We start from the raw sequence: 72089 nt of genomic DNA, 5'->3' as shown, positions 1-72089 counted from the left end.
AGAGGGGTTACCTTTCATTAGTCGTCGGTCATTTTCGTGGGGATTAATACATGTGATGTACAAAATAGCACATGTCTAATTTTGTGTGAATATGATCATGTCTAACTTTGATAGCATTAATTAGTGTGTGAGTAAGGTTGGAGTATGATCAAGTCTAACTTTGATGGCCAAAGACTACCTTTTGGTGTCTCCTCAGCTGGACGCACCATGGCTGATTTCTTCACTTTTATGTTACTCATTTTGTTAGAAATATTGATGAATTTATAATTAGTCTTTAATTTGATGCAAGGAGGTAAAAGTAAAAAAAATAATAAATAAATTCTAAGAGGTGATGAATTATAAACGACACATTGATACTTCATTGATTTATGGCTAAATAAGGTGTGGGCTAATATATAGGCATATGAAATATACGAATAGGAATTAAGAACGCTAGTTAGCTTTTATTCTTTTTTAACGGCATGTTTCTTGATGTGGGATCCTATGCAATTTAGTGATTGTTGCGACATCTCATTTCGTTATTACTTGTAATTTTGTGAAAGGCCCGTTGTAATTTTGCGTCTATGTCAAAACAGAAAAGATATAGTTGTTGATAATATCCACATTATTAATACAGAAAAGATATACTAGTAGTTGTAATTTAAATGCTTATAAAATTTGATTTATTAATACAATATATTGTGACAAAATATTAACCACAATATATTGAAGGCAGATTCTCAATGGTGACCCGTATTAGAGTTTGGTTTGTTATATATGTTAATATTGTATATTTGGAAAGTTTATCTTGTTTAGGAGTTTTAGGCAAATTAGGTATTATATTGTATACAAATTCTTAAATGGACCTGGTTCACACTAATTTATTGTGGACCGCTAACATTAGAGAAAGTATGGTTGTTTTATTAATAAAAAAAAAAGGGTCACTATAATTAAAAAAAAAAGGTCACTATAATGAAATAAAAATTTATTTTGGTAATATATATGCCTAAGTGGTTATTTTTGTAATGAAATATTTTATATACTGATCAATATGAATAATAAAGGCCACTATGTTAAAATTAGGGTAATAGCGTCATATTTCAAGTTCACAATATTATTAAACGTTGTAGTAGTTTTAATAAAGGTTACTAGGTTAAAAATAAGGTTACTATGTTAAAAATAATGGTCACTATGTTCAATATAATGTCAGTTGCGTGTGTATAGACCTCGGGTCTACAATAATATTATTGTGGACCAGGTCCACGCAAGTCTTTTTGTATATTGTATGGGGTATATATTTGTGATTAATGGAATACAGAAGGCAAGCCGTTTTCTCCAATATTTTCTCCATCTTAACATGGTATCACAGCCTCTCTAATTTCTAGAGAATTTTTCGATCCTTGGTTTGATTTCTCATTAATTCCGCAAATTAAATTTGTTTGTGAGCTTAGGCTTCGATTTTTTTTCTTTTTTCACATATTTTACAAAGTTCAATTTTATTTTTTTTTACGGAATCAGGGTTCTTCAATCCCTAATTTCTGCTCGGTTTGGGTTTGGTGTTTTCATCAAGGCGCTGCTTGTGCCTGTGTGTGGTGCGCATCTTCTTGCGTGCTGCTAGGTGCTGGAGTGTGCTGCATTGTTGCGTGGTGTTCTCGTGGTGTGGTGCTTGTGTGCTGCTCCTGTTCTTGTGCTGCAAGGTGCGTGTGGTGTTGTATGGTGTTGGTGTCTTGTGCGTGGTGCTAGGTAGGTGCTGCAAGGTGTCGAGTGTGTTGCCCGTAGTGTGTTGCCCCTTTGTTTTATTGTCTCACATGTGTGATGGCTGGTGGTAATGATCAAACGCCCCCTCCTCCTCCTTCTAAGTATGAGCCTTTCACCGATTATTATCTTCATCCGAGTGAAGGTTCTCAATTGGTGATATGTCCGGTGTTGCTTACTGTCGACAACTATGAAGAGTGGTCGAGGTCAATTCGCAACAATCTTCGGTCCAAGAGCAAGCTTAGGTTTGTCGATGGCTCTATTGTTCAACCCGATCTTAAGCATCCTGTTTTTCGGCAGTGGGGTATTGTTAATTCTACTGTTGTTGCTTGGATTTATAATACTCTTGATGTTTCTATTCGTTCTACTTTTAGTATTCCTGATGATGCTAAAACTTTATGGGATGATTTGCGTGATCGTTATTCTCTTGGTAACGGTCCTCGTATTTTTGAATTGAAACATGATATTGCTGATTGTAAACAACGTGGTCGCTCTGTTGCTGTTTATTATGGTGAATTGAATAAATTGCATAATTTGTTGTCTAGTTATGTGAAATTGCCTGTTTGTACTTGTTCCGCTGCGAAAGAATATGCTAAGTTGCATGAGAATGAGTTGTTGCATCAGTTTATCTTGGTTTGGAACCTAAGAAGTTTGGTTCTGTGGTGTCTACTTTGTTGATGAGTGACCCTTTACCTTCTATGAATGCTGCTTATGCTAAAGTTGTTGCTGATGAGCGTAAGCATTCTGTGTCTGAGGCACATGAGACCTCTTCTTCTTCTACGACTGTTGGTTTTAATGCAACAGGTACGGCTTCAGGTCGAACCTTCGAACGGATTGAGTGTACTTATTGTAAGCGGTCTGGTCATGATAAGGACCATTGTTATCAGCTTCATGGCTTCCCGGGTGGGGGGCGTGGTGGCAGTGGTGGTCGGTCTTCTGGTAAGGGCAAGGGTGAGTTTGCTGGTGCTGCTGGAAATTCTCGTGGTAATAATGAGCCGGTTTCTGATTCTGATCGTGGGAGTGTTCCAACGATTACTGATGCTCAATGGAAGGAACTCATGTCTACGGTAAAGGGTGCCAAGTCTGGTTCTTCATTAGATGGCAACATATTGGTACGTATAATTCCATTGATTGGCTCATTGACACTGGAACTTCAAATCATATGTGTGGTAATATTGATCTTTTCACTGATTTACATGACATCTCTTCGCCTGTTGGTTTACCCAATGGGAAGAGTACGACAACAACGAAGGAAGGAAGAGTTATTCTGTCTGATAATTTAACTCTTGATAATGTTTTATATGTTCCTACTCTTACATGCAACTTGTTATCTGTGTCTCAATTGTTAGAAAAACAGTGCTATTTTATTATGTTCACTGACAAGCTATGCATTATTCAGGACCACAGTTTGAGGAACCTGATTGGAGCAGGGGTCCAATATGATGGGGTCTATATTTTTCGTCCGGTTCTTGCTCGGAATCTGCAAGCAAACAAAGTGGTTATTTCAGATGCGAGTTTGTTATGGCATAGGCGTCTCGGGCATCCGTCAATGCAAGTTGTGAGCTCTCTTCCGGGAGTTTCTAGTAGTCATAATAGTCACTCTGTTTGTTCTTTTGATTGTGACATTTGTTTTATGGGGAAGCAACCCCGAAACTCTTTTCCGTTAACTATGAATAAAACATCTGGAATTTTTTATTTAGTTCATTGTGATATTTGGGGTCCGAATAAGATTGTTTCTAGTTCTGATGCTCGTTATTTCCTAACCATTGTTGATGATTTTTCTCGTGCTACTTGGGTGTTTTTGATGGTTGGTAAATATCAGGCTTCTCAGTTAGTTCGTGAGTTTTGTGCTATGGCAAAGACTTAGTTTGGTAAGAAAGTGAAGGTGGTTCGTAGTGACAATGGCCAAGAATTTCTAAGTTTGGGGTCATTCTTTGCACAGAAGGGCATTTTACAACAAACGTCGTGTGTTGACACGACTCAGCAGAATGGTAGAGTTGAGCGTAAACATCGTCACATTTTGAATGTGGCTCGTGCTCTTCGGTTTCAAGCTAAGTTGCCCAAGTATTTTTGGGGTGAGTGTGTTATGACTGCGGTGCATCTCATTAATCGCACTGCTACTCCAGTGTTGAAAGGTAAAACCCCTCATGAGCTTCTATTTGGTCAATTGCCTTCATATGACAGTTTGCGTGTTTTTGGTTGCCTGGATTATGCTGCGAACCGTCCTTGGGTTAAAGATAAGTTTGATTCTCGTTCCCGAAAATGCATTTTTGTTGGATTATGCTGCGAACCGTCCTTGGCGTCTTTATGATTTAGAGACGCATGAATTTTTTGTAAGTCGGGATGTGCAATTTTTCGAGGAAAAATTTCCATATCTTGAGTCTCTTCCGGATGAACGGCGTTTGTTGTGGGAAAAATATTTTGCAAATCCCCCATTGTGAGAGGATTTTGATGGTGACGGTTTAGGGGAATGAGAGGTGCATTTGAGACGTGCACCGGCCGAGGAAGGCACTCCCACAGCCAACCCCGCGGTTCTGTCCTGCGGGTGCTGCTCCTTCCTCATCAAGACTGCCCAGCCGCGGGATCAGCCTGCGCCCGCAGGATCCTGCGAGCAGTTCCACGAAGGCTGCTGCCAAGCCGCGGGATCAGCCCGCAGGATTTCCTGTGCCCGCAGGTCTGGCCAGCAGCAGCAGGCCTGCCAGCAGCAACAACAAGGCCGCGACTGCCAGCCCTGACCAGCTGCTTTTGCCTGCCACCACCCAGCAGCGGTTGGCGACAGTCCAGCCACCTGTCCAGCCGTCGATGGTGGCTGCCTCGCCGGAGCAAGTTCCGGTGAGCTCCGATGAGGTTGAAAATCAACATTTTAGCTCGGGTATTGTTCTTGAGAGCGAAATAGACGGTGGTAATATTTCCATAAACCCGGAATATTTGAGGGGGAGTTCGTCGGATAATAATTTGGGTCGTGGGCATCGTGAAAAGAGACCTCCTTCGTGGCATCGGAATTATGTTACTCATACTATCAATACTGAAAATATAGACCCCTCCACGACAAATATCGACCCTCCTCAATCACATTCCTCAGGTAAACCTTTCCCTATAGCTTGTCATGTTGAATATAATAATTTTTCTAACAGACATAGGTGTTTTCTGGCAACGATCACTAAGGTAAAGGAATCGTCTTCATTCAAAGAGGCGGTTATAGACGTCGGTTGGCATAAGGCTATGCAAGATGAAATTGATGCTCTAGAACGCAATGGCACATGGTCTGTTGTAGACCTTCCTCCAGGGAAGAGAGCTATTGGTAGTGGTTGGGTGTATAAAATCAAGTACACCGACAAATCAAAAGTGGAACGTCTCAAAGCTCGTTTGGTTGTTTATGGCAACCGTCAGGTTGAAGGTGTTGATTATAATGAGACGTTCGCTCCAGTTGCAAAAATGACTATGGTACGTATTCTGTTAGCCGTTGTCGTGTCTTTAAATTGGGAGTTACATTAGATGGATGTTCATAATGCATTTCTTCATGGTGATTTGGATGAAGAAGTATACATGCAGTTTCCTCCTGGGTACGGTACTCCGACACCTGGAAAAGTTTGCAGGTTGAAGAAATCTTTATATGGCTTGAAACAAGCCCCAAGACAGTGGTTTTCAAAACTGTCAAGTGCTCTGCGAGGTTTCGGGTTTAAAAACACTCATGCTGATTACTCTCTATTTAGCTATGTACAGGGCAGTATCTCTTTGCATGTTCTTGTATATGTCGATGACTTGATCATTGCAGGCTCCTCTCATGATGCCATTGTTCGTTTTAAAGCCTATTTGAGCAAATGCTTCTATATGAAGGATTTAGGTTTGCTTAAGTACTTCTTAGGCATTGAGGTTGCTCGAAGTCCTGAGGGCATCTTTCTTTCTCAACGAAAGTATGCTCTAGATATTTTGACTGAAGCAGGAATGTTGGGTTGTAAACCCATTGATACTCCGATGGAGCAGAATCATCGTCTTGCCCATGCTTCCGATGAGTCGCTTGCTTATCCGGAACAGTATCGTCGTTTGGTTGGTCGTTTGGTATACTTGTCAGTTACTCGACCGGATTTGAGTTATTCGGTTCATATTTTGGCTCAGTTTTTTAGTGTACCGCAGGTTTCACATTGGGATGCGTCCATACGTGTCTTGCACTATCTTAAGGGTAGTCCGGGACAGGGTATTTTGTTGCGACCTACGAAGGATTTACAATTGACAGCATTTTGTGATAGTGACTGGGCGGCGTCCCCCTTGAGTCGGCGTTCCCTGTCAGGTTATTTTGTTTTCTTAGGTCGTTCCCCTGTTTCTTGGAAGACTAAGAAACAGCCTACTGTAGCCACATCTTCTTCTGAAGCCGAATATAGGTCTATGGCTCTCACTTCTCGTGAGCTGAAATGGTTGAAAATGTTGTTGTTTGTTCTTGGTGTTAAGCATTCAAAGCCTATGCAGTTGTTTTGTGATAATCAATCGGCTTTTCATATTGCTAAGAATCCAGTGTTTCATGAACGAACGAAACATATAGAGATAGACTGTCATTTTGTTCGTGATGAGTTGATAAACGGTAATATTTCTACCTCATATGTTTTGACAGGTAATCAGTTGGCAGATATACTCACCAAGGCTCTTGGACGACAATAGTTTGGTTTTCTCTTACGCAAGTTGGGCATTCGTGATTTACATGCTCCAACTTGAGGGGGAGTATTAGAGTTTGGTTTGTTATATATGTTAATATTATATATTTGGAAAGTTTATCTTGTTTGGGAGTTTTAGGCAAGTTAGGTATTCTATTGTATGGGGTATAAATTTGTGATTAATGGAATACAGAAGGCAAGCCGTTTTCTCCAATATTTTCTCCATCTTAACAACTCGCAACTTCTGCTATGCACACATAATGCCCCTCTCGAAAATAGATTATTTGAAATGAATATTTAGAATTGAGATCATGTGAGAACCAAGGTGAATAATAGGAATTAGAAACTAATCTTAGTCATTGATCGCACTCCATCTAGTGGCTCACGTTGCACTCGTTCTCATTGATGACATTCTCCTAATTTTGCTGTTTTAAAACTTTTTTCAAGTTTTTTTAACTTTTAAGGCAATTTCAATTACTTTAAGACTAATTTTATTTGCTATTCTAAATTTTCATTTACTTTTCAGAAATAAAACTAGAAACTACTTTATAAAGTTAAAATATTACAAAAATGTCATTAACGACACGGGAAACATGTGAACCGTCTGATTAACATGATCTAAGGGGCTAGATTAGTTCTTAGATCTTATTTTAGCCTTGGTTCTCATTATATATATATATATATATATATATATATATATATATATATATATATATATATATATATTGACACTTGGCATTTCAGTTTTTCGCCAAGTGTCGCACCATGTTGGATAGATTTATATAGACTTTGTAGGATAAAAAAAATTAGTTTAGAATTCTATTTTCAATCAAATTTGGATAGAATTTTAGGATAAAATTGTTAGTTTAGAGTTTTATTTTCAATAAAATACGAATATTTCATAAATACAAATTGAATTATAATTTTATTCAAAATAGTATTATATAATAACTCTTAATTATTATCATTTAAATTTATTGGAGCAAAGAAAGTAGTACAAAATTTACAACATCTATTTGTAATATATTCTAATCAATTCAAATAATATACTTCACAATCTAATTTAATTCTAATATTGTGTGTAGACTGTCAATCGGGTCGGGTCATGAGTCATTTCGGATAGAGTCATTTTAGATTACGGGTTAAGAAATGTTCAACCTTAGCCCAAGATTTTGGGTTCGGGTCAACCCCACAGATCACTTGGAACCATTCTGAGCGAATTGAGTATAAAGGTCGAATTATTTAAAAATAATCCAAAGGTGGGATTATTTTCAGCGGATGGCCTAAAGGTGGGATTATTCCGGGAAATTTTTCCTTAATTTTACGTTACTATTTAATGAAATAAGATTAGAAGTGAGATAAATTTTTTTACTAAGGTGATTTTATAAAATTGATTTTCAAGAGGGTCACCATTTGTGCGTACTAAAAGTTGAGGGTCATCGATGAGAATTTCCCATTAATTTTTCACAGTCTCATCTCATGATCTTAACTAATTTTCATGCATAAAAAAAATACTTAACTTTGTGTAGCCCCCAAATGGTAATAATTTGTCTTATAACAAGAATACTCCGTAAGGTGAACTAAATAGACCCTAAAATTACTTTTTTAATAAATTAGATAAATTACATAAGCATAGATTAACATACATCAACGATAGTACCATGTACTACTTTAACTTTAACAGAGTATTTTTTTTTCTAATATTACTATTATTATTGTATTATAATTATATATAAAGCAAGAGGTAGCTAAGATTACTATTACCTCTAATTACTTTATTAGATTTCAAAATGAATTACAGAGCAAGAATACGTACAACAACAACAACAATAGGAAAAAAAAACCAGAGTGAGCCGCTAAGCTTGAGTAAAACAAGTAAACAAGCTCGATTTATTCAAGTAAATTAACAAGCTTCGAATTACGAGTTCATTTGAGAGTAAGTGAAAGAAATAACACTACTAAATTTTTTACCTATTACAACCCTCAAATCCATTGCATAAGGCGTCAAAATCGGTGGCATTAGGTCTAATGCAACAGCTATGTACCGTGGCATCTGTTGGCGTTTAGTAGGTTAATGCAACGCCAATTGACACCTAATTTCATGGCATTAATGATATGTGGCTTTAGATCAATACCTGATCCAACGATAACATTATAGTCGTGGCATTAGCTATGATACCTAATGCAACGGTTTGCATACTTAATGCCACGGTGCAAATACCCTAATGTCACGGTTCCTTATACCTAATACCGCACAATGCATATACCTAATCCAATAATAATAATAATAATAATAATAATAATAATAATAATAATAATATAATAATAATAATAATAACAATAATAATAATAATAATAATAACAATAATAATAATAATAGAAATAGCAATCATAATAATAATAATAATAATAATAATAATAATAATAATAATAATAATAATAATAATACAATTTTTTTTCTAACGAGAAGAAAAAGGAATTCATTAATGAAAGATAGCAAAACGGCACTTACAAACAATTCCTAGGAAATATAAAATTCCAATACAAGTACAAATCACCTTAGAACTAGTTAAGTCACAGATTCGATCAAATGTCACCTTAATAAAAACTTGATCTTAATCAATACAATTTCTAAGTTAGCTCTAATTCGGCATGAGATCCACATATGAGTAGTTGTTTCGATGAAGATTCTTATAAGGCCTTCTAGATACTTTTGGAGACGATGAAACCCTAAATCTTCAATCTTTAGCACACGAACAAACAAAAAAATAAGTTTAATTGAATAAACCCCATCATAAAGATGGGGTCCATTTATTGAAAGCAATTAAAAAGTTTTTTGGGGCTTACCACCGGTAAACCCGCCGGTGAAAGCCCGTACAAAAATTTACAATTGAGATCAAAAGAAAAGAGATGAAAGAGAAAAGAAAAAAAAAGGAGAAGAATGAAGGAAAAAAAAAGCCTGAACATATCTAGCAATGGAGGCTAGAAAAACTCTCCCAAGGGAAAACCCTAAAGGGAACCAAAAAACCCTCCCAAGGAGAAAACCTAGAGGGAACCTGGAGCAATCAATTTATTTATTTATGCTTAAAAAAATATATACATAGCAATAACAATAATATAATTAAAATCAGAATTTTCAAAAAAAATAAATAAATTAGAATTTAACAATATAAATTAAAAGTTTGTACATTGTTAAGGAAAATTACAAAATTAAATTATCACAAGTTAAACTAAAAAATAAACAACTAAAAGTTAAAACTAAACCATTAGATGTAACTAACGTAGTGGTTGACTACGGACGACTATGGTCGACTACAATAAGAGACTAAATTTGAACCGTTGATATTTTCCTTGAAAGAATTTTTTTAAAAAAATTGAAAAATCAAAGATATACATCATTTTAGTCATGATAAGTCAGCGACCTGTCAACAAAGTGTTGTTTGTTTTTCTTACTTTTAGAGAGTAATTTTTTTTCTTTTCCAAATTATAATATTATAAACAAACATTCTTATAAATTATAAAATTGATAAAAGTTGTCCAAATTTTTTTTTTTAAAAAAAAAAAAAAACCATTTGCAGTTTCATCCCCATATTAAAAGCTTCATAAATTTTAATTTTTTTTAATGGTGCACATCATTTTCAACCTTCTTTATTGGCCCACTCTATCTTCAACGATTTTTTTTTTGTCCAAAACTCTAATAATTTAAAGATAACATATTCTAATACACTAATCTAAAGTTTATTTTCTAGAAAAAAAAAAATTTCAATACGTAGTTTTCAGCAGTATGTTCTAATAATTTATTTTTTATTTTCAATTTAAAATTGAAACAAATTATTTTTGAGTAATGTATAGTGTCAAAAAAAGTTTGTGTGTTAAGTTTTCCTTAAATCATGGTATTTTCTTTTAATTCTATCCTTAATTATCTTTGCCAACAATAATTTGTAAAAATATTAAAACATAACATTTAAATTGTTAGAATATATTTAGAATAAATAATGTAATTATTGGTATGTATCTTTTAGTTTCCATAATTATTTTATGGTATCTTTTAGTTAGTCAAGTCTAAAATTTAGCAAATCAGTTAGCTATGTTTTTTTTTTTTTTTTTTTTTTTTTTTTTTTTTTTTGTGCAATCACTTAACTGATAGGTAGCCTAAATTTATGCTTTTAACTTTGTATATATTCACTTATTAAAATGAAATACTCGCAGGTTTGATTTCTTTCATGATAGATATTTTTTTATGGTAACTAAAAGATATCTATTAACTATTACTAAAATAATAGTTGCTGATATCATCATTGTCCACGTGTCGCGTTTTTTAAAAAAATTTCCCGCCTAAATGCAATGATGATGTCATTTTTTTAGGAAAGCTATTGTAGACACCCATTTGTGTCTCCCCAAAACCAGCCCCGGTGATGAATACCTTTCACGTCGAATCATAAATCGAATGAAGTGAAAGTGTGAAAAGTCTAGTGATGAGGATGTTTTTATTAAACAGTGGGTTTTTGGTGCGGCTGGCCGCACCATGCGGCAGGTTGTCAAATCAGCAAATGACAAAGTAACCCCCAGATAAAGTAACCCCAAGATAAAAGTAACCCTTGACTGACCTAGTAACCCCTGACTGCCCTACTAACCCCTGACCTAGTAACCCCTAGTAACCCCAAGTAACTCCTAACTGACCTGGTAAGCCCCGACCTAGTAATCCCAAGTAACCCCTAACCGACCTGGTAACCCCCGACCTAGTAACCCCAAGTAATTCCTAACCAACCTAGTAACCCCCGACCTAGTAACCTCTAGTAACCCAAGTAACCCCTAACCGACCTAGTAACCCCCGACCTAGTAATCTCTAGTAACCCCGAGTAACCCCCGACCTAGTAACCCCTAACCGACCTAGTAACCCCGACCTATTAACCCTAAGTAACCCCTGGCCGCCGACCTAGTAACCCGAAGTAACCCCTAACCGACCTAGTAAACCCCGACCTAGTAACCCCAAGTAACCCTTGACCGCCGACCTAGTAACCCCTAACCGGACCACCTAGTAACCCCTTAACCACCACCAACGAACCACTACCAACCTAAACGCCTTGCCACTAGCCCCTAACCCACAAACAAACCCGATCCAACCAAACCATTAAAAAAAATCAAATCAAACAAATACCTTAAAATGTTAACAATGGTACGGTTTTGAATATCACTTCAAATATGGCTAAAAAGGCCAAATTCGACCATGAAAATTCTAGATCTAGAGTTTTCATGGCTGAAATTGGCCTTAAAAACTTTGGACTTGTTTTTCGACGACAAAGTCACCAAACCACCACTACCCTCCCAGTGAAACCACTACTTCCGACGAACGAAACACCAACGAACGAACCATGAAGATGACTTTCGATGACGATTGTGAAATTTGTGTTACGTTCTCTAAAGCTTATGGCTTGAAGAAGAAGAAAAGAGGAGAGAGAAAGAATTTTTAAAAAATTAAAAAAATTGTGGCTGGCCACATAAAACTTTGTGTTTATTAAAATATCTCTTCTTTCTATTTTTGAAAATATTTCTTTTCTTACCCTATTTATGAAAAACGTGCATTATAGTTTAGTTTGGTCCATGATATGGGTCCAATAATAGTTTAGTTAGGTGGGGCTTGAAAAGACCTTTCCAACGATATATTATAAGCCTAATTCCGATGAATAATGAGGAAGTTATGGCCTAAATACTAAACTGGGTCCAGTTTGGTTCTTACATACGGCCCAATAATCTAGAGGAGGGCCTATTATTAATTATCATTCCTAAAGATATTAGGATTTAGGATTGATTATAGTCCTTTAGAATATTTTAGAAGAATATCTTAAATCCTAATAGAGTTAGTATTGATAATTATGTTTCAAAGAGTTTGAAATTGAATAAAACTACTCCTTTTAAGAATTCTTGTTTTGTACGAGAAGAAATATATTCAGATAATATTTCCGTGTCTCGTAATCTTTATCCAAATTTTATATGGTTGGATATATATTGAAATTATCTTTCCAATGATATATTATAATATTAAATCCAAGCTATAACGAAAAAAGATATGAATGGAATATGAAACTCTATCCAAAACTGACACCCTTCCACTATTTCGTCCATATCTTTTTATCTACATAATATTTTAATCTGATTCTTATTGGTTTGGAAATTAGACTTCAAGATATTTTCAATGACATATTATATTCCTTATTTGGACTTCTGGATCAAAAGATATGATAAAAGCAAAATACGCAAAAACTGTCCTGCAGCGCCGGACGATAGGCCTGTCGCGCGAAAAATTTGTTCCCGAGGTCTTTTGTCACTCACCTCACAAAAAGGAGATCCGATAATCTTCCTATTTTGCTTTGTTTGAAGAAAGAGATAGAAGTTAAAGAGAAGAAAAAAAAAAGAAAAAAATTGTACTGATTCGAAGAAATGTGGACTCGTGACCCCTACTATGCAGACTTGATCGAAAATGCGTGGGCTTGTGGTAGGGAAGTTATCTCAAAACTCAAGGCTACTGCTTCACAGTTACAAGACATGAGTAAAAAAAATTTGGAGATTTTGAAAAAGAAATTCGTGATTGTAAAGGGAGGATGGAGTCCCTCATGAGAGAATAAAAATCAAATGTTGTCCTTGCAGAGATTAAAGCGCTTGACAATCGTATAGATGAGCTCGAAAAGCGGGAGGAAGTGTTTTGGCGACAACGAAGTAGACAAGAGTGCCTTACTAGTGGTGATAAAAACACCGCTTTTTCCATCAAAAAGCAAGGCAACGGATTGCCAGAAACAATATTTCCTCAATCCATGATGAAGCTGGAAATTGCTACAAAAAAGAGGAGTAAATTTCTGAAATTTTTGCTAGTTATTATGAGCAGCTCTTCTCTTCTGGAATCAAGTCGAGACTGATCCGTTGATTGACAAGATTTCTATGAGTGTCTTGGCTGATTTGTTCAGCATGCTTGCGAGTCCGTATAAGCAATTTGAAGTAAAGGATGCTCTTGATCAAATGCATCCCACCAAGGCACCGGGGTCGGATGGAACGTCAACAATTTTCTACCAGAAATATTGGAGCATTGTTAGGGAGGATGTGTGCAAGCTGGTTTTGGGCGTTTTGAATAATGGAGATGACATTGGTTCCTTTAATCAGACTCATGTGGATCTAATCCCGAAGAAAAAAATATTGTGACTCTCCTGTTAATTTTAGACCAATTAGTCTATGTAATGTGTTGTGTATATTGGTCTCGAAAATTCTTGCAAACCGACTAAAGAGGGTCCTCCCTCATATTAATCATGAGACACAAAGCAGGTTTGTGCCGGGTAGACTTATTACGGACAATATTCTGGTGGCTTATGAATGTTCCACTATTTGAGGAAAAAAAATGAAGGGGTAGAAGGGTTATATGGGGGCTCAAATTAGACATGAGTGAGGCTTATGATAAGGAGGAATGGTGTTTCTTGGAGAAAGTGATGACAAAGATGGGTTCTCGAGCCATTTTGTCAATGTAATTATGAAATGTATGTCAACTACTTCCTTCTCAGTGTTAGTTAATGGACGACCCTCTGGATGTTTCTCTCCTAGTCGTGGTCTCCGACAAGGTGACCCCCTTTCTCCCTTTCTCTTTATCATTTGTGTGGAGGGTTTGTCGATTCTTTAGAGGGATGCAAAGATGAGGAAAAGTATTCATGGTATTAAATCGGGAGAAAGGTGGAACCCATTAGCCATATTTTCTTTGCCGATTATAGTTTGCTCTTTGTTAGAGCTTGTGAGGAAGAAGTTGATGAGATCCCCTATTTATGAGGCTGCTTCGAGACAGAAATTGAATATGGACAAATCGGAGGTGTCATTTAGCCGAATGTGGAGCTTTCAAAGAGAGATTTGCTTCAGATGAAGTTAACTTTTAAGGCAGTTGACGACCATGAAAAATATCTTAGCCTCCATACTTAGGTAGGAGCGTCAAAAAAGAGGATATTCCAATCTATTCAAGATTGTGTCTGGAAAAAGCTCAAAGGGTGGAAGGAAAGGTTTCTTTCTCAAGCCGGGAGAGAAGTTCTCACCAAAGCCATTGCACAAGCAATTCCTCTTATGCAATGCAATGTTTTGATCTACCAAAGAATATCCTTGAGGTGGTTAAGAAGCTTTGTAGACATTTTTTCTGTGGTCAAAAAGGGGAAGAAAGAAAACTAATTTGGGTGGCATGGGAAAAAATGTACTATTCGAAGAAAGAATGGGGCATGGGTTTTCGAAACATGAACTTGTTCAATGCTGCACTTTTAGCTAAACAGGGATGGCATATCCTCACTTATACGGATTCCCTCATGACCAAGGTGTTAAAAGGAAAGTATTTTCCTAACGCAAACTTCCTGGATGCTAAAGTAAGCCCTGCAGCAAGATATACTTGGAAGTCCATTTGTAGCGCTAGGGAGGTCCTAAGGAAAGGAGTGCGGAGGATGATTGGAGTTAGTGAATCTGTAGACATTTACAGGGGTCCGTGGGTGCCAACGCTCCTTGAGTTTCGTGTTAGAAGTGTGAATAGAGAGGATAGGCAGGGACCTAATATGGTGAAGGAGTTGTTGACTGATGGATGCTGGGGTTTGGAAGTTTTGCAAAATTTGTCCTCAAGGGATGAGGTAGAGGCTATCACAAAGATCCCAGTTTTGATGTTCAATTCTGGTGATTTTTTGTCATGGAATTATGGAAAAAATGGTGACTTTTTCAGTCAAAAGTGCTTATAATATGCTGCTGGAAGAACGAAAGAAAAATCTTTCTTCTTCGTCCTCTGCCATCAGTGAGTTCAAGTGGATTTTTTTGTGGAAATGTGACATCCCACCAAAGCTAAAAAATTTGCGTGGAAGGCATTAAAAGGAAGTTTACCTGTTCGTGTTGCTCTGGAAAATAGAGGCATGAGCATTAATTGTGTTTGTCCTGTCTATGGTGAAGGGAGGAGTCTATATTACATTTTCTTGTGCATTGTCCAGGTGCGTGTATGTGTGGAAGCAGTTTTCTCTCATATTACAGGTGGGAGACTTTGAGGGTGATAAGTTTCACCTATGGTGCTCAAATGTTGCAAAAAGATACTCTGAGAAACGCTGGTGGAGTATCTTCTGGTGTATTTAGTGGGGGCTTTGGAGGTGTAGAAATGCTTGGGTGTTTGACAAGAAGAAGCGGGAAAGAGGAGAGATAAGTCATAAAGCAATGCAGATGGTGAGTGAGTGTGAAAATGTTCAAGTTGGGGAGGGAAGTGAAAATAGTGACTCATATTACTGCTCGAAATGGAGAAAGCCTGAAGTAGGCTTTTAAAAAGTCAATTCTGATGCCTCCATCTTTGAGAATGGCATGGTTGGTTTAGGGGGGTGGTCAGGGATAAAGATGGGGAAGTTGTTCTGGCTACTTGTCTGCAGGTTAGGGGCAGCAATGACGTTGCTATTGCTGAAGGGTTAGCTCTACGACATGCTATGAGGGTGGCTATGGAAGCTGGGTACACCACGTTAGTCCTTGAAACTGACTTCCAGAGAGTTTTCCTTGCTCTAAAAAAAATGTTGATCCTTCTTATTTGGGTGTAATCATCAAGGAAATCCTTCACCTTGCTGCTAGCTGCTCTCAGTGCTTTTTCTCTTGAGTTAGAAGAACTGCAAATCAGGTGGCACACTACATGGCACGATTTGGTAGTACTTTTAGCGATTTGCGTGTTTGGCTTGATGATTTTCCTGATGTTATTCAGGCTTATGTAAACTTTAATAACTTTTAATTGTTTTTCAGGATCGTTTTCCGTTAAAAAAATTGCTTACAATATTAATGTTGATTCTATTATATTTTTTATGATCACCATATTGCATGTTTAAAGAGAATATGTAATTGAAAATCATGCCTAATAAGATAATTTGGACAACCGGTTTAGGATCCTTTTTAATTTTGTTGTTTAATCAAGTGATCTCTAATATTTTAGAATTATATGTTGCATTAATATTAAACCAATTTAACTTAATAATAGTTTGGATCAAATTGAATATTTTGTTTGTATGCCTTTGAGATCGCAGGAATCACTTTTCACTATAAGAATCGAGTAGAGGCCAATACGGGCGAATGTGACTCCATGACTCACTTCATACCATCATCCCTGATCCTCCTTTTGTGGTTTCAAACCATATGGAGTTAGTAATCTCATGGATTATGAACGAAGGAAAAAGGGCACCAGTCAGATTTTTTGACTGTCGCGCCACAGAAGAATCTGTCGTGTCACGGCGCAGGGCACTGTCACACGGTGTTCAGCACTGTGGCACACAACATTCTGCCACAACGCAGGGCACCGTCACACGGTGTTCAGCACCGTGACACGCAACATTCTTCCATGTCACAGCAGTCTTGAAATCTTTCTAGTGGCTTTATTTTACTTTTTCACAGTCGGCTTCCTTCGATTTTTCTGAAAAAACGTGTGTGTTCTACATACGTCTTAGCCCCGGGGGATTTAAGCTTTATCAACCAAAAAACGCTCATGGCAATAAGGGTTCATCCGTGTTATTAAATCCACCCAAACCATGAAGTCGAGTTCGATTACATCACGAACTCACGGAGCCGCCCGTTGGCATACACCCTCAAGGGAGGCTGCCTTGCTAACGCGTCCAAACTCTATCTTAACCATGGTACCCTTTTGATACCTAAAGATTGACCAATAGCTGAACATAGATCTTGACCTTAGGTTGCGAACTCTTTTGCATCATCGTGACTAAGTGCTACATGGTTTATTTGGTGCTAACCCACATGTGTGTGCTCATTTTGTTTAATCTATGACCGAGGGTTTTTATTTCCACAAAGTAATTAGTATGGACTTAAAATTGATTAAAACCTGGAAATTACACAAAATTAAACCTGGAATTTTGCACCGTGTCACGGAAGCTCTGCCGTGCCACAGTGTGCAATAACGTGACACGGTGCCTTGTGCCGTCTGACGGTGCACTGTACCGTGTCACAACAGTCAGCACCGTGACACGATGCCCAAGGGTTTGGTCCAGTCAATCTTTTTTGGTCTTTGTGCGTGCTTATGTGGTTCGTATGTCCATTTTGATTCATGTCTAGCTGTACGGTCATAACACGCGTCCATAACCTCACTTAATCACTCACATGTCATGTCAAGTTCACAAACTTTTCCTTGAGTCGTGCACCATTTTATAACCGTACTTTAGGATGGTCTTATGTAGTTTTTTGTTTCTTTTTTTTTCGGAGTAAGTCAGATGGTACCCTCCCATACATACTTTTTTTTTTTAAAAAAAAAAACAAAACAAAAATTTTTCAAAAAAATTTCTTGCCTTTTATTTTCCGAATGGGTCAAGGTTAAGTCTAGTCATTAACGGTGTGTTTGTATCAATGTCACAGCACTTAGTCAAGAAGTAGGGGTAGGTTGTTACGGTTTGAGTCACTACCTCAACAACCTCTTATACCTAAGAGGCGTTCAAGAAAACCACCACAATCATTTCCACAAAGTCCATCTCCAGTTTACTTTCAACCAATGGCTCTAAGGGATATTGAGAACATTAATAGGTCCATCGAGAGATTTTCTACCATGATGCAAGCGCTCACTACCAAAGTCAACACGGTAGAGCAAGACAATCAAAACAATGTCACTGTGGTTGCAATGGACAAGATCAAAGAGCAAATGAGTAAAATCTCTGAAGAATACACCTATGTGGAGCAACCTGTCACCTCTTCGTCCATAAGGGACAAGCTTCATGAGAAGTTTTCCACTGCTGACATTCCTAATTTCAAGCCTACTAATAGTCCGATGTTCCACTTGAAGGCTTTTTCTCCAACCATGGCTCTTAAGGGATTAGATGTGACATGCTTCCCTACTGTGTTCCCTCTTTCCTTGGAGCATGACTTTCAACAATGGTTCTATTATCTGGAATCCAAGCATGTTGCGACTTGGGAGGATGTTACTGAAAGCTTCATGAACCGTTACAAATGTAACATCCAAGCCAAGACCTCTGAACGTGAACTCTCCATTCTCAAACAAAAGGAGAATGAAGTCTTAGCTTCACTACTTATCTAAGAAGGTGGAGATAAACAGTTGTACTCTTGGTGGATCCTCCCAAGGAGAAGGAGATGGTTCACCTCTTTATTGCAAATTTAACTCATAAGTATAAACAGCACTTGAAGTTTCTGCCTTTGAACACCTTCAAAGCTGTATACGATATTGGGATCAATATCGAGGATGAATTGATGAAGACTACTGGTAGCAACAACAACAACAACAACAACAACACTTGGAAAAACAAGAAGAACAAAACTCCTTCTTCTTCGTCTTCCAAGCCCAATAATGCTACCAATAACATCAACGTCAATGATGTGTTAGCTCTTAATGCTCCCACCCAGAGATTCCAAAGGCAAAGGAGGGTTTACACGCCTTTAGGAATGAGATATGATGCTGCTTTTAATCGCTTGCATAGTCAAGGATTGATTATGCCAATTGGACCCTTTCCAGAACCTTGACTAGAGAACAAAAATGCTAGCTATGACCCCAATGCTCATTGCAAGATTCATCAAGGCAAAGGTCATACTACTGAGAAATGTTGGAGGTTGAAGGATGTGATCCAAGACCTGACTTCTCATTCCGTTCGCCATATCCAAATTCTTAACTCTAACCCTATTTCAAATCACAATTCAATACTCTAACCCTAGAAAGTAACAAACCCTAGCAGAGAGAAAGCAATTGTGAAATCTAATGGTTGGGAAAATTTGTGGTCGAGAGAGCTACTGGAGCTTCAGCGAACATCAATGACGGAAACAACGCTTCTATGGAGGACAAGAAGCATGCTGAGCATTCTACTCACTTCAATTAATGTTATAGGATAGGTATAACCATATATCTTTCTTTGCTATTGGTAAAATCGTTGTTTCTTATTATTTTGCCAAGAATTTTGTTGCTCTATTTATATATTCAACTGATTCTCAACAAATTTCATGTTATTTCTACTTTTTTGCATTTTTATCCATGTGTATGTTCATTGAATTTTGTTGTTTTGGATTATCTCAATAAAATTATAAATTATTTATTCAAGTATTGAAGGTAAACACGATAAAAAGAATTTGAATCATCTGTTATGAACATTAGGCGATTTCTGATCTAGTGAATGTTATAGCTTTACATTTTAGCTTAATTTAGTTACTGATCTAATTCTGCTTGAACTCGTGCTTGACGTATAGTAATTTCTAAAGTTTATTTTTGTTTCTAGTAATTCCATTAATTGAAGAAGCTTTTTCGAATGATTTTCTAAGGATATCACTAGCATAAAGATATAAGATGAAGTTTGGACTTCATTTTGTTGTTGCAATTATCGTTTGAAGTTACGCTAAAAATGATTGATTTTGTTAATAGAAGAATTAGCCAATTTAAAACCGTAGTCCAAATTTTTGTGTGTATCAGATATCTTAGGAGTTAATAACATATTTTGATGCCTCATAATTAATGTCAATGGATGAGGTCTAGCAACACTCTGAAATTCTGAATAGAGAATAGCAATTGGTAGATAGGTTCGAATTCATGGCCATTTGTATGTTCGTGCCATTCTTCGTATCTTGTTTACTTTTCCGATTGGTAGATTGGCTTTTTAGTGACATTATTATCAATGGTTTTGGAGTGAACACTGTTACATTGTATTGCAAAGTCATGAGATGAGACTTTAGAGTATGTTTGTTTTATAGTCATATTACTTTTGGAAAATTAAGGCCCTTAATTGGTGGTTATTGTGTTGCTTACCTTATTTAGTGTACTTGTGCCTCACAGTGACATGGCAAATCGGCAGTCTGCTGCACGTTCTAAAGAGAGGAAAGCTCGATACATATTGGAGTTTGAGCATAAAGTACAAACTCTTTAAACTGAAGCAACCACCCTTTCTGCACAACTCACCTTGTATTAGGTATTTTTGCTGATCTCACACCATCAGTAACTTAAAAGATCTGATCTTAAATTTAGATCCACTTGTTCTTTCATTTAGATTACAGAGTGAAAGGTTTTAGGATATGGAAATTAAAAGTACTTTAAGGATTCTCTTGTGTGAACTTGTTGTGCTTACGTTTCTTTTATGAATTTATTGTTTAGAGGGACACAACTGGTTTGACATCTGAAAACACAGAACTTAAGCTTCGGTTACAAGCCACTAAACAACAAGCTCAGTTGCGAGATGGTGAGTCTCAGGCCCTGTACAACATTAAACATGGATGGGATCAAAATTTAGGTTTGAACAGTTGATCTAGTTTGGAATTTATCTGCCAATATACAAATTTAAGTTTTCAACTATTAAAATATCTTGATTTACTTGTTTCAAGTCAAAAACAATATCACTAAATATATTGATCTTGGCTTGACAGGTCTCTTCTTTTTGAATTTTGTTAGGGTATAGATCTTTAGAATCTACACTTGTCTGTTTAATTTTTCAGCACTCAATAAAGCATTAAAGAAGGAAGTGGAGAGGCTTAGTGTCACGGTCCGGGAGTTTGGACCCCAAAACGTGCGGCGCGCTCTAGCCTTTTGGCGGCAAGAACGCTAGCCTTGAGCGGAAGAGGGGCTTGTGAGCACAAAGCAACACAAGCGGGCAATAGAATCTCAGGAGCACTCACGTCTATCTGGGCGACGGAGTGCGGGTGGTCGGGGCTTGTGACGGCCGATACTTCAAAGCGGGCACAAGCGGGTCCGAACCACGAGTCCTTAGCGCATCAAGTTGGGTTGGAGAGGAGCTAATATGCAAGTAAGACACAATATCTATAAAGGTCTAACAACAAACAAGCATAAAAGCAATGCAACACTTGGTAGAAGGCTTTAAGATTTCATTAATCATTCGCCCTCTAAAGAGCTTTAAAAGACATACAAGGAGAATCCCTATTGAACACTGATCTGACAATAACACAATAATGGGACCTCAAGCTAAGAAAACATAACCTAAACTCTAGGAAAGCACTTAAATGGAATCTAATACATCAAAAGGATTTGGATTCTAACATCCTCCCCCACTTAAGTTGTCGACAACCTCGTCGACTTACAAAAGTTACAATCAAAATTAGAAAACCCTAAACTATCTCAAGTTTCGGATGCGCCGTTGGTGCGGCTATCTTCTGGAATCTTATCTGACTCTTGAGCTGGATCTTCTTTGTTGACGAGGAGCTTGTCTCTGGAGTCGCTCGGCTTGAACATCTTGTTGAGAGCTTCATCTCTAAATTTCCTCCTAGGAGTGGAATCTGTTGAATTAAGGGGGACAGCTGCTTCCACCATCATCTGTTGGGGAGCTGCTTCCTTGAGACTGTGGTGGAGAGCTTCAAGTTGTGGCTGGTGCCTCTTGGGTGACCATTTTCTTTGTAATCCCTTGCACACGCCCTGCGTTGTTTGCTCAACCACTGTTTTTCCTCCATCTTGGGAGGTTCTTCTTTGGTGTCTCTTTGGTGTCTCTGGGCTCGTCGCTCTTTGCTTCGAACCTTGTGACTGATTTTGGTTTTGGCGGGTGTGTATCTGGGATGTTGCCAACTCCATGGGCTTCATCTCCCGCTTCTCTAAGTTTCTGGTGCGAGCTTGTTTCTTCGATGTTGCCTTCTTCTCAGGCTCTATCACTCGCATTGCCGAAAGATATCGGACTTCTGGTTCTTCTTGAGGTGCTATCATTCTCATAGCACTCAGGCGTCGTATGGAACCCATCCTATATGTGGGCTCCTCATCGCTGCTAGTCTCTTTTGTGGCCTCCTGAACGGACATGGATGACAATCTCTTTTGGATCTTGTCAAGTTCTTCTTTATGCTCGCAATCCCACCATTTGTGTGGACCTCGACAAAGTATGCAGTTTATTGCCCTTGTATTTGCCGAGGATGCGCCGGCCCTCGAGTTTCCTGAGTTGTGGGAGGGGGTAGATGTTTGTCTCTGGGCATCACCTCCTCCACTTCTTCTATGATATGTATTAATGGTGTTGGACGATACTCGTGAGCCGTTCTCTGTACCCTTTGGAGAGCTTGGAGACGGACTGTTAGAGCGTGTTGACGTCCCACTTGAATACTTCTCGGATTGACGACCCTTCCCGACTGAGTAGTCCATCAATCTCTCAGCAGCACACATAGCAGCAGCGAGGGTATCAATATTCTGCCTCAAAATCTCTCGCTGTGCCCATTCCTTTAGCCCGTTGACAAAGTTGAACACACGATCTTTCTCATTCATGTCTGTGATGTCCAACATTATCGCCGAGTATTCCTTAACATAGTTGCGAAGAGAACCCTTCTGGCGGCACTCTTGCAACTTCATCCGTGCAACAAACGCTGTGTTGACGGGGTAAAATTGTTCTTTGAGTTCCTCTTTGAACTCCGCCCATGTATCAATCTTGATCCTTCCTGCTTCGATGTCTGCGTGCTTGGTGCGCCACCACAGCTTAGCATCTTCAAACAAGTACATGATGGCAGTATCCACCTTCTGATCGTCTCTTAGTTAACATATTCGGAAGTACTGCTCCATGTCGAAGAGGAAGTTATCAACTTCTTTCGCATCTCTAGCGCCACTGTAGTCGCGAGGTTTGGGCGGCTTTATCTTTGCCGCACCAACACCCAGTGCGTCTCTGCCCACAACGCGCGTTAAGGTAGCACATTTCTCAAGTGCTTGGTCGGCTATTCCTTGAACAAATTGCAATTGTTCGCAGAGGGCATCTCTGTCAGCCATCAATTTCACAATTTGCTCGGCTTGCTCGTGTACAATGACTTGGAGCTCGGCCCATTTGTCCGCCTTCTCCTCGAGCCAAGCGAGCCTTTCTTCTACGAATTCCATCTTCGTGTAGCCCGGTGCCTACACGGGTTGCTTGCGACGAGGTTTGAGCCTCGGCTCTGATACCAACTGTCACGGTCCGGGAGTTTGGACCCCAAAACGTGCGGCGCGCTCTAGCCTTTTGGCGGCAAGAACGCTAGCCTTGAGCGGAAGAGGGGCTTGTGAGCACAAAGCAACATTAGCGGGCGACGGAGTGTGGGTGGTCGGGGCTTGTGACGGCCGATACTTCAAAGCGGGCACAAGCGGGTCCGAACCACGAGTCCTTAGCGCATCAAGTTGGGTTGGAGGGGAGCTAATATGCAAGTAAGACACAATATCTATAAAGGTCAAACAACAAACAAGCATAAAAGCAAGGCAACACTTGGTAGAAGGCTTTAAGATTTCATTAATCATTCGCCCTCTAAAGAGCTTTAAATGACATACAAGGAGAATCCCTAGTGAACACTGATCTGACAGTAACACAATAATGGGACCTCAAGCTAAGAAAACATAACCTAAACTCTAGGAAAGCACTTAAATGGAATATAATACATCAAAAGGATTTGGATTCTAACACTTAGAATGGCCACGGGCGAAATGATGGGTCCTTCAGAATCATTTAACTTAAGGAAATAATAATAACATGCACCATATGCATTCATCCAATTCCCAGGCCAAAACCCTTCAGAATTTATGCCAAATGATCCCCTGGGAAGATTACAAAGGCCTGACATTGGTAGCAGAGGAACACCCGTGTGAAATCTGAAGGTGGATCGATGTCTGCCAGTGAAAGTAGCACAACATTTTGACGTGATATTGAGGCTTTCTTTGGTGATCATTATCACTTCTTGGAGCCTTTAATTGGGTGATAACACTTTAATTTTGTAGCTAAATTTCATGATTTCTTTAACCAAATTCATACTGTTCTAATGATGTCAGATGGAATTTGCTGAGAATTTTAACAGGAGGTCATAAGTGTATATAGGAGAGTATAAAAAGAAATTAGTAGACAGTGCGTAACACAGGATTTGTCTAGCATTTACATGATATTTTACTGCAAATATGCAGGTATTATTAGTACTGTTGTTTGTCAAGGAATAATAAGTCTTTTAGAATGTAATAATATGGGTGATAAATGGAAAGAAGAATAGGGGTATTTGTAACTAGCACCTGAAATGCTAGTTACAAATGCCCCTAATTTTTTGTCTTATTCGGAGATTATTCGTAACGGACATTGTAATTGCCCGTTACGAATAACTACTTATTCGTAAACGGCACTTACAATGTCCGTTACGAATAACTACTTATTCGTAACGGACGTTTCAAGTGCCCGTTACGAATAATGGGTTATTCTTAACGGGCGTTTCAGGTGCCCGTTACGAATAATCCATTGTTTGTGACGGACAAAAAACCAAAAATTGATAAAAATTGAAGTAAAATTATATTCAAACCTAAATTTTAATTTTTCTAACAATTCTTCAACATGCATAAGAAATTAATATAAGTACATAATTGGAAAATAATTGTGAATAAAGAAAAAAAATTATACCTAAAACACTCAAATTGTGGTTTAATGTAGCTTGAAGGGAAGGAGAGATGGAGCAACAGTCGTGGAAGGTGGTGCGGTGGCGTCTTCGAACAAAAGAGAAGAGAGGTGGAGGGGGTTTTCGACAACACAGAAGATAGGTGGCGCGGCGTCTTCGAACAGGGGAGAAGAGAGGTGGCACAACGTCTTCGAACCTCCTTTCAAGGTGGCAGTTGTGATGGAGGGAAAAGGGGAAGAGCAGTCGGTTTTTGTGGGTTTGCGCGAATGAAACAGTGGGTTTTTGTGGGTTTGAACGAAATGGAAATGCTAAGGAAAGAGAAGGAAGAAAGGAGGGGGAAGGAAGGAGAAAAAAAGAGCGGATTTTTTTTTCAAAATGCCACCGGTTCACAAAGGCACCGATTCAAACCAGTGGCCTTTTATGTTTTTGCCACCGGTTTGAAGTGAACCGGTGCCTTAACTCTTGGTTCAGTTTTCCGCCCTTTTTCCAGCCCATTTTTGCCACCGGTTTGGACTGAACCAGTGGCAAATAGGGGGTGCCTTTTTATTATTTTCTACTAGTGGAAACTTCTACATTACAACTACAATCCATCAATTTATCCTTAAAAATGAAACAATTGTAAGTAGCACACTGAAAAATGGACTCCTACATTGAATATGCGACATTGAACATGTATTATATCATAATTTTGATGAAAATCTAAAACTATAAAATTACAAGTATTTTTGTACAAGGTGCATAATTCTTATTTATAATTATCCATTTTTTTTTATAAAAGTACACATTATAAAAAAGGAAAAATTAATGGGAATAATTCCACCTTTGGAGCATCCGCGAAAAATAATCCCACCTTTGAGATCTTTTTAAATAATCCGACCTTTATACTCAATCCGCTCAAAACGGTCTCAACCGGTCATGTGAGACGGAGGCTGGCGACCAATTTGGATCGGTGGCGGGGTGGAGAGGTGGCTGGGGTTGGGACTGGTGGTGGTGGTTGTTTTAAATTTTTAATTAGTCTAAAAAAAGTTAGTTTTAAATAAGTTAATTAAGTTTAATTAGTAAAAATTATTTCTTTATTTCCTTTAAAAAAAAGTAATAATTATTTCTTTTAAAAAAAATAAAAGTAAAAGTTTTTTTTTACCAATAACATTGTGACATGTGTATATTAGGCTTAATAAAAAAAATTACGTATTCAACCGATTACAAGTCACTTGGGATCATTTTGAGCGGATTTAGTATAACGGTCGGATTATTTAAAAATATCCCAAAGATGGGATTATATTTCGTAGATGGCCCAAAGGTGGGATTATTCCCAGCAATTTTTTAGATTTTATATAAATCGTACATTTCACTAGTTAATTTAATAAATTAAATGTGATAAGCAAAACATGGCATTTAAAAAAAAATTATTTGGATATTTTCAACAACTCCAAACAAATCTGTCTTTTCTGTTTTGATATAGACACAAAATTACAGCTCGAATTGGGCCATTCACACAATTACAACTTGTAATAACAACTGGAAAAATGTCGTCCCTAAATTGCGTTAGAGGATCCCACATCAAGAAAGATGCCCTTTTTATAAAACCATCTGTTTCATTGACTACGTTATAAATATTTTTTTACCATGAAAACTTCATTAATCTTTCCCTTCCTTTTCATCATTTCTGAATCTAATTCATTGATGCTCCTACGCATCTGATCTTTATCTCTTCAACCTCTGCTCCATATAAGAACAGTGGTGGGTAAATTTCCACCTTAATTACATCAATTAACGATAAAACCTTTAGATGTTGTTAATGCTTGTAGTAGCGGTTAAAAAAATAAATAAATAAATAAAATCATGAAATACATGTACTATCGAAATCGCTGATTGGGTTTTTGCTTAATCACTTTTGGGAAGATTTCTTAATCACTACAAATCTATGGAGGTTTTTAATTGTTAATCATCATCGTGTGTGAATCGATAGTAAAAAATTTCTATTCATAACTTCGTTTTACAATAACAATATTGCAGTTTTCTTATTTAATTTTTTTTCTCCAATTGAAATATATAAAAGAACGGCTGAAATTGCTTCTATAAAATTGAAGGACTGGGATTACATATAATTACAATGGCTACAAATTTAGTATAGCCATTGAATAGTCATCCTAAATAAATAAAGTAAAATAAAATAAAGCTAGCTAGTGTTCTTAATTCTTACTCGTTTATGTCATATGCCTATATAATAGCCACACCCTATGAAGCCATAAATCAATGAAGTATCGTATATAGTTCATCACCTCTTATAATTTATTTATTTTTACTTTTACCTCCTTGCACCAAATTAAAGAGTGATTGTATATTCATCAATATTTCTAATAAAATGAGCAACATAAAAGTGAAGAAATCAACCATGGTGCGTCCAGCTGAGGAGACACCAAAAGGTAGTCTTTGGCTATCAAAGTTAGACATGATCATACGCCAACCTTACTCACACTCTAATATTCTTTACCTCTATTCTCCCAATAATACAACATCTTCTTCTAAATTTTTTGATACCAATTGTTTCGGGTGAAAACAATGAGACCTTGCCGAAGGTCCGCTGAAATGGAGAAGGCTGGATTCGGTCCAAGTTATGTTGGGCCGAAGATTTCCTGCACAGTAAACACACGTAAACTAGCCTCGGGGGTGTTGCCGAGGAAGGCCCCTCCGATGCTAAAGTCAGTACAATGTGTAAGAAGAAGACACTATGCAAGAGAGTTTGTTGCTTGAGGCTTTTATGGAATATATCCGAATATATGAATGAACCAGAATATGAATATATGAATCAGAATATGAATATCCCCCTTTAAATGTATCAATATGATGGCTTTTATACCTCATCATACATGGAGAGGTTGGGCCTTAGCCCAATTGGCTTGCTTTGTGGGCTGACCTTTGACTTTGGCACAATTGGAGAGTTGAACCTTGACCTTGGGCTTTTAATTGGATCATTTAGTGCTTAGGCCCAATTGGACTAAATTGGACCCAAACAACTTGCCCCCCAGACCCGATTTGGAAGGATGACGGGTCGGGTTTGATTTAATTCAGAAAAGGAGGGAAGTAAATGAGTTAATTAATCCAAAAAATTGAATTTAAACCGTAATTAATGAGATAACAACGGTTAATGATTGTGGAAGTTGGACGGATAATGGGCAGTTTAATCACAAGATCATGTGCTTAACGGTTACTTAGTGGAGTATTTAAGAGAAATTAAAACGCAGACTCCTCGTATCCCGTACCTGGAGATATAAACAGAGGCGCGTCATCTCTCCTCACTTATTCACCAACACAAACCCAGAATTCTCGAGAGAGAAACCAAGAACCCGCATCAAAACTTCGCAAATTCCCCGAGCATTAAGCTTAGAAACTGAGACTTGCCACTACGAACTCGTAAATCGGCAACTTTCGCTTCAGATTAAGGTAAATTCCTTTGATTTCAGTTTATTTTTCTTCGAATTCGAATTCCTTCCCCTTTTCTTTCGACCTTTTTTCTTCGAAATAATCAATGGCAAGAGGAGTTAGAGGTAGAGCCCGTGCTCCAAGAAGAGCAAGGCCGATTCCCGATCCTAGGAACAGGATTGGGACCTGGAATGGACAAAGGCCGGAGTCTGACCCTGCTGAAGGGATTAGGGCGACTCCCCTTTCCTCGGCTCCTCCTCAGAGAACGGAGGAGCCGAGCGCTTCTGGGCGGGATGATGAAGTTCCCGCTGTCCTTTGGGATATCCTCCCCGGGTTTTCAGAATGGGAGAATGCCGAAGTTGCTTCGGCCATGATAAAGAACCGCCCCTACTCATGGTGGGTGGAGAATGCCGATCAATATCGATTTGCCGAGCAAATTGAGTTGCATTACGGCATTTTTGAAGCTGATGGGTACTGGTGCCGAATGCCCTCGGCATCCGATAGAATCCATCGTCCACCCCCGGGGTATGTGGGGGTGTACACGAGACAGCTTCAGTACGGGCTGAGGTTCCCTTTGGACGTATTCGTCCGAGACTTGCTGATCCATTACAACATCTCTCTATGTCAGTTAACTCCCACCAGCATCCGAAGGGTGATGACATACTTATGGGTCTGCAAGTTCTTCAAGTATGTGCCGAACCTGCACTGCTTCAAAAAGCTCCATCGGCTAGTGCCAAATATTCAAAGTGGGCACGGAAGCCATGGTTCTGGGTGGTACCGGATTGAGTCCCGGCCCCAATACCTAACCATGTGGCCAAACGACTCTTCAGACAAGGACTGGAGAGGTCAATGGATTTGGGTTAGGGCACCCACAGATCCGGGCCACCCTTGCGTCTTCAGCGCTCCCCGGTACCTCGCTGAGCCTGATCCCGAAGTGGGAAGTCTAGGTCCCCCCGCAGATAACGGGGCGGATCCGAACCTGGATCAGCAACATATCTTCGGCAAGCTGCCGAACCGGGGGGGCAGTGGCCGAATGCAGCATATCCCGGAGACTTGGCTCCCCGATACGCATTACGTTTTCCAAGAGAACATGCTAGCAGCTGTTGGCCTCAGCCGAAAGTTTAAGGATGGTAAGCTTCTTCGGCTGGGGCCGAGGCTTTTTAACTCTCTTTTTCTTCTCTCGCTTCGCTTTTTTATGTTGTGCCAACCTATCTGAGCTAACCTTTCCCCTTTCCTTTTTTCAGAGCGGGACGAGACCAACGTTGGCATTAACTACGCTCGTCTTGGTGTCAACCGAGAACGAGTTGTAACTGAACGGGCCCCGTCTATCACTGAGCCGAGGCATAGGGAAGTTCATCTAGACTCTTCCCACTTCCAAATTGAGGCTGTTGCTCTGTATCAGAGGCAGAAGCCTTGGTGGAAGAAGAGAGACCCCTGGTTTCAGCTGCTGGACGAAGAAGCTGAAGCTGCCCGCACAGCCGAAGAGGTTGCACGGGTTCTCGAAGCTTGCGAAGGAGGAGAAGGGTCCTCCAGAGCTGCTGAAGCCGAAGCTGCAGCTAGAGCAGCTGAAGAAAACGAGGCTTTGCTGAAGACCTCGGTGAGCTTTCAGACTTAACTTTTTCTTTTTTCTTTTCTTCTTTTTTTTTTTTACTCACATTCTTCCTCCCCCTGTCTGTTACAGTCTGAAGAGAGTAACAGACATAGAGAAGGGAAAGCTCCAGTTCGTCCCAAAGACCAAATACAAGGAGAGTCTTCAGACTCAGATATGGACGAGCAGCCCCTTCTGAAAAGGCGCCGAAGGATGGCCATCATCGGCCCTCATGACTTTCAGCGGAGGCCGATGACCATCGGCGTATCAATAAGGGAACCCGAGGAAGGCAACGGATCGCCGAGGGTTCCCCAGCCACCACCCCAATCACCTCAAAAGACCCCTCCGCCACCTCCTGAGATGGAGGTGGATCAGAGAACTCCCGAATCTAAGGGAGGGGTCCAAGAAGAAATTAAGAAGAGTGCTGCTGAGCACGAAAACAAGGATGCCGTGATGTCCAGTGCTGAGGGCTTCACGGCAGACATCGCAAGAGAGGTTGAGGCTTTCGTCCTCACCCCTGAAGAAGAGGAGGTCATAGTAATTGACTCCTCTGAGAAGGATGATGCTGAGCCATCCAAAGCTAATCAAGCTCCATCGTCATCCTTCCCTTCTTTCCAGACTCTGCAATCTGGAGAAATGGGTTTCTCGGCCCCCCGAATTCCAATCCCAGACCACATCTGGGACCTCATATGGGGTCAGAACCGAGAAGGAGCTGCAGCCTACTTCGGCGATTTTGCTGGCATGTCCGAAGTAGATAGGGCAAGGATCTGGTCGCTGAAGGCCACTGCTGGGATGGGCGAATCCAGCAGATCAGTTCCTGACCCAGCCAGGTCTAACCAACTGCTGATGATGCAGGTAATTTTCCTTGTCTTCATTTCCTCTGAAATTCAGCTCTATATATTTTTTTATTTTTTATTTATTTATTATTTATTTTTTGTCTTCCTGTTTTCAGTTCGTGCACAATCAGACTCTCACTGTAGAGCTGATAGATACCCTACAAGATAGGGTAGACGCTGCTGTGCACGACAAGAAGGTGGCTGAAGAGGAATTAAAGCTTGCTAAGCTGAAGCAAGCAGCAGCTGAAGAGAAGCAGCAGAAGGGTGAGGAGTATGAGAAAAGAGCTGCTGAAGCCCTCAAAACCTTCTGCGACGCTATGGAGAAGGAAGTTTTTCCCCCACTGGTGGAAGGGGAAAAATTCCTCCAGGAGCATATGGGAGTGGACGTCTCCAAATTCAAGGCTGCTGTTGAGAGCCGAATTCAGGAAGGAGCTGCTGCACAAGCTGAAGTGCAGCAACGTCTAGAGGCTCTTGAAGCCAGCCGAATGGCTGCTGAAGAGCTGCTCCAGGCCAAAGATGTCCAACTCTCAGAGGCTGCTGCTGCTGTCGAAGCCCAAAGAGCTAAACTCCATGAGGCTGAGGATCAACTGATGACCCAGAAAGTCGAAGTGGCCCAAGCTCAGACAAAGGCTTCCCGAGTTCAGCAGGAGCTGAATAAGCTGAAAGGTTCATCCTCCAAGCTCGCTGATGAGCTGAAGAAATCCAAGGAAGACTTGGAGGAGACCCAGAAGAAGCTGGCTGATGCTGAGGCTTTACTCAAAGTCCGTGTCTATACCCAAGAGGAATATGAGATGGGTTTCAGAAACGGGTTCCGAGTATGCCGAAGAGTCTGCCTTCATGCTAAACCGAAGCTGGACTGGTCTAAATGTGCTGAGTGGGTCCAGAATCCCGAAGACCCTCATATGAAGTATGCAACTCCAGCCGAAGCTGAAATCCTTAAGGCTGAGGAAGCCGAAGAGGAAGCTGAGAGAATGGAGTTGGAAGCTGAACAGAGGGAAAGGGAGGCTCGGCAGAGTGCAAAGCCCGCTTCTTCTGCTGCTGGGGCTGAGGCCACCATGGGGCTCAACGCTGATCAGTCTGATCCTCAGGCTGAAGCATAGGAACTCGGGCAGTCGTCTTCAGAATCTTGCGGTTCATCATGTGCTTAACTTTAGACTTGCCGCTTTCTGAATTTTTTGCCTTGTTTTTTGCTTCAGCTTGCCTTGTCGTACAACAGTTTATTTTTTTTGCTTATGTACGTATTTCGGCAGCTGTTATTTTCCGCTTGTGGGCGGCTGCCGATACTGTTAAATTGAACTTGTAGCTCAATTTTTGAGCATGAATTATATATCTGATGTTCTTTTCTTCAGTTGCTTTGTTTTTGAATGCTTTACTGTTTCTGTTTCTTCAATTCTGCCGTACATACTTGCACTGAGAGTGCTTCTTGCCCCCCAGGAATTGAAGTATGACTTCAGCGGAATAAGCAATTTCTTCACTTCTTCAAAATGGGTATCCGAAACACAGGGCCAACTGAAGGCAATGCTTCTGGGATACAAGTCTTACTGAAGATTGACTTCATCTGAAAGTTGGATATCCGAAACACAGGGCCAACTGAAGGCAATGCTTTGGATATTAGCTTTCTGGGATACAAGGCTCAGTTAAGGCAATATCCCAGAATTGTCCATGGACTAATGTCTTTGGAGAACAAGTCTTACTGAAGTTTGACTTCAGCTGAAAGACCAGTGTTCTTTAAAAAGACGCATATCCGAAACACAGGGCCAACTTAAGGCAATGTTTCGGATAATGGCTCTCTGGGATACAAGGCTCAGTTAAGGCAATATCCCAGAATGGTCCATGGACTAACCTCTTTGGAACAAGTCTTACTGAAGTTTGACTTCAGCTGAAAGACCAGTGTTCTTTTTTAAAAAGACGAGTTTTGTCAGCAATCTGAAACCCAGTTACCCGAAGGCGAAGGTTTCAGACGAGGCTGATATAAAAATTTTCAACTGTTGCTGTTATCCTTGATTTTCTTTCTATCTTTGAAAAATGGATACCCGAAACACAGGGCCAACTTAAGGCAATGTTTCGGATAATGGCTCTCTGGGATACAAGGCTTAGTTAAGGCAATATCCCAGAATTGTCCATGGACTCATGTCTTTGGAGAACAAGTCTTACTGAAGTTTGACTTCAGCTGAAAGACCAGTGTTCTTTAAAAAGACGAGTTTTGTCAGCAATCTGAAACCCAGTTACCCGAAGGCGAAGGTTTCAGACGAGGCTGAATAAAAAACCCTTAAAGAGTAGATAGAACAAAGAAAATTTTGAAAGGATAAAAAGTTGTAGACATTTATATAAATGGCGGCTCCAAGGCCTTTCATTAGTTCAAAATGTACTTACAAAGATTGTTCTGCCCCGAAGGGTTTACACATGGTATTTTTTCAGTACACCAGCGTTCCAGTGATTTTTCAACTCAGTTCCATCCAACTTCCGAAGTCGGTATGTCCCTGGCTGAAGCTCATCATAAATTTCATAAGGTCCTTCCCATGTAGCAGAGAGTTTCCCATGGATTCGGCCTTTCTGAACTGCAGCAGCATTCCGAAGGACAAGGTCTCCAATTTTGAGAGGCCTTGCATGGACCCTTCGGTTATAAAATTTGCTGATTCTCTGCTTATAGGCGGCCATTCTATCTCGGGCTGAGTCTCTTACTTCGTCGAGGAAATCGAGAGATTCCCTCATCAGTCGCTCATTCTCAGCCGAGAAGTGGTGCACTCGAAGGCTCTCAGAGCCAATTTCCACTGGAAGGACGGCTTCGGCACCATACACCAGTTCAAAAGGCGAGTGGCCCGTTGCCTCTTTTTCAGTTGTCCGAAGGGACCAAAGGGTTCCAGGGAGCTCCTCTAGCCATTTGGACTTTTGATCTTCCACCCTCTTCTTGAGGGCATTAAAGATTTGTTTATTTGCAGCCTCGGCTTGTCCGTTACTTTGCGGGTGGCATACCGCTGAATATGCCAGTCTGATGCCGAACTGATCTGTATACCGCTTCAGCGGTAAGTTATCAAATTGCCTCCCATGATCGAAGACAAATACTCTCGGGATGCCAAAGCGAGTGATAATATTCTGCCAGATAAATTTTCTGACAGTTTGCTCTGTAATGTTCGAGGCTGCTTCGGCCTCGATCCATTTACTGAAGTAGTCGACACCAACTATCAGCCATTTTTTCTGGTACACAGCCTCTGGAAACGGTCCCAGTATATCCAGTCCCCATTGGGCAAACGGGAGTGGATTAAGGATCGGCTGAAGATCCCTTGCTGGCTGATGGATAACTGGAGCATATTTTTGACATTTTTCGCATTTCCGAACCAGCTCCTTAGCATCTGCGATCATGGTGGGCCAGTAATATCCAGCCCTCAATGCCTTGTGGGCTAAGGTTCTTCCCCCAATGTGGTTCCCACAGATGCCGAGGTGAATCTCCCGTAGGATATAATCTGCATCTGTTGGCCCCACGCATCTCAGCAATGGGGCTGAGAAGGACTTTTTCAGAAGTTCCCCCCTGAAGACAATGAACCTAGAACTGGTTCTCTTCATCTTGGAGGCCGAAGCTTTATCTTCGGGAGTTTCTCCCCGAAGCTTGAAAGCTAGGATGGGGTCCATCCAACTAGGCTCTGGGTCAGCGCAGCACACTTCAGGTGCTTCGTCGACACTTCTCTCTCGACGCACTTCTACATATACAGACCTGTTCAGCTCGGTAAAAGATGAACTAGCAAGTTTGGAGAGTGCATCGGCTTGAGTATTCTGACCCCTTGGGATCAGCTGAACCTCAAAAGTTTTCAGCTCTGCAATGACTGATTTGATCTTGGCAAGATAAGCTATCATGGAGGGCTCTTTGGCCTCGTAGCTGCCACTGATCTGATATGCAACTAGCTGAGAGTCTGTTTTTAAGCAGACATGATCGGCTTCCAAGGAGATGCACAATTTTAGGCCGGCGATTGCTGCCTCATACTCGGCTTCATTGTTCGAGGCCTTAAAAGAAAACTTTAGTGCATACTCAAAGGATTTGCCTTCGGGAGAAGTTATCACTACTCCTGCCCCCGAACCGTTTTCGGTGGAAGACCCATCCGTAAACACGGTCCAGACTTTCTTTTCACTGTCTAGCGCTTCTTGGTATGAGCATTCGGCCAAGAAATCCGCTAGGGCTTGAGCCTTAATGGCAGCCCTCGGACGGTAGCTGATGCTGAATTCGGTGAGCTCAAAAGCCCACTTGGCTAGCCTACCAGATTTTTCAACCTTGCCGAGAACTTTTTCCAACGGCTGATCAGTTAAGACCACTATCTGATGGCAATCAAAATAGGGCCTCAGCTTCCGAGCAGCTACTACTACCGCGAAAGCAACTTTCTCGAGTAGAGGGTAGCGAGTCTCGGTATCCGTTAGTGTATGACTGACGAAGTAGATCGGTTGCTGACTCTTACTCTCTTCCTTCAGCAATACTGCGCTGATGATGGCCGGGCTAACGGCCACATATAGGTATAAAGTTTCTCCTTCAGCAGGGCTAGCCAGCGTTGGGAGTCGAGCCATATGCTCCCGAAGCTGTTTAAAGGCGTCTTTTTGCTCTTCCTCCCAAACGAGCTCTTTTGTTTTCGGGAGTTTTAGGGCTTTGAAGAAAGGTAACCCCTTATCCGAAGCTCTGGAAATGAACCTCGAGAGGGCTGCCATTCTTCCGGTGAGCCGCTGAACATCCCGCTTCGTTTTCGGCTCAGGAAGGTCGAGCGCCGCTTTGACTTTAGAGGGATTGGCATCAATCCCCCTTTTGCTGACCATGAACCCCAGGAATTTCCCTGACTTCACGCCGAAGACACACTTCTTCGGATTCAGCTTCATCTGATGCTTTCTCAAGGTGGCGAAAGTTTCAGCCAGGTCCTTTACATGGTCCTCTAGTTTTTTGCTTTTGACGATCGAATCGTCAACATAGACTTCCATGTTTCGGCCCTTTTGATCGGCGAAAACTTGATCCACCAGCCTTTGATAGGTTGCCCCGCATTTTTCAATCCGAAGGGCATCATTTTGTAATTGTACACCCCAGCGTTCGTGACGAATGCTGTCTTGGCTCGATCGTCGGGGTGCATAAAGATCTGATGATACCCCGAGAATGCGTCCATGAAGCTAAGCAAGGCATGGCCACTTGTCGAATCGACTAGCTGATCGATTCTCGGCAAGGGATAGAAATCCTTTGGACAAGCCTTATTTAGGTCCGTGAAGTCAACGCACATCCTCCAGGTACCATTGGGCTTCTGAACCATCACCACATTTGCCAGCCATTCTGGATATTGGCAAGGTTCAATGAATCCTGCCTCCAATAATTTTTTGACCTCGGCTGCGATGTCTCGGTTCTTATTGGCGGAGTAATTCCGCTTCTTTTGCTTAACTGGTCGACACGTCGGGTCAACATTAAGCTTATGGGAGATGAGGTCTGAACTTATCCCGGGCATATCAGCTGCCGAGAAAGCAAACACATCTCTGTTATCCCGAAGGAGCTGAATAAGTTCGCAACGGGTGTTCGGATCAAGATCCATCCCGATTGTTACACATTTCTCAGCGTCTCCTTCGGCCAACTCAACTGTTTCAGTCTGTTGGTCCATGTCCATTGCTGATGGATTGGACTCTTCATAATCTGGCCTGCTGCCAATGTCAGCAGGTGTCCCAGTCTTTTTGTTCTTCGGCTGGCTCTCTGAGTCTTGCGGCTCAGCTGAGGAGCTAGCCTTTTCCCTTTCGGGCCCTTTACCTCTGGGTACAGATCCTTGGGCCGAAGCACTTAGGCCTTTCGGCTTTTTTGTGCTTGGCTCTCTTTCTTTTTCTTTCTCCTCCTCATCCTTGTCGTCATCTGGGCGACTACTGGATGGCTTGAGGTAGTTGCACCTTCGGGCGTCCTTTTGGTTGCCCTGTATCCTTTCGGGGAAGCCGGCGTCTGAGACGTAAATCATCAGCTGATGATAAGTTGAGACGACCCCTTGGATCTCGTGAATTATGGGTCTCCCCAAAATCACGTTGTACACTGAAGGAGCGTCGATGACCAAAAATTCAATCATGACGTTCCGGGCTGCCTCATCGCAACCGATGGTGACAGGAAGTGTCACCTTCCCATCTGGATAAGTTGAAGCCCCATTGAACCCGGATACCGGATAGGGTACTGGCGTAAGGTGCTTGGGCTTCAGCTTAATTTGATTGTAGGCCTTTCGGAACAGAATGTTTGCTCCACTGCCACCGTCAACAAGGACCTTACTGACGTCGTGGTTGGCCACCGTGGCGATGATCACCATCGGATCCTCGTGAGGGAACGTAATCCCCCGGCAGTCGGCGGCTGTGAACGTCATGTTTGGCACCGGCGACTGGGGAGATTGAATGTCAGCGTTGTTCACCTGGTGAGTCAAAGCTCTAAGGTGGCGCTTGTGCTCCCTCCGAGAGTATATTCCTCCCGAGATAACATTGATCGGAGGGAATTTCCCCTCCGGCTTTTTACTGTTTTTCCGGGGAAAATCAAGGTCCTGTCGAGGGTCCTTTGCTGACCTCTCGGATTCTTTTTTCTCGCGGTGATCCGCGATGTATTTTTTCAAGTATCCCTTCCGGACCATGTCCTCTATCTGGTCCTTCAGTTGGATACACTCCTCAGTGTTGTGGCCCGAAGACTCGTGGAACTCACACCACTGATTTTTATTTTTTCGCTGATACCACTCTGGAAGTGGTCTCGGCTTTCGGTAACTCTGCTCCTCCTTCGTCACACTGTAAATTTTGGCGCGTGGAAGAGAGAGCGGAGTGTAGGACTCGTATCTGCCTGTGTATGAGGCAAATCTTTCCTTCTTTGGGTCGTTGGCCAAAGATTGCTCCGGGGCCTTTGACTTTCCCTTTGCCTTATGGCCTTGGCCTTCAGACAAGGGTATTTGCCTCTGTTTCCCTCCCCCGGATTGAGGTTGGGTTTTCGCTTTGTTCCATTCTTCGGCTCGGATGAACTTATCCGAAGCACTAAGAGCTTCCTCCAAAGTCTGCGGGGTATGCATGACCATGAAGTCTAGGAACTTTCCTGGCTGAAGGCCATTCTGCATTGCGAAAACGGCTAGCCCCTGGTCCAGCTGGGAGACGCTTGATGACTCGTTACTGAAACGGGTCAGGTAGTCTCGGAGGCTTTCGGTTTCCCCCTGTTGCAGACTCATGAGCTCTGCGGTAGTCTTCTCTCGGCGGTTTGCCGTGGAAAACTTGCTCCTGAACTTGGAGGACAGATCATCCCACCCTGTTACGGAGCCTTGCCTTACTCCCTTGGAGATCCACGCTTGCGCGACCCCCTTGAGAGTGGTTGGGAAATATTTGCACCAAGTCGCCTCGGATCTGGGGCAAAGATGCATATGAGTCTCATACGAGGCCACGTGGTCCTTCGGATCCGTGATCCCGTCATATGTGATGTGCGAAGGGATTTTAACTGTGGGTACGCGCTCTTCCATTATCCATTGCTCGAATGGTGAACTAGCGGGTAGCATAACGGCCTTGCCCTTGTTCCTGGCCGAAGGGACCGCGCTCCGCCCTCTTAGAGAGGTAGGAGTGGTTTTCGTCCCTGGCTGGGAAGTCTGGGCCTCGGCTGCAGGGAACGAGAGGCGACTACGCACGCTCGGTTCCTGGCCGCCGAGTCGGTCAAGGACGCTTCTGCGAACAGTCTCAAGTTCTCGGTGAGTAGATTCTGGCCGAGAAGCTGAGCTGCTGCTCTTATGCGCTTCTGGTCTTGAGGATGAGGATCCTTTTAAAAATTGAGGGTTCTTTTTCCTCTGTTTTTCATTTTTCCAAGAATCCTCCTCCCACTCTTCCAGTTCCCGGAAGGAAGGAAGCTTCCCACCATCATGGTCTAACTTCCTCCGCAGATGTCGGGTATGTGGAGGAGTTCGATCACGAGGTGGTGGCATATTTTGTGCCCTCATCGCCTCCATGAGTACTGCCAGCGCTCTTGCCACCTCTTCCGAGCTGGGCCCCGTCAAAGGGGTCCTCGGCCGAGTGTGGGAATGAGGGCGCGCAGCCGATGGTTGGCTTTGGGACACTGAATATGTCCTATGATCGGACTGACCCCTGCTAGACCGAGAGTGGCCCGGCCTATATTGAGAGTCATGAATTACGGGAGATAGGGAATCCTCCTTGTATGATCCTCCCTCCGAGCCGGCACCCTTGGGAGAGTTCCGGTCCGGCGAGGGCGATGGTGTAGGGGTTTTAGGCTTTTCGCCCGCTCCTTGACGGAGGCTTTTGCTCTTGCGGTTCTTAGCCATTGCTGCTAAGATCCTTGCAAGATGATCTTGGTTAGGAATTTGGCTTAAAGATTTTTGAAATTCTTCCCCACAGACGGCGCCAAATTGTTTCGGGTGAAAACAATGGGACCTTGCCGAAGGTCCGCTGAAATGGAGAAGGCTGGATTCGGTCCAAGTTATGTTGGGCCGAAGATTTCCTGCACAGTAAACACACGTAAACTAGCCTCGGGGGTGTTGCCGAGGAAGGCCCCTCCGATGCTAAAGTCAGTACAATGTGTAAGAAGAAGACACTATGCAAGAGAGTTTGTTGCTTGAGGCTTTTATGGAATATATCCGAATATATGAATGAACCAGAATATGAATATATGAATCAGAATATGAATATCCCCCTTTAAATGTATCAATATGATGGCTTTTATACCTCATCATACATGGAGAGGTTGGGCCTTAGCCCAATTGGCTTGCTTTGTGGGCTGACCTTTGACTTTGGCACAATTGGAGAGTTGAACCTTGACCTTGGGCTTTTAATTGGATCATTTAGTGCTTAGGCCCAATTGGACTAAATTGGACCCAAACACCAATATTTTGGAGGAGGCTCTTAGTAAAGTCTTAGTGCCATTCTATCCAATAGCGGGTAGGTTAAAATTTAACGATGAGAATGGAAGGTATGAGATCGATTGCAATGCCAAGGGGGCCTTGTTTATCGAGGCAGAATCAACTCAAGCTCTTGCCGATTTTGGTGACTACTTGAGGCCGGATTCTCAACTCAGGGAGGTGGTATTCCCTACATGCGACTACTCAGTAGGGCTCTCATCGTTCCCTCTACTAATGCTGCAACTCACCCGCTTCAAATGCGGGAGTGTATGCATTGGCTTCGCACCACATCACCATGTCGGCGATGGATCTACCCACTTTCCATTTTTCAATACATGGGCAAGATTAGCTAGGGGGTTAGATCTCAATATTCATCCCGTTCATGATAGGGCTACTTACGTTGCTCCTCGTGACCCGCCCCAAGTTAAGTTTCGACACTTGGAGTATGAGCCGCCCTTACCACCCTTAACCCCGACGGATTTTTCAGATTATCAAGCTCGTTTTTACTATTGTCTAATAATGCGCACACACGCACACATCAATATATATACGAAGTATGAAAGCTTTAAGATTAAACACAATATAGCTTTTCAGTTGAAATTAAATTACAAAACCATAAGATGTTAGGCATTAAAATGAATTTAAGGAAACCACGGGGTTTCATAATAGAATATGTCAAACCTTAAGGTAAGCTCATGTTTTTTCTTTTCTATAATCAACTAATCAGCCCTTTAAATGATACTCTAACCATTTCAGAATGATATGCACAATTTGAGTTAGCACCTAATGCCTAATTTAACCATTATTGATATATGAATAAATTATGTTAATACTCCACTCCTCTCAGGGCCGTCCCAACTATTATGGAGTGAAAATTAGATAATACACCCGGGTGCACCATGTTCATGGTGCATCCGGGTAAACAAAAAAGGCGGAAAGAACATATAATGTTTGATAAAGAACATACCTATGTTTGACAAAGAACATACCTTTAATATGTTCTTTGAGTGTGATCAGTGTGTTCTTTGAGTAAAATTATATGTTCTTTACATTATAACTTATGTTATTTAACATATGTTGATAAACATATATTTTTTTTGGGGTTTAACAATACAAAGTATGTTCTTTGAATTTGGCGTGTATGTTCTTTAAGGTCGTAATGACGTCCAAATTCTATTTTTATTATCATATGTCATATTTAAATTACTTTTATTATCATATATTCTTTGAGTTTGATTAGTGTGTTATTTAGGTATTAACTATATGTACTTTACAATATAAATTATGTTCTTTTAACATATGTTATTTTGAAATTTGATATTGAAATCTTAAATTATTTTTAATTGAAAATAATATTAGAGTAAAAAAAAAACTAAATTATTATGGGAAGTTGAATTTTTTTTTGGAGAGATAGAAAACTATTTTTTGGGGAAATGATATTTTTGGTAAGGATTTTTTAAGAGTTGATCAATATTGGCATGACTCGCTTCCCGACCCGATCCGGCCCGAAATAGGGTGGGTTTAGGCAAACCTAAAAATGCATTTTTAGTTAAAACTCGAACCGGGTTCGAAAAAAGCCCAAAACCCGCTACTTTTCTACGGGTTTGGGCACGAGAAATTATGATATGGCCCGGCTCTACTCGATTTTTTATCACCTCTAAATTTTTTCTGTTAATAATGTGTAATTTTTCAGAAAATTTTATTAAGTTTTTATCTCGTTCTTTTTATTATATCTTTATGTTCTTCGGTAATGCATGTTTTTGTCAAATGCAAACATGTTCTTTGTCAAATACAAGTATGTTCTTTATGAAACACAAGATGTTCTTTCCGCCTTTTTTTTTATTTATCCGGGTGTATGATGAGCATTGTACACCCGTGTGTATAAACCACGGATTATTATGGAGGCCCTGTGCAATTGAGATACATTTGGAGCCCCCCTCTTTTTTTTTTTTAAGTAACGTATAATAATATTGCATTTTTTTTATTAAATGCTCTGCTATGATTTATTTGTTGAAGAGGTTTAAAATAAAGAAATATATGTAATTTTTGTAATACTATTGAAGATATTAAAATATGTTGAAAAGCAAAAATAAAAATAAGTTATTAAAGTATTTATGGGTTATTGTAAAGAGGAGAGAGAATGGTAATATTTTCTAAAAATGAAACTGAATCAAGGGACCATTATTGGGGATAAAAAATATAAATATTGTTAGAATCTTCCAAAATATAGGAATGGAATTAAAAAAAAAAAGGACTAAAATGAAAAGTAAAGCACAGACGAAGTATTTGAAAATCGAAAGAATATCCAAACCTTTAAATTATAAAATTTAAATTAAAATTAAGAAAAGTTTAAAAAAATTAAAAAAAAAAATAAAAACTGAAAAAAAAAGTACATAAGCAAGGCTCAAACCGCGTATCTACAAGACTTAGTATCACCATCCTCACCACTAAGCCACAACAATAACACTAGAAATTTGTACAACAATTTTGTATATAATTGTAAACTTTGAGGCCCCAAGCGATTTTGGGCCCTGTGCGGTTGCGAATGCCGCACACCCTAAGGGCTGGCCCTGCCACTCCTAACGTGTTTAATGAAACGTTTTGACATTTTGCACTATTTGTCTTATTCACTTTGAATAATATTTCTGATTTATATATATATATATATAAGACTAAATATAGTCACGTTATAAATATTATAATCGTCTCAATGATTAGCCATACCCGGTCAATTCCCTAGATAAACAAAATTTGTTTATCTGGGGTATAATTGTCTTTTCATGTACTAGTGGAGGGGTATATGCGTCTTTTCATATACTAGTTAAGGGGTACATGTGTAATTTCCTCACCAAACAGTAAAAGCAAAAGGCAAACAGTAATTGGACAGCTCACCAAAAGTACTGAATAAATGACCTTGCTTTTTAATATATTTACAAAAATGCCATCAGATTAACAAATATTTATTTATCTGGCAGATTAACTTGTATTTTCCCCTTATTAATATTCAATTGTTATAATTTTATTTGACTAATATTTGTGATTTATATATATACAAGACTAAATATATATAGTCATAATCGTCTTAATAAATAGCTTATTAATATTATAATTTTAACTTATTGATTATAAAGATATTTTCAATTAAAGTTTTATATGAGATACGTAGAAAGAGGAAACTTTTTTACTGTATTTACTTAAACGCGAAAGGATACTAATTAAACAATATATTAATTGATAACTTTTGTATAAAAAAGTGACGTATATCATTTTCTATTAGGTGAGTTGGTGCCAACAACGGAGTGTATCTTCAAGCTTACTAAAGATCAAATGAACACAATATCTACTAGCAACGTCACAAATAGTGGATGATTATAAGCTGAGTACATTTGAGGTGCAAGCTGGGCATGTGTGGCGCACTGCATGCATGGCACGTGGATTAACCGATTATCAAATTGTCAAACTATACATACCAGTTGATGGACGGTCAAGATTACAAAAGTATATGAAGTTACCACAAGGGTATTGTGGTAATCTCCTATTTCACGCAGCTTGTGTAGAAAAGGCAAGAGATGTCACACGTAAACCATTGTGGTATGCTGCAAGTAAAATTCATGAGGCACTTAAAAAATTGAACAATGTTGAATATTTGAGATCAGCCATTGATTTTGTGGAATCACATCCTGATCTAACGGCTATTGCTCGTCGGCCACAACATGCTATGTGTCCAAACCTCGCAATAAATTCATGGGCTAAGTTGCCTATTAATGAAGCTGATTTTGGATTGGGTGCACCTGAATTTACGGGCACTAATAGAATCAAATATGAGGGGCAAACTTACATTACACCAAGCTCAAATGGGGATGGTAGTTTTTTAGTGGCCATTAAGCTTTTCAACTCTCATATAACACTTTTCAAAGAGTATTTCTATAACTTTTATGCCGGGTGTGCTCGTTACTAAAGCTAGTTATTGGGTAGGGTAGCCCAATGATATTAGGATCAGGGTCAAGCTTAATGAGCTCTTAATGGATAGGACCCTTATTGGGTAGGGTCAATATAAGGTTTTTTTTCAATTTAATTGATAAAGAAAACGCTCCTTTCGTTTTTTTTTTTTAAAATGTATCACTTTGATTTTTGCACTATTCACATACAATAGTAGACTTGTTTTTTTCACCTCTATAAAATAAATAAATGTTATTATATAATATATCATTAGATTCGTCATAAATAAATGTTTTTTTATTTTAATTGATATTTAAGTAGGCCCGTCCATTATCAACCCTCTATTGACTCGCGATCCGTATTGGTTTGACCCGATATTGACCCCATAAAATGTGACCCTCTTTGACCCGACCCACACCGACCTTGACTCGACCTGCCCAATAACCAAATCTACTCGTTATTAATTGTCTGGTAACAATAATGTTATTTAAGTTCAATGTTGATAACAAATTTGATAGCCATATTTTGATAGATATACTAGTATATGTTATTGTGAAAGTTAGTGAGTCTGTATCGCCTCGTAATTTTGAACCACTATTTTATGGGTATTTTAACCTATTAAACCTAATTTCTAATTCATGTCTCAATTTCTAAATTAAGTAATTTCAAGCTTTTAAACCTTAATTATAATATCTTGACGAAACAATTGAAAGTTATTATTTAAAAGGTTGAAGGTTTTTTTTTATTTGAGTTCTAATATTTCAATTGGAAAATTATAAAAAATAATCCCAACTTTCATCAATTTTGGTACAATAATCCAAACTTTAGATTATTCTGGAATAATCCGAACTTTGGGGGGTCTTCTTTTTCTGCACTCTTAATGATCGGTTACCTGTTGAGAAGGTTAAATTTTTTTTAATGTTTTTGAAAAGCCACGTGTCAGCACATGATTAATCCAAAATCAAAATAAAAAAAACTTTGAAAATTAAAAAAAAAAAACATAAACCCTCGAAAATGCCGGAGGGTGGGGGAAGGGGAGGGGAATTTTACGGGGTGGGGGAAGGGAGGGGGGAAGGTTTCGTGGGTGGGGGAAGGAAGGGGGAGGTGTTTCGACGGGTGAGAGTGGTGGTCAGGGGGTGGGGGCGGTTTCCCGGCTGGGTGGGGGATGTTTTCGGGTGGGGGCTGGTGGAAGGGTTGGGGGAGGCTGGTGGAGGGGGTGGTTTGGGTGGGGGGCTGGTGGTTTTGAGGGAGGAAATTTATTATTTTTTTCGTTTCTAATTTTTAATTTATTTTATATATATTTTAATTTATTTTATTTTGGACCAATGACAAGCTGACACATTTCATGGTAACCTTTTATTAAAGGTTGTTGACTTTTGTTGACTGGTTTGGGATTGAAGAAAATAAAGACCTCCAAATTTCGGATTATTCCAGAATAATCTAAAGTTGGGATTATTGTACCATAATTAATGAAAGTTGGGATTATTTTTTTCTAATTTTTTTCTATTTTAATTATATTTAATTTGTCTAAATTAATATTAGCCTTGTATCAATTGAATGTTGGTGTAGTGGTGATTGGGACTACATTTGGTAGTGAGAACCTATGTTCGATCCCCCACAACAACAATTGAGAGGGGATTGGAACCTAATTACCCAAAACTAATCCCCGAATTCAGACTAGCCCAAAGGGTGAACCAGGTGAAATACAAAAAAAAAATATTAGCCTTGTAGGCCTTGCTAGTCATATGTTAGTTGTTTGTTTGGGTTGGATTGTTGGAGTCTAGAATTGTAATAGTAATAATCCTGGTTCTCTTTCGAACTTATGGTGTTTGTTTGGGTCTTGATATATAATTGGGCTGCCTGATTCATGTTTTATCTCTGGACATTTTGCTTCAGTATTGGGTTTGGTTTAAATATGTTTGACGGGCTGGCGAACGCTACATGAGCTTGCAATTGCCAAAATTGGATTCAGCACTTGGGCTTCTCTTTAATGTGGTACAGGGGCACAGCAAGTAGAGGTAGTAACTACTACAAACCAAGTGGATCAATTGTAAAGGATTTGGTCTTAATTAAGTTGGTTTTAATTAAGTTGGTTTGGATCATATTCGCATGAGATTTGGGTTAGTAGTAAAATTATAAATTAATTTTAGTCGCATTTTCCTTGGGTCATTATTAGGGTCCCTAAGTTAGAGACGTAAACCTTGCGAGTACTTTCATGTTCATGTTCCTTAAATTTAAATGAGCTCAAAGCTTTCAATCATCTCAAAAATTTATTCAAATTCGATTTGTTTAGAAGGTTATAGTGTTCAAAAAAAAAAAAAAAAATGATGAATGATTCATTTGTAACTCGAGCTAAATTTATAAATGATTTTTTTTAAAAGTTATTTTTTTATTTTGATTATTAAATACTAGGTAGGTTTCTTATAATTGAAATATACACTTTTTGACATGATTAAGAATGAACATTTACTACGTACTACCTTTATTTCTCATTATTTGCAACAAAACGGTATTATTTTTGAGACAAAAAAAAATAAAATCATATATTGCAAATAATAAAAAAAAAAAAAAAAAAAAAAACATAGGTAATACAGAGTACATAAATGCATTTCTCATGATATTATTATGTGAATGAGTGTGTGTGTGTTTTTTTTAATTTTATTTATTATTATGTAAGGAAACGGTGAGCTAGCTATGCAACATGCAAACGAGAAAAATGTACAAAAGAACTAATACCATCCTTACGTCAAGATATTGAAGTTGTGGTTGTATGATTTAGAGGCCAAAGCCGAACTATCTAAATAATACTATGAAATTATTGAAGTAACATATACTATACACTTAGGAATTAATTGTAGTGTGGTCCTTATTTTTGGTTTGAAAGTTGTAAATAAAGTAAGCTTGTGAAGCATCATTTTCTCTGGTATGTATTTCATTGAAAAACTGTATTATGAATTTATTAAATTATAAATGAAACGGTCCATCAAAAGGGTGCAAGTGCAACTCTCAAGCTTTTCTTTAAAGTCTTGAAAGTGAAAAGGCAAGAAAAAGCCATTAATTTTTTTTTATTTTTTTTGAAAGACAAAATAAAAAAAAAAAAAAGCCATTAATTTAAGTAGATATATAGTCACTATTTTTAGGCTTTGTTCGTACAATGCGTGGAACAAAGCCAATGTACTAGTTAAGTTATGTTCTTTTTTATGAATAATCATTGGCTTACATGCACCATGCAGATAGAGGCAACTAAGAGCAATTTTTCGCTCATTTAATATTGTTTTGTTCATTTGAAGGTTTAGAAATGAGCAAATGAATATACGGAGTACAGAGTATTAATTATTTAGTATACCTACCTCTAGTAACACCCGAGTGGATTTAATTTTATCCGAAGTTTTTAGTCCTACAACTAGTAAATATTAATCATGCTGGAGTTTTCGGTTCAAGGCACTTGGATGTGTTTTTTGCTCTTGGTTTCCCACCATATATTTGTTTTCCATGCTTTAGTTGAGTTTTGTTTGCTAGAGAGACCCACTAATGGTCCCAATTTTAAATAATTGGAAGTCGAAATCCTAAAATTCTTCTAACTATAAATGAAAAAATTATTGGAGTACATAGTTTTGATTAAGTATATTATATATGTAATGTATAATTAGTTGAGTTCAATAGAAGAAAACAAATTATCAAATGATTTAAGACATACGGTCACAAAATGAACAAAAATTAATTATCATTAAAAAAAGTCCAACTAAATTGAGTCTGTTTGAACCAAAATCATACTTCCTCCGTCAGTGACGGATCCAAAAATTTGAAAATAGGAGTCCAAAAATTTTTAAACTTATAAAACCCAAAAAATTGGAGACGTTGATAATATTAATGTTTCAACATTGCATAATATTTTTACTTTCTAATTCATCTTTAGTCTGTAAGTTTACATACATCTTAATCACTCTTTTCAATACACAATTTTAACCTTAAAAAAAAAACTTTAATTACGAGTAAGTAACGGCAACAATAACAATAACCCCAAGTAATTATTTTTACTTGTGTATAAATCATTATAGAATTAGTGTCAAAAGCACAAACGTTGCAATACTTGCAATATTTTAAATCCGAAAATAATATATTATTTGCATGCAATTTTATATGGAGAAATGTATAATTTATCTTTTACAAAATCAACTTTTTAGAATGGGAGAGCAAAAACTACAATATGAGATAGATTTTTTTAACACGCCTTAAGGTTTCAAAAAAAAAAAAAGAAAAAAAAAAAAAATTCTCCAATGTTGGCTATGCTACGTAAGTATGCGAAACACCATAAATTTTGGTAACAGGAATACAGCTATTTGTGGTTCCCAAATAGTCATTGTCCAATAAAATTACTATTGGTCCCTTCTTTGAATCATGTATATTTTGTAGGGAACAACATTATTAGAGCATAAATTGTTCATTGAACCTTCACTATCAACTCAAACTTTAGAGTAAAATAATTATATTTTGATAGGTTGATATGATATCATAACAGATTAAATTAAGCTAATCATCCACTAAAAATGTCAAACTTCATAATCTAATCTTATTCTTTTAAGGAAAATGTTACGGATTACGTCAATTTATAATGGACTATGGACTATGGAGAGGTCAAGTGTCATTTCAAGCCCAATATAAAACAACTTCAGGACTCAGGACATACCATTTTTGTTTACTTTTATTTTGATATGTCGTGGTCAATACTAGGCGTGCAAGATTTATTTTATTAATCCTATTTTTTTTTTATTATTATATTTAATCGCACCTATTTTGATCAACAATATGGAGTATATTTTATTAACATTAAGATTAGATTATTAAAAGTTGATATTTGAAAATATATATTGAGATGATTCTAACAATTAATTTTATAAACATATTTAAACATTTGTATTATTGTATATATAAAACATAAATATTTTTCAAAGTGGTGTACATAAATATTGCAAAACTCAAAATAGGGCACTAAAAAAAAAGGAGGAATTACTTATTGTCATAAAGTTGTAATAGCACCATTCTTCTCACTTTATTTTTCATAGGTTTAATAAAAATGTTGATATTAATTCAAATAACTCAATTTTAAAAATAAAATAAAGAAAATTCAGATTAAAAAAATAAGTTAAAAAAAGGTATATAGTTGAAAACCTAAAATAGTAATGTGCCCAAATTCTTAATTTTAAAAGCTCTATTCTCCTGGACTTATTTTTACATGCATCAAGAATATAAAATCTTACTTTCTAATAAGTGATTCATGGAGCCTGATGTACCATTCACATAGTACATCCGTGTAAAAAAAATTAAAAAAAAAATAATAACAGGAAAAAATATTGTATAGAGATGTAATGAACATTTAGTTAAAGTGAAAGGAACATGGTGTAGAATTGTAAAAAATATATATATATATTTAAAATAAAAAGAGCATATTGTTAAAATGTAATGAACGTAATAAAAGAATATAAGAGATATATATATATATAAAAAAAAACAAAAAAAAATATTAATAACAATGAACATGACACTATTTTATAAATAACACGCTCTTAAATAACATTCGTTATCTCCATGTTATTTATTTGATTGTCAGTGTAATGTATTTTTATTTGTGACATAATATTCATTTTTTGATGTGAAATTTTATTTAAATTTATCTTTAGATTATGGGGGGGAATATAAATAAAGTTCCTTACATAATATTATCATGTTTTTTATCGCAAAATACAAGTTTATATATTTGATAAACGAAACTGGCGTTTATATAGGGGTATTTGAGTCATTTACATCAGTAATGTGGGGGTAGTATTGTAATAGAACAGAGGGGTGACTAGGAATTAGAGCCACGTTAAAATATTTGATACACGTATGTTAGTTGAGGTGGTCTGCTGTCACTATCATTGATAGAGTCAACCCGTTTGACGAATTAATGGAGAAGTAGACGACGTTAGGGTATTCAAAGTAAAGAAATTGGGACAATTTTAATTGCAGTAGGAGCTTAAGTAAAAATAAAAAATAAAAATTGCAGTTGGAGCTTGATTGAGGTTGAACGATATTGTTGATAAGGGTTTTGCTGCTGCACGAATTGAAGAGCGTATTGCGGAATTCGGCTCTCATCAGGTAATTCGAATCCTGAATATAGTAATTTTTTGTTGTTTGGTATTGCATATTGCGGAGAATGCCTCGCCGACCGAAAACAGATGTCAATGCTCCCGCAATCTTCACTTCCAGCTTCAAAGACAAGGAAAATTGTTCATAGGCGGCTTTTAAGGTGCAGACACTCATCAACCACCAACAAAAAGCTTTAAATGACATATTTGTCAGAGTAGGAGTTACTTTAACGTCGTGATTTTGGAGCGCCAGAGATATGTCCCATTTTAACCTATGTGGAAGTACACACAACAACCAAACTCCACCATGTTCGAAGTTCAGACGAGTCAGAGGTGAATCAGACGCCAACGAGGACTATATAAACATAGTAAGTTTATCAAATATATAAACTGGGGCACCCTCGTTTTTTATTAATATTATGGATGTCCTTTTGATATACAAAAATAACATAAAGTTGGATGTTCTTTGTAAAATAGCTATATGTTCTTTACAAAACAAATATATGTTCTATACAAAACAACTACATGTTTATTCCCCCTTTTATAAAAAATCATGTTACATCCACCTCCACAAAGAAAATTTCACTTACTAAAAGTTACATGATTTAAGTTCCCACTCTACCCTACTAATTAAAGTCCTTAATATGCTTATCCAATCAAACCAAAATATTGATCTATAGATAAAGCTAAGGGAAATTTATTCAAATTACAAGCAAAATATATTGTATCCCAACCAGATATTATGCTATAGATTATTTTATCAGATTATGCAGATTGTAAATTTGTAACTAGTTATTGTTGGTTAAATATTATTGGCACGAGGACCTTTATTCTTAGGAAAAAAATATTTTAATAATCTCAATTTTAGGCAATTTACTTTGAGTAAATCAAGCTTTCGATTATTGTGAAATAATAATCCCAACTTTTTGTGTTTTCTTTCTAGCTCATCAACTTGTTACAACAGGTGAATTGGACACGTATCAACACATGGTTGCTACCAGCCATATACAATGGCTTCCCCCTTCACCGCCCACCTCTTCCCCAACCACAAATTACACTATCATAAATGACGACCCCCACCCTCAAAACAAACTCCCTCCTTTCCCCCACATGGCCGGAAACCACTCATATCATTCAGTGATTTATATGGGTGGTTTCAGGGAGGGAGGAGGGCGGCCTTTTGAGATGAAGGAAGGTAGGGGTTGTTTTTGGTGGTTTGGGGCTGGGGAGGGTGGTGATGGGATATGCCCTAGGCCCGCAGGTACTTTTTTTTTGGACTAATCACAAGTATTGACACATGGCAAATATATACTTCATCCGTTTTTTTTTATTATTGCACCATAAGGGTTGGGTACAAATATTTTGGTAGTTGAAAAAAGTATGAGAGAGAAAGGTAAAAATACAAAATTGCCCATGTGACATATTGATAAATAAAAAAGTAAGTGTGAAAAAGCAAGGGTATGTTGGGTATTTGTAATGTGAACACAAATAATTTTTTTCCTAAAAAGAAAATGGTGCAATATTTGTGAAACTTTCTAAAAAGGCAAGTGGTGTAATAATAAAAGAACGGAGGAAGTATATTTTTATAAAAAAATAATAATAATAATAAAAAAATTAACCCTTTTATCATGTTTCTGATTTTCGGAACTGAAGAAAGATAATACATCCTTTAGTTAAGATTATTTTAGAATAACTGAAGTTGTGGTCACTAAAAGTAAATAGATTAAAATTGTTGGGATTATTAAAATGAATGTTTCCTAATAAATGTACTCCCTACATATTTAAGTATTCGCAACAATTTGACTTTGACATATCTATATATTAATTTCACTTATTTTACTGATATGTAAAATTAAATGTTATTATTTTTTTAATATAATATTGAATTAGTTTCAATAAATACTTGCCAAAAAAAAAAAGTCTCAACCTATTTTTTCGAATATTATTTTTAATAATTTTTATTAATGCATAAATATATACATTTCTCTTACCTACAAAAATTGCATATATTCAAGTCAAACTTGTGCATTAGGACTTGTACTTGTCAAAGTACTTTCATTATTCAGAAACGAACAGAGGAAATTCCTAACTTATAGACCCATTACAATATTCTTAATATTAAAAATTAAACCTATAAATTAGGAATTTCCTATGTTCGTTTCTATCAAGTCACAAGTGATCAATTTGGAGGTGATAGCTAATTTATAGACCCATTACAATATTCTTAATATTAAAAATTTAATCTATTAAAAAAAATGTTAAAAGTTTAACCAATTTAATTTGCATTTTTTAAAACATGCAACTACTCTTCTTACAATTTCTTTAATCATTTAGACGGGTTATGACTGTAATATTCTTCCATGCAACGAAACATCTTCTAACTAGATTACTCATATAATAATTAGCCATTCTTTTAGAGTCATCTTCCTAAATTGTATAGTTAATTAGGGAATAGTGGAATACCAGTAAGTTACCATTAGTTTTCGGCAGGGTACATAGCGTGCTGTTTTACATGCATATGTGTAACTTGATCGATTAATTTCCTTACCTCTAGCTTCGAAGACAATCGTTTGAGAGAAGCAAATACGGTTGAAGATTATGTAGCCTCTGTGGACTGTGGTACTACTGATACATCATAGAGATATGTCGATCACAAGCTAGGAAACCGACTTATTCCAATAGTAAGTTCTCTAACTTCCTCCGTTCCCAATCAATTAGGCGACGGTTTTGAGAGAAGACAAACCTAATAGTAAAACATCATGCTTATCCCCCCAAAAAAAAACAATCATTTGGTATATACCTCCTCGCCACTATTTTAGCTAATGAGTAACCTCATACACACATATTAGGGATAAAATAGCATGAATGACATCCAAATTGAAACTATATATATGTGTATTTATTACGAAGAAGATTACATATTTACATATATAGTCCATCTGAAAAATACTAAAATAATACAATTGTAACCTATTAGAGGTTGCATTACATATAAAAAAAGTTACATATATATATAAAGATACAAACCAAAAATTACAATAGTAGACTAAATCTTGAACCCTGAGCTACTAGCAACAAGCTAAGCACTAAAAATTAAATCTAATTAAATTTTGAATACAATATTTTGTGTCCCTTAGATAAAGACAATCATTCAAATGATTAATTAATATTTAAAACTATATATATAATTAAAAATTATATTTGTACTAAAATCCAGTACTAGGCCTGCTAGCAGCTAAATTAAGATCTTGGTGATGGTATGAAAAATGCTGCTGATATGATGACATTGAGGTGCTACTACATTCCCCAACAACCTCTCTTTCATTATCATAATTATTAATATTCCTAATTTCTTGTTGATGTTCTTCTTCATCCAACTCTTCTTTTGCCATCTTTTGGGCTGATGGTGAGCCCAAGAACTGATGGGCCTCCGGCCCACAATGTCCCGTGGGACCTTGGTGGGCCGGATCAGGCCCCACCGAGGGGAGCTTCGATAGGAGGGCCTCGAGGCTGCTCATCGATGGGGTGATCATCCTCACCATGGGTGACTGGTGTTGTTGTGGGGCTTGGGCTTGGTTGTAGTACTCGTATTGTTCCATGAGTTGGGTGGTAGGGCCCATTCCCATGGGCCCTCCTCCGCCGCCTTGGTAGGCCCACATTTCGGGCGGGATCCCGTACCCATCAACGGGCCTTATAGATGGTGGGAACGCGGCGGAGGAGGGGTGGGGTAAGAGCACCCCCGGGATGCTCTCAATGTAGGTGAACTTCTTCCGAAGCAAAACGACGTAGCTTAAGTCCTCCACAACCTTGTTTAATGATCCAAGTTGTACCACGCCTTCTCGTACCGCTATCAAGGCTATAGTCTACATAAAATTCAAATATGTTTATGATGTAATGAAATCAACCAATTTTGTTTACTAAAATTATATACAAGTACAAATTTCATCTAAAAATAAATGTCATAATCATCATCATACTATAAAATTACCAAAACTTTGACTCATCAATTCCAAATTTTCTTGAATTTGGGTCATAAAATAATATATGTATACATATAGTACTAATAATGAAAACGTAACGATACTACAAAAAAACTAATTTTGTTAGATTTTGAAAATCAACAAAACATACTTCCTCCTTCCAAGAGCTAATTGACCTAATTTGATTTGAACATAAGATGTGACAATTACCAAAATTTAACAAATATAGTATGATTTCAATAACACCTATTCCGTATAAAACAATAAAAAAAGAATAATCATTTCGTCTAGATTTCTATACTCCCGAGTATTAGAATATTAATACAAAACTATCAATGTGATATTAATTTTGGACGCAGAGAGTATAATTTTGTCAATTTATCTAGTTGATACTACCTTCCCATAGAAAAACAAAAAGAAAATAGCGAAGAGATGATAATACCATGATACCCGACTGGAATTGAGCTTCCCAAGTCCTTGGTTGCTGTAAAATGAGATATATACCAATAATGAATCTTATATTCATAAAACTATATATATATGTATATTTGATCTCAGAGATAAACCTTCTAATTTATCTTTTCTCACAACTTTATGTATTAAAATCTGTGCTACTTTATTATTTTACTTTTATCATTTAAAAAATAAAAGAAAATGATTAAATTGTGAGAGGAGATTTATTCAGAGCAATTATCTCAGAGAGAAACTTGAATTTAATATATATATATATATATATATATATATATATATATATATATATATTCGAAAATGCAAATTAAACGAACTAATTAACAATAAATTAATTATAAAATAATCTTAAACTTACCGCATCAGCCGAATTATGCCATGCAGACAAGAAGTTAATTTCTTGGTTTTCATTTGGTTCTTTGTATATCCATTTATGACTATGATCTGCTGCTACTTTCCCAATCAAACTGTCACATATTAAAACCATATAATAACATAAAATAACTGTATAATCTAGGGTTAACTATAATATTAATTAAAGAATGTTATTTAATAATACCATACCCTTCACCGTAATTATAAATTTCATGGGACATTTTGAAGAAAAGTTCAGGTTGTAATCCAGCTTGAAACTGCTGAAATTGTTGATCACCATAATTGGCAGTTGACGATGCTGATGAGCTCGGATAATCGCCGCCGCCACCGCCATTGCCAGAGTTCATCTCAGCGGTGGTAGACGCCGAAAAATTGCAAAATCCATCTTCCCATACTAATATCCTGATCATAAAATTGACAAATCAATTATCACATACATCATCTGTTATTGTATATATATTTATATGAAATATTATTTTGTGGACCGACCATATGATAATAATTGTAATAGTGCAATGATTTATAAGAGATGAATAAAATTTAATTACCAGTTTCTTCTGTTGCCTCGAGACCTATCATAAACTCCTCCATGGGTGTCCCATCTATAAAAGGAAAAAAGAAATAGTATATGAGAGATCGATTAAGCTTATGAATTTGTAGTTGTTCTCGTGTACATCTAAAATAGTCTGGTAGGTAGATGTACCATAAAATTATAAAATGATCAAAGAAAATATAAAAATCCTTAGGTACACCTAGTTTGAGGTGTAGGTATATCCGAAAACAAGATAGAGATCGATGCTAAGGGTGACCAAAGATGAGGAAAACAATAGTGAACTTGTTAAATTTGCAACTTTTTTTTTTCCTTTTAGGAGAGAGAGAGACTTACTTGGGAGGAGGATAATTTCTAGGAAGGATCCTCCAAAAAACAGCATAAACCCATTGAGAATTGTCTTGGCAACATAAACTCCTCAAAGTGTATTGTAAAAGATGAGTCACTGCTAGTGGATTTAAATGTTCTTCCATTTTTAATTTTTTTTTTTTTTGAAAATTTATTTCTTTCTCTCTCTAGAATTATAGCTTTAACTTCTCTCTCTTCTTTTGAGTTGTTTGATTTTGGTGATTTTGATTTGGAGAGGGGAATAAGTATGTAGTTGATCTCTATATCATATCCCCCTTTATATAAGGCTACCCCAACAAGAATATCTCACATTTATATTACTTGCTGTATCTCACTCTATTATTTTTACTTTATTTTTAATAGGCAAAAGGGATCAACAATTATAATCCAACTATTACAAAACGTGTGATAGTACTATCCATTAACTATCAATCTAGCAACCTATCCATTATATTTTGATTTATAATCATATAGTATAAGAAATTATAATTATACTAACTTTTACTTTGATTGATTTACAGGTGAATATAAAAGGAATATTATATGGAGTATTTCTAACAAATCAAATATTTATTTTGTGTACAAAAAAAATGTACTAATTAATTACTAATACGGAGTATAAAAAAACTTGATCACGTATGTATAATAATGTATGTGGTAAATGACCAACTTAATTAAAAGTGTGTTTAAGTTTATGGTTAAAACAATGAAGCCCATGATTGGTTGTGTATAATAAGGAGTAAGTAGGGTCAAAACGTCCCACTCTCTAATAGCTATTAATGAGATAAATCACCAATAACCTTAATTTTGTTTGCCATAATGATTTGTGATAGATATTATATTTAGGATAATATTTGTCGCAGATTAAGATATATTAAATGTATATTTTGTAAGTTTATCGTATCTAGGATTCCTAACGTGATTAGGCCTAGCTTTGTAAACTCTATATATTTTATCAATGGTACACACTCTAATTTGAGGAGTTTTTCCGAAATCTAACATGGTATCAGAGCCTAGGTTTTATATCTCAAATTTTTTATTCTTTTTCCAATTCTTTTTTGGTTTTTACTGTTTTATTGGGACCTTGCCTTCTTCTCCTTCCGCAATTTATTCAGTTAAATTGAGTGGATAACATTATTCCACACAAAAGGCTATTTTAGTTAAATGGTAAAGCAAAGTATGGACTATGGAGTCTACTCATTAATTAAATACTTATTAGAGCCTGATTACGTACTGACCTGGAATTATGGATACATATTTAATTCAACATTATATGCTTTAAATCTTTAAGTATATATCAAATTATAAATATACATTTTATAAGAATTGAATGAATTAAAGACTTAAAATTGATATCACTATTACTTGCATAACAAGAATTGTTAAGCATAACTTATTGGCTTGTAACGCTCACAAGAAGAAATCAATAACGGAATGTATTGTTATATTATGGCCCTATTCGACAATAGCTTTTCATGTATAGTTAGGTTTGATTTTTGACCAAACAAAACTCTATTGTCAATAAAATTCAGTATTAAGACACTTGTTTAGTGGTTTGGGTGAAACTAGCAATATTTTCAAATATATCATTTTCTTAACAAATATTAATTTAATTTAGTAGCATGTAAAATCATATAACAGATATTAACAAATTCTCATCATGATTTCTTAAAATTAGAAGAGTTAATCAATACTCCGTACTTCACATGAAGAATACGTGAGACTATTATTTATGGCAAAATTATTTTTTATGATATGATACGTAGTACAATGCAAAAAAAATAAATATAGGATATGATTTGCAGCCAATGATAGGTCTCTCTCTCAAATTCCCGGTTTCCAACAACGGTCTACTCCCGTTCAAAGATTTACTCATGAAAACAACTATATCATCATTCATGCATCAGCCTTAAATTGATGGACCAAACCTTAATTTTCTACACTAAAATCATCATACATCATCAACAACATCAAGAAACATCTATCCATGCATGATTCTCATAATTTTATAAAGTTGTGAGGGAGCATGTATGGGATATTCTATTATACACTTGGTGTGTAGACTGTGAAATTAAATATTAAAGGAGGTGTATGTAATGTAGGTTTTTCTAGTCTTCTAGGTGCGATAATGACTTTGTTTGACAATTGACTATTGGCTGTTTAACTTGGCTTGTTTGTTTGACTGTTAGTATTGACTGTTGGTAGTGGTTGTTTGACCATCTGTTATATGTAAATATGTTTGGTAAAATCAGCTTTTAGTTGTTGGATGATGAAATTACTAGTTATTCCCTCCGTCCCTAAATTACATTCCTCCTTTCTATTTTTGGTATTCCAAAATTACATTCCTCCTTTCTATTTTTGGTAAGTTTTTTTTAGTAAATCAACTCTCTTTTTCTGTTTTATATTTAATGTTTTCTCACTCATCCTTACCTAATCTCACTCATAATCCTTGTGCCAAATTACAATGAATATGATTGGTTAAAAATTTTCAATTAGGAGCATATGTGATTGGTCCTTTTTTTCAAAGGATTGATGACATGTCATGAGTAATAACTAATCTATCTTTGTACTTCTCATTGCATTATCTAATTATTATTATATGTCTTATTCTTTCCTCCTTATTTCCTGTGTAAATTTCCAAAGAGCAATGTAATTTAGGGACGAAAGGAGTATTAAGTAAGGATAAAGAAGAAATATGTTTAATGAAAGCCAAAAACCAAAACCAAAAAATTAGTAAGACTAGTTTTTTTTTTATTTTTGGTGAAAAAGTCTGCTTTTCAGCTAGCTAAAAAGCAATTTACCAATTTATTTATTTTTTGGCTATTTGACATGGGAAAAAAAAAATGCCAGCCAAAAACCATTTACCAAACAAAGTCAATATGTTGGTGTGAGTTTGTGACCGGGTAAGATATGTGTTGTGTGGTTGTATCATTTATATATATATATACATATATATATATATATATATATATATATATATATATATATATATATATATATATATATATATATATATATATACATTGGAGGTGTTTATTTAGGGCATGTTCTCATTAGATTATTTTCAGTTTACTTCAGCTCCTAATTTCCTTCTCTCACAAAATATTTATTTTAGTTCAGCTCAGCTCTAATAAGTTCAGTTCAGTTAAGCTCTAATAAGTTCAGCTCATTTCAGTCTATGAGAACAGACCCTTATTGAATACAAGAGATTATTTGAGCACTCGTCCTTGAAAGTTAGAAATTAAAGTTCATGTATAACACGAACATATTAGGTATATAACTTATTGGACAAGGTATATTACTTATAGGACATTGTTTAGTAATGGGTGGCATTTTGAGATTAAAAAAGTTTTGTGAAAGTAAGGTAAATACAAATAAGTTGAGAAAAGTTAGAGTTATTTTATGAGGACATTATTTGAATTTAGCAACCAATTACAATTAATAAGATCAAGTAATTATTAACCTTATTTTCCTTACATAGTTAAATGTACTAGTGAACTTACTATTTATTTACCCCTAGTCTCTGTAAAATTAGGAATTAGTTAGATTACAATTGAAATATTATTTTAGCCCTGTTGTCCTTGACATGGTGCACAACTATGAGCTAAAAGTACTAGCAGATAAACTAAATTAAGTAAATAATTATTTACTTAGGCCCTGTTCTTTTGAGCTTCTGGGCAGAGCAAAACAGTTTTCAACAGAGCAGACCAGAGCAGGGCAGAGAAAAGCAGGTTGAAGTAGCTATTTTTAAGTACTATTTTTAAGCAGAGCAGAGCAGATTGAAGTAGAGCAGATTTCAGCATAGCAAAGCAGAGCAGAGCAGAGCAAAGCAGCTCTAAAGAACGGGACCTTAATGATCTTGAACTAAAATTGTCTCAAATTTGGTTTCAAAAAAAAAAGTCTCAAATCTATAAATATGGAAGAAATTATTGAACTTTATGTATGATAACTAATAATGTATATTACATACATACATACATACATACATACATACATACATACATACATACATACATACATACATACATACATACATACAACAATGTTTCTATGTTACTATACATGTTAGTCACCTTGCTTAATCCAATCATTAAACTATAAATCTAATCAATCATTTGTAAAATTTATGAGGTGACGAAAAAAGTTATTTGGTGTATTATTCATCTGTTATACAAAAGTTTTAAGAAAAGATAATATCTTCGACTTACAATGGCTAGATTATTGGTAAAAAGGCTTAGTATATATGTATGTATGTTCCTATAAGTTAATTATATGGAAGATGATATATGGGTGAAAGAAGGCAATAATAATGATTGAAAATTTGGTACAAAGCATTTGGTTTGAGTTTCTTTGTCATTGCACCTTCTTATCTTTAAGTATACCAAATTAGTGAACTACACTTTTTTTCCTATATTGAACTTTGGCTTCAGAGGGAAGATTATTATCTCCTACACAGTCAACAAAACTGTTGAGACACCAACATATGCGGTAGAAATTAAAGCTTTCATAATACTATATATTCTACTAATAATAATACTTGGTATTTATTTTTCTTCTTCTTTTTTTATTTGTGGCTCCTTTTTAATCTTATATTATTATGCTTTACAACTGCAAATATCTTTTGCAAAAGAGATAGCTTGCTTCTATATATTTTTGCAAAAGAGATAGTTTACTATTATTATTATAATCCCTCAGTCCTTTTTGTTTGCTCCAATTTTCTTTTTGATTTGTTATTTCTGTATTTGCCTTAAATGCATAACTTTCCTCTTACTTTCATTATATCACTCATAGTACGACTAATTTAGTTACACATCATCTTATTTCATCGAAATAGATAGTATAAAATACCAAAATTTTTGTTACGGCAAACAAAAAGTAACAAAGGGAGCAGAATAATAGTAATCAATCAACAATGAGATAGGTAGGATCCAAATACTTGCTTGTAGGACAATTGCTCCTTTTAATTCCTTTATCACACAAGTACCTCCTGACACAAATGGGCCATTTGGTTTGGGAATACCATACATCTAAAATGGGTCCATAACTTTCTCTGCCCTTCAAAGAAAAAGTCTGTGCATTGATTATGATTGTTAAATTGTTACTGTTTAGTACATTACTCTTTCAATCTTGATTAGTTCTAAGGAAGGTGAGTGTATTTTGTGTGAGTTTGGACCGCTAAGTTGTTGCTTGAGTTCCTACACTTCTTAGGGACATTTTCTAAGTATTGATTTGGGATACATTATGCATCTGAATCCGGATGACTTGAAGTAGGCTAACATTTAATGCTACAAGGTTATTACATTTAGTACAATTAGTTTTACGATGGGACCGTATATGATGTGCTCTGCTTGTTCGTGTAGCCATTCTCCTTTGGCAAAGTTGGCTTAGCTTGCGCCTGTAGATTTGTTAAAAATTCATCATCGTTAAATTTCCTTGTTTATAAACATAAACTGTTATAAACGGAATTGCACAAATAAAATAGTAAGAACAATATTACCGAGAATAAGACTGAGTCGCGGACTATGTCGCTCTCTTTAGAACATTCGCGGCACTGCCTCAAACTTGTGCAAGCAGCTCGTACCAAACCGGATGCCCCCAGGATAAAACAGTCTTTCACAAGTATAAAATACCGGCGGTTTTGCACCGAACCACCGGACAACGGAACACCAGAAAATCAGAAAGAAACTGCTCGGCTGTTTTGAGAGGAAGAGAAAATATATTTTGCAAAGTGGTTTTCTGTATTTTTTTTCCGTGTATATAAAAACAAAGCTGGAACCGTCCTTTTATAGGTAAAGATACGTAACAGCTTAAGCATGAAAACGGGAGAAAGATTAGCAACGTTTACTGCAATTAGTGTATTCATTAAGCAAGAATCAAGGCATTAAATCAGTGTAACGGTGCAACGTTTAGCAGTAAAACAGCAACGAGAATCAAGCAATGTAACGGAAAAATTTAAACCAAAACAGTAAAACGTTTTGTAACTGAATATTAATCAAACCGGTAACAAAAATTAAGTTTGTTTAATAACCCAAACCCGACCCGACCCAGCCCGGCTCGGCTCGGTTCGGTTCGGCGCGCGTGTGTGTGATATATGGTTTACCATATAGGTCCTCCCTCTCCACAAAATGTGGGTAGCCCAAGGGCCACACCCCTTTAGCCCACTCTCTATATTATAAAGAGAGTAAAACTCTCATTTCCCACCAATGTGGGACTTTGAGTTTTTTCACAAAATTCACACACTACACACTTGTTGTTCCAACAATCCCCCACTTGAATTTTTTGAAAACATTTTCGAGCAGAATCCATACATATATAGGTTGCGCATAAACAGAAGTGTTTTTCAACTTGAACTTCTACGTAGTGAGTACGATTCATATTCAACAAGGGTGACTCGAAGTTTTGAACCCTATCTCTGACAAAGTACCACACACAACCTACTCTTGGTGTTGTTCTAGACCCGTGCTATTTCGGCCATGCACGTCTATCCCAGTGTAGTGAATGCTCTAGAAATGCTGCCACACATTTCATAGGAAGCAGCCTAACTTCCACATTCACATAGGTGAATCTATCAAGAGTACTCCTGTAGCTTGGTACTCCACTCCAAATTGGATTATAGATTTCATTAAGAGTTCCTATTAACTCATCCTTGATCGCTTCAGGAAATTATGTCTTTTGAACATATTCAACTCATATCACACCATAACTTGTTATTACCCTTTGAACCTATTTCTTGGGATCTCCAGTTCATAGGTTGGGTTACCATTATGTGTGGTTCATTTCAATGGCAATAGTCCCATTTTCTTAGAGGAAAAATGGACTTTCTCCCTAGCTAATCCTTTCGTCAAAGGATCAGCCAAGTTATTCTCAGTGCGTACGTGATCCACTCTAACAGCTCCGATAGAGAGATATTCTCTCATAGTGCTGTGCTTACGACGTATTTGTCGTCTCTTACCGTTGTAATAACGGTTCTGAACTTTTGCAATAGCCGCGGTACTATCGAAATGGATCAAGACAGCCGGTAATGGCTTTTCCCATAGGGGAATTTCACCTAGCAGGCCTCTTAACCAACCTGCTTCTTCACTAGCCGTAGCTAGTGCTATCATTTCTGACTCCATGGTGGACTGAGCCAAAATAGTCTATTTCTTAGACTTCCAAGATACAGCTCCACCGGCTATAGAAAAAATATATCCACTAGTAGCCTTAGAGTCATCTGATAAGGTGTTCCAGTCAGCATCACTATAGCCTTCTAGTACAGCTGGAAACCTTTCATAATGCAACCCTAGGTTCATGGTCCTCTTAAGGTATCTCATGACCCTTTCAATAGCATGCCAATGCTCATTACCAGGACAACTAGTAAACCTGCCTAACAATCCCACGACATAGGCAATGTCGGGTCTAGTACAATCAGTGGCATACCGAAGGCTGCCAATGATGCTCGCATAATCAGATTGCCTTACGGCATCACCAGTGTTCTTAAATAATTTAACACTGGAGTCATAAGGTGTGTTAGCAGGTTTACAGTCAAAGTAACCATATTTCTTAAGGATTTTCTCAATGTAATGAGATTGATCCAAAGAAACTCCATTTTCTGTCCTAGTAATCTTAATTCCAAGGATTACATTAGCCTCTCCTAGGTCTTTCATGTCAAACTCAGCATTCAACAATAGCTTTACATCATTCACAGCATGAATGTTCGAGCCAAAAATTAACAAGTCATCCACATATAGACAAATTATAGTGCATATGTCATTCTCAAATTTTACATATATGCATTTGTCACTACCATTTATCTTAAAACCATGTGAGATGACTAAGTTATCAAATTTTTCATGCCATTGTTTAGGTGCTTGTTTGAGACCATAAAGAGATTTATCTAGCTTACATACCAGATGCTCTTTTCCTTGAACAACGAATCCTTCCGGTTGATCCATGTAGATTTCTTCTTCCAATTCACCGTTCAAGAATGCAGTCTTTACATCCATCTGATGTACTACAAGATTAAAAACAGAAGCAAGAGATATTAGTACTCTAATAGATGTTACTCTAGTTACAGGTGAATAGGTATCAAAGAAATCAACATTCTCTCACTGTCTGTAGCCTTTAGCTACCAAACGGGCTTTGAACTTATCAACGGTCCCATCAACTTTCAGCTTTCTTTTTAGGACCCATTTGCAACCAATTGACTTGCAGCCTGGTGGCAACTCAGTTAGATGCCAAGTTTGATTAGACTCAAGTGATTCCATTTCGTCGTTCACGGCTTCTTTCCATAAATCTGCATCAACTGAGGTTAGAGCTTCTTGGAGGGTAGAAGGATCCTCCTCTACATTAAGAACTACAAAGTCTGGGCCGAAGTCTTTTGCTACTCTAGCCCGCTTGCTCTTTCTTAGTTCGGGTTCAGCATCCAATTCTTGTGAGTTAGACCTGACTTTAGGAATAATAGAGGTGGACGAACCCCCACTATTTCTAGATTTAAAAGGAAACCTGTCCTCATAAAAATCAACATCATTAGATTCAATAATTACACGAGCATTTAAATCAAAGAATCTATATGCCTTACTGTTAATAGCATATCCAATGAATACACATTCATAAGCTCTACTAGCTAATTTAACTCTTTTAGGATCAGGAATCCTAACATATGCTAGACAACCCCAAGTTCTGAAATAAGAAATGTTAGGTCGTTTATTACGAAGTATTTCATAGGGAGAAACCTTACTCTTAGTCTTTGGAATACGGTTTAAGACATAACAAACAGTTAGTAGAATTTCACCCCACCAATGATCAGCAGCACCAGAATATAAGGAAATAGCAACTACTAATTCTGTAAAGGTCCTATTTTTCCTTTCAGCCTTTCCATTCATTTCTGGGGAATAAGGAGCTGTCCTTTCATGTATGATACCATGTGAATTATAAAATTCTACAAAAGCATCAGTATCATACTCAGTTCCACGATCACTTCGTAATCTTTTTATTTTCTTGTTAAACTGATTCTCAAACTCTGTTATAAACAACTTAAATATTTCAAAAGCATCACTCTTATTTTTCATCAAATAAATACAAGTATAATCAGAACAATCATCAATAAAGGTGATAAAGTATCGTTGTCCATTTCTGGTCAACGTTCCATTTAGTTCACAAATATCCGAACGAATTAAGTCTAATGGTTCTGAATTTCTAATCACTGATTTATGAGGTGTTTTTGTAATCTTAGCCTGACTACAAGAATCACATTTGTCAAAGTCATTGAGAGAGATATTTGGAATAAGGCCTAAATTGCTCATATTTTTTATGAGTCTTTTGTTCACATGACAAAGTCTAGTATGCCAAACATTAATAGTAGAACACAACATATAAGTGGAATTAGAAATTTTATTAACTTCAACATTCAGTTTAAACATGCCATCAGTAGCATATCCTTTTCCTACAAATATTCCATTCTTAGTTAAAGTAAACAAATCAGAACCTATGGTTTGTATAAAACCAGCCTTATTAAGCAAAAAACCAGAAACTAAATTCTTCCTCATTTCCGGAGTGTGTAACACATCTTTCAGAATGAGAGTCCTGCCAGAAGTAAACTTCAACTCAACATTTCCAACACCAGCAATGTTAGTGGAATGGGAATCACCCAACAGTACTTTCTTATCATCGGTCTTTTCAGTGTATGTTTTAAACATCCGACGATCATAACAGACATGGCGTGTGGCACCAGTGTCTATCCACCACCCATCTGATCCACCAGTAAGGTTGATCTCAGTAATCATAGCCACAAAAGGCTCTTCAATCATGCTAGCCTGCGCAGGCACAGGGTTAGGCATGTTCCTGCACTTTCGTGCCATATGGCCTGGTTTTCCACACCGATAGCACAGAAATTGACCAGTACCATTCTTAGGGGGTTGAAACTATTGTCTTCCATTGTTCTTTTGAACATTCGGTTTATTGAAGTTATTCTTCCGGTTCTGAGGTTTGAAATTCTTACCAGCAGGTTTAAGTACTGCAGCAGATCGCCTAGGAGCATTATTAGCAGAGATTTGTAAAATCTCTTCCTTTAGATCCTGTTTTCTGGATTCTTCTTCTATACGTAGCCGAGTGATCAAACTCTCTAAGGAGAATTCCTTAGTCTTATGCCTGAGATTATTTTTGAAATCTTTCCAGGAAGGAGGCAGCTTGTCAATAATAACAGCAATTTGAAATTGTTCATCAAGGGCCATACCTTCGGAAATTATCTCATGGGCAATTTTCTGAAGGTCGTGAGACTGCACTTCCACGGACTTATCATCAGTCATCTGGAATTTTAGGTACCTACTGACAGCATACTTTTTGGCACCTGCTTCTTCAGTATCATACTTTTTTTGTAGGGCATCCCACAAATCCTTAGCAGTATTTTCCATATTATAATAGTCATAGAGGTTATCAGACAGACCATTAAGTATATAGTTTTTGCACATGAAATCAGTTTCATTCCAGGTTTCGATTTCACTATTCAAGTAAGCTAATTCATCTTCAGGAGCATTATCAGGAATAAATGGCCGAGGGGCTGTTAAGGCAGAATTAACCTTTTTGACAGTTAAGAAAAATTGCATTTTCTGTTTCCATCTTTTAAAGTGAGCGCCCTCAAAACGAAAGGGCTTGTTAAGGTCAGCAGACATAGTCATTTCTTCGGTAGACATAGTGTTCACGAAGGCAGAAACGATTGTTCTAAAATTGTTATAAACGGAATTGCACAAATAAAATAGTAAGAACAATGTTACCGAGAATAAGACTGAGTCGCGGACTATGTCGCTCTCTTTAGAACATTCGCGGCACTGCCTCAAACTTGTGCAAGCAGCTCGTACCAAACCGGATGCCCCCAGGATAAAACAGTCTTTCACAAGTATAAAATACCGGCGGTTTTGCACCGAACCACCGGACAACGGAACACCAGAAAATCAGAAAGAAACTGCTCGACTGTTTTGAGAGGAAGAGAAAACACTACACACTTGTTGTTCCAACATAAACATATATATATGACACACTTCCTTATAGACATAAACGTTACCTTTACGCCTTTGAGGTCAAATTTTGAATGTTAATTTCCATTCGAATATAATGACCCGGGAAGTATTTATAAATAAAATTGGTTACAACATTGATTTTCAAAGCAAATAGTTGTCAAATATAAACAAAAATCAAATAAGCAACACATCAAATACACTTTTATTTTACAATAGAGTTTTTCTCATACACAATATAATATTGTAAAGTTACAATAAATATTTCCACCATCACCTTCTCATATTTTAAGATATATAGTAACGTCCTCCTTCTATTGGTTTCTTTAAGACAAACAAAAGTAAGCAATAATCCTATATAATAATATAAAGCATATAAGTAAATTTAAATTAACCAAAACCCTAACATATGGATCACATGAATGTGATTCATGCAATGGAACGGTTAAGGATCACATATTATAATTCATACAAAGGATCAAAACTTTGAAGAAAAGTGCGTGATATAATTAGCTAGAAATTAAATCTTTCTCTATGTTAGAGGCTTGTGTTCAAGCAATAGAAACATGTAGAAGGTTATACCTTGTTATCTATAGTTGTTATCCTCTAAGATACATTCAAAATAACTTCAACTATTGTTGTTGATAATTCAATTGATGCTAAGCTAGGTTATGCTAAGATAGGTTTAGATAAGAAGAAGAAAGTTAATTAAGCTAAGTTAAAATAAGTTAATATCAATTAAAATAAGTTTTTTTTTTTACCAATATAAGATGTGGAGAACTGAGCCTTATTTTGATGCTAATTGCATGTAAATCTATTGCACCTTCAGAGTAGATGATAATGACTAAAAAAAGTTATATTTTATGAATATAATATTGTTTAGAGATATTTGGGTGCGGGGGTTTCTTGATGAAGCAAGCAATGTGTGGTTAAGATGTGTCTAAGATCCAATAATAGTGAATTATTTTTTAGTACCTACATATTACAAGTAGGACAATAATTTCGAACAATTGGAATGATTATATATTGTTGTGCATTGAGTCCACCTATAGAATATGGCTAGTATTAGAGTACTTACTCCTTTGTTCATGATCGATCAAACCTTTCACTTGGACTCTTTTTTGGCAGACAATTTTGTATGTCCATGCATGGTGATGGTAGGAGTACCAGATTCATTATAAGAGTTGTGTACTTTTCATGTAACCATCATTAGGTATAAGGATCAAATTGACTAGTATTTCTTTGTTATTTCTTATCAAATATATAATATATCACCCTAGTACCATGTATGTTACACTGTACGATTAATAAGAGACTTGCAAAATTTTAGAGAGGCACTCAAATGATCTAGTATGAAGAAGGTTGATAATAACTCTTACATACTCTCTTAGTGCATAAATATTGGTGCTTATACACGGAGTACTATTTAGTATGTCACAAAAAGTTACCAAACCACATTTACTTACGGCTAGGAGTATAAGATCATCCTATGCTAAAGATTGGCTACTCGCTTATTTATGTTTTTTTTAAAAGTAACCATTTCAAACAAGTGTCATGATAAATATTAGTGTACCCTTTCACACCTTAAATTATCCTGTTAGGTCTTTTCTCGTAATATTAAAGCACTAATTTAACAACGACGAAATTGATTATTTATGCAAAAGTGAGCCTGAAACTCCGTACACAACAATACTTACGCTACTCTTCCCTGAAAGCACACCAATTAAAAGGTATGTATGAAAGGACAATATGCCAACTAATTACAAATTAAACTAAGGAAGTAATTAAGTAGTATTAGGTTTTACATACTACAAACACCTTTAATTTGATGAATAGAATAATAATAACCAAGTAATGGCATATATGTGGTTACATATTATGAGTCTCTATCTTACTGTACATGCAACTGTGGGTAGCATGATGACTACAAGAAGAAGGGGCTTTCATAGCATTCATTTCCTGTTACTGCCACCACCACCAACTGAAAGGAAAAGGATTTTGGACAGGCAACACAAACATATAAAATACCATATCATACTATATATTTTTACTCATTAAACTCTAACTTTGACTAACAATTTTATTTTTATTGTTTTTCCCTTGAAAGTGACAGACATTGCTTTCGTCATTATTTCCTCCTTTGGCTTCTTCTCTTAGATAGCAACCTTTTAGTCGCATAGTCAAAATAGAACAATTGAAAAAAATCATAACGAGGATTGAAAGAGGAAAAAAGAACAGGTGAAATTTTATACAAGTGTGGAGTATTATTATTGCAATGTTTGTGCATGGTCCCCTTTATACCAGAGGAGTTATAGACTTATAGCCAAGGGTGAAAGTTCGATTTCATGACCCATTAAGTCATTAGAGATACGAATTACTCGTTTAATCAAGTCTATTAGGTTAATATTCCACTTGAAAGTGAGGGGTGGATGAGATTTGAGAACATCACCTTTGTATCACTCTCACTCTTGATAGTGGAGTGGACTATCTCAACCAAAAGTTTAACCTTATGGGTTGAGTTTCAGAAATATGTTTTTTTTTACTCTATCATCTGTATAGAATAATAGAGGGTCATAAAAACAATAATTTCAAAAAAATTTAATTTTTTGATCGATGTTAGGTTATCACTCTAACACTCGTTAAGATCAAATTAAATTATGTTTATATCTTATACTCCATAATTCTTTAAGATTATGTAATTTTTTTATTAATATTCTTGGAACTGTTTTTGGTTTAATGCAACCTCTCATTTCAACAATATCTTTCTTTTGATGCAAATACTTAAAATTTGGGAAGTGATGTCTAATCATCTTATAACTAATGACAAAACAATTTTTGAAGTGTCTTTAAAAAAATATAATAATTCATGTGATGTGATACTAATCACTGAATTTTCATAAACCCGTATTTGAAACTTTGGGTTCAATAGAGTATTCTTTCAACACCTAAAATGAGCAAATGATGAGAAATTATTGCTTATGCTTATTTCCTATACTCCCGACATAAGTGTCAATACACAACTTTGACCATTGATGTTTGTAAATACATTATAGTTTCAAGTATAAAAAATTGATATGTTAAAAATATACATTAAAACTAATCCAAATATATTTTATATGACAATAGATGCTTTTAAATAAAAAATATAGTCAAAATAAGTACTTTGTGTGTGGTAATGTACAATTAAAAGTTGTATTATAAATATTACTTGATCTAATTAATAAACTAAATATATGGGTTAGTTGTGTGCTTCAAAATAAAAGTATTGTAAATATTACTTAAAATTTAACTAATCAATAATAGAGCTGAGATAAATTATTATATTAATTTATCCTAAGGAAATGATATCATTTTCTAAACTTTCATTTCACTTTTTTTTTATATTCTAACCCCCAATGTAATTCCAATATATGTATGAAAGGTAGTTTATTGGAGAAGATCATAAATTGATCATAGATAGTTTTTTTTTTTTTTTTTTTTTTTTTTTCCTTTTAAAGAAAGGATATTGAGAGATGGTATTGGTGCCTATTGTTTGGTCGGGGGATATGTTTTATTATGGGCATTATGATATTATATAAATAAGAACATACCATGTGCCATGAAATTTTGTTGGGAATGCAGAAGTTTGGTAACACATATATAGAGATAGTGTAGTGTAAATTCTAAAACTATTAATTACAGGAAACAAAGAATGGCAGTATAGTCTTGGTCAATATCACAAGATGATATGGAGTGGGATAAAATTCTTCTCCATTCTCCCTATATTCCCATTTTAAGATCTACATATGTTATGGTGGAATCTTTGAACATTTCCCTCTTTACCCAATATGTATATATGTGACCCTTTTGTAATCCTTTTGCATTATTAGACTTGTCGTAACGTTATCAGAGATAGATTTATAATAATTTTATTTGAGATTGAGTTGACAACATTTTTATTAAAGACGTGCGGGATAAGATTGAATTTGATCTTTATATAATATAAAGATTGTTAATCTAATCTTTGATTTCATTTCATGTAAGACCCCTTAAACCATCATAAAAAAAGTTATACAATAATAATAATAAAAATAATAAATAAATAAATGTATTCCGGAAGACGGAACATTAATTCGGAATAATTAGTGTTACAAAGTAGGAAAATCTTTCTTGTACTATAAGATGCCAACACAGATAATTTTTTATTAATTAAGAATAATTCCAAAGATGTTAGCATGTCTAATGCAGTGTGGAATGTTCGAGATTATTAAAATAGGCACTAAGTCTTATATATTATGCCAATGATTTCTCGTGTCATACGTTAACATAAGTACATTTAATTAATGTTGCATGCCTCAAATTATGTATTTATGTGAGAGAAAATTTTATATTAGGTATGGCTAAATGGTGACGTTATAAAATAGCTAACCTTTATATTAAATTATTGCATGAGAATTATGCATGTTTAATTTATTTGATTTTTGGAGTACGTAGTAGATTAGATAAAATAATTTAAAGCTTAATAATCTATAAATACGAAATATTAATTGTTTGGTTGGATTGTTTGCTTTAGAAGAAACAGGTGGAGATAAAAGAGAACACAACCGCTCTTAGTTTAATAAGGTGTTTTTGTACGTGAATGGAAAAATGTGGGCAATTAATTTAATAAAGGCGCAGACAAAGTTCTGGTAATATAATGTCCAAAAATATATAAATTTCAGTGTTTTTTCTTGGAGTAATAAAACTGTCTTATCTCCTAAACCTCAAATTATTTGTTTTGAATTTTTATATTTTAAGGTTCAATTAACTTAAAATTGAAAAAAATATAAAAAAAAAAATTAAAAAAACCATTGGATTTCTCTCTTTTTGTTTACGAACATAGGAACTTGTGAATTGTTATTCTGAATTTAGACATCAGAGATTTTTGCTATGGCTCATGCAAGTGGCCGTTAAGGATGCATTGCATGCATGCAATATACCTTGTTAGTTTCATGTATATGTTGTTGCATAAGCTTTCTACGGTTAGAATTTTTAGGGTACGATAGATAATAAACCAATAGTAAACAGTGGCGGACTTGGGCTTAGACCTGATGGGTCAAGTGACTCACCAGGCCCAAAAAAAAAATTTAAGTTATTTTTTTAAAAATAAAAAATAAAAAAAAAACTAAAATCAGTTTTCCCCAAATCCCGAATTCAGTTCAAACCCTAGCCTTCTTCAGTTCTTCTCTTCGCCAAATCGCCAATTCGCCTCTTCCCTTCAATCCTTCATCAATCAACTCCAACTCCAGTTCTTCACTTCTTCAATCCTTCATCAATCATCTCCAACTCCACTTCTTCTGGAAACGCATACTTGTATTGTTATCGTAGGGGACAAGCTAGCTTAAGGGTTGTGGCTATAAATAAGAATATTGAACATTAGAAAAAAGCATTATAATAATAATACTTCGCCTCATCTTCATTCTTCACCAGACGGCCAGACTTCCTCAAGGACTTCCTCAAGCCCTAGCCTTCTTCTAATCTCCTATTCTCATTTTGCTAGTAAGTTGATTTCTAATTTTTAGTTTAAAATTCTAATCTTCAATTTAATTCAATCTAATTAGTTAATTTTATTAAACTTTGGTTGAAACTTTGGTTGATTTTTAGTTAACGGCTTAACGCTTCCTCTTCGCTAGTTCGCTCATGCCTACAGACTCTTACTCTGCTGGTATCAATTCTACCTTTTTGAGTGCTGAGATGGCTAAAAGTTCATTCAAATTCGAGCACCCTCTTGGTTTGTTACAATTTCTTGATTTGGGATTTTTTTTTTCCTGAAAATTTTGGTTTTGTACTTTTGTTCCGTGTTATTTGGATGTTTGATGATCAAATTTTGTGAAATATTTATCTGGGTTTGTTTTTAAATATGAATCTTCGAAGCATTTTTGGCTTTTCTTGGTGTAATTTGAATATTTGGTGATCAAATTATGT

General features: G+C 37.0%; 3 protein-coding genes and 1 pseudogene across 3 annotated transcripts; 3 read left to right on the top strand and 1 right to left on the bottom strand.

Moving 5' to 3' along the window:
- The first annotated feature begins 1794 nt into the window (after positions 1 to 1794).
- Positions 1795 to 4045, top strand: LOC110694595. Its single transcript, XM_021871760.1, has 4 exons — positions 1795 to 2245; positions 2359 to 2903; positions 3134 to 3589; positions 3677 to 4045. The coding sequence occupies exons 1-4, from the start codon at positions 1795 to 1797 to the stop codon at positions 4043 to 4045; spliced, it is 1821 nt and encodes a 606-aa protein (XP_021727452.1).
- A 491-nt stretch (positions 4046 to 4536) lies between these two features.
- On the top strand, positions 4537 to 5229 carry LOC110694594. Its single transcript, XM_021871759.1, has one exon. The coding sequence runs from the start codon at positions 4537 to 4539 to the stop codon at positions 5227 to 5229; it is 693 nt and encodes a 230-aa protein (XP_021727451.1).
- A 21822-nt stretch (positions 5230 to 27051) lies between these two features.
- Positions 27052 to 43502, top strand: LOC110694593 (annotated as a pseudogene).
- An 8816-nt stretch (positions 43503 to 52318) lies between these two features.
- Positions 52319 to 55564, bottom strand: LOC110694113 (protein RICE SALT SENSITIVE 3-like). Its single transcript, XM_021871277.1, has 6 exons — positions 55147 to 55564; positions 54809 to 54862; positions 54450 to 54662; positions 54244 to 54352; positions 53860 to 53901; positions 52319 to 53300 (listed from the first exon to the last, which is right to left on the bottom strand). Exons 1-6 carry the CDS (start codon positions 55281 to 55283, stop codon positions 52644 to 52646), a joined length of 1212 nt encoding a protein of 403 aa, XP_021726969.1. The 5' UTR covers positions 55284 to 55564; the 3' UTR covers positions 52319 to 52643.
- Positions 55565 to 72089: the final 16525 nt, after the last annotated feature.

This window comes from Chenopodium quinoa, unplaced genomic scaffold, assembly GCF_001683475.1.
Source record: "Chenopodium quinoa cultivar QQ74 unplaced genomic scaffold, ASM168347v1, whole genome shotgun sequence".
Taxonomy (NCBI): domain Eukaryota; kingdom Viridiplantae; phylum Streptophyta; class Magnoliopsida; order Caryophyllales; family Amaranthaceae; genus Chenopodium; species Chenopodium quinoa.
The sequence above is the reverse complement of the archived record's forward strand: the minus strand, read 5'-3'. Positions and strand labels throughout refer to the sequence as shown.

What these genes read in the sequence shown, in the direction of transcription:
- LOC110694595 (XM_021871760.1), top strand. Translation starts at nt 1,795, where the DNA reads ATGGCTGGTGGTAATGATCAAACGCCCCCTCCTCCTCCTTCTAAGTAT. An exon ending in CTCTGTTGCTGTTTATTATG is followed by an intron (nt 2,246 to 2,358) that starts GTGAATTGAATA and finishes TTGTTGCATCAG; the next exon opens with TTTATCTTGGTTTGGAACCT. An exon ending in AACTTCAAATCATATGTGTG is followed by an intron (nt 2,904 to 3,133) that starts GTAATATTGATC and finishes TGCATTATTCAG; the next exon opens with GACCACAGTTTGAGGAACCT.
- LOC110694594 (XM_021871759.1), top strand. Translation starts at nt 4,537, where the DNA reads ATGGTGGCTGCCTCGCCGGAGCAAGTTCCGGTGAGCTCCGATGAGGTT.
- LOC110694113 (XM_021871277.1), bottom strand. Translation starts at nt 55,283, where the DNA reads ATGGAAGAACATTTAAATCCACTAGCAGTGACTCATCTTTTACAATAC. An exon ending in AGAAATTATCCTCCTCCCAA is followed by an intron (nt 54,863 to 55,146) that starts GTAAGTCTCTCT and finishes TTCCTTTTATAG; the next exon opens with ATGGGACACCCATGGAGGAG. An exon ending in CGAGGCAACAGAAGAAACTG is followed by an intron (nt 54,663 to 54,808) that starts GTAATTAAATTT and finishes TTTTATGATCAG; the next exon opens with GATATTAGTATGGGAAGATG.